Here is a 72089-nt window from a genome sequence, read left to right as displayed (position 1 = left end):
TAGGTATCCAGTAATAGGAATAATCATTTACAGTAATTAACTTGCAAGAGAGAGATGATTATGGGGTGCAGAATATAAAACGAAATGAAATATTTGAGTTTCACGTCCCACAGTTATGCCGGCTAGGCTAGAAGACAGTAATCGTGAGAAATGAAAGAAATGGCGGAATGAAGAAACTGGGAGGAAACGGGAGATGTCTGAGGAATCCCACGCACGTGGCGTTTGTCCACCACAAAGTTCACTTGGTGCGAACTGGAATCGAACCAGGGACCCCATGCACCACAGGTAAAAGCTCTATTACTGAGCCACAGCGGTCCCAAGCGAGCAGGATAGTCTAATGAAGTAACAAGAGTTGATTATTGTATAAGAAAAAGAGTAACGATGAATACAGTTTGTTCAATTATACAAAGTAACGAATGCTATGGATTAGGACTCAAAGGCTTATCGTAGCAGAAACAAACATTTCCATTAGATTTTAACCTGCAAAAAGTCAATGTACCATGTTTGTTATTAACCATTCTTCAAAGATCCGCTTTACATTGTCCGGAAGCCGAAAGCCCACCTAATAGTCTCTTTCTCCTAGACTTTTTGAATAGGACTTGGTGACTTACTACTTGTTTGCCACACAAGCAACGTGTCATGCTTATCTTATACATATTAACTCTACTATTTCTATTTGGTGACCTGTAGTTGTTGTGAAATAAAAGCTTGTATAGCGTTTTAATTCACCTGAATGTATGCCTCTTTTGCTCCAAATATTTTTATCAACATTTTATTTTCGAAACTCCGCAGTTCCCATTCTTGTGTTCGTGTTAGGGATCAAATTCCATATTCACACAAAATTGGGTAGACTGAGGTCTTATTGATTTTAATGTTTTCGATATTTGTTAAGATAATAAAATGTTTTACAGTAGGCTAAACTTTAGTATACAAATAATATGCAATACTTTTTCTATAGGACAAAAATTAAAAACAGTAGTTGATTGTTACTCGGGGTTGATAGCTAAAACGAACAGCAGTACTTTCTCAACATCCGATGCGAGCGAATTGACGTACGGACTTAGAGTTTACACGATTCTGTTTATTAAAAAAGCTTCCCTCCCTGTGAAGGTCAGCGACTTGCTTTCCTCTTCTGCAGTTTTAAGTGGTGGGAGGTAGGGGAGTTTCCTATCAGGTTACCTGAAACAGACTTTAGTTATTCTCCCTAGAAACCAGACCATGAATCAGTTTGTCTATTTCGAGCTATTAAGCGATGTATTGAAATCATCATTTGTAAAAAGTGGAGCGTCTTTTCTTATGCTAGATCAAGCTCCTTGTCATACAACCAAAAGTATGGCATCTTGGCTTAAAGATGCTTCTGTCCCATTTTTTTTGAAGATTGGCCAGGGCAAAGTCCAGACTTAAGCCCCATAGAAAACCTATGGTCTATCATGAAGAGACATTTACAGGGTGGGGACATTTCTACATTGCCTCTCCTGAAAGCTGCCATCAGGCAGATTTGGGACAATTTGCCACTCGTTACCCTTCACAATCTCGAATTGGGTGTTCCATAACGACTGAAAGTATGCAAGAAGGGGAAAGAAGGTTCAACAAAATACTGACTATTCGATAAATATTCTAACTTTTATTTTGAAGTATGTTCCGCGTCTTTTTATTTCTGGTTGTAGCTTTCACTTGTGTCGCGTCAATACTTTCCGCGTGAACTATATATATATAATCATAATCAACCATTGTCAATACACTGCTGGATGAAGGTCTTTCCAACTCTTTTCCACAACAACCTACCTTCCATTTCCACTTCCTCTTCCTCTTCTGAATGGCTTGTGGTAGGTGCATACACTGGAATCACTTGTAGTGTATATCTCTGGGAGAGTTTGACTACAAGCCTTGCTACTTGACTAGATATACTATCTACCTCAACGACCTTGTTTTTCAATTTTTCGTTCATAAGAAATCCCGCTCCGACGGTTTTGCCACACTCTGATCCTCTATAGTAGAATAAGCGTCCGTTCTTCAATTCGATTATTTCTTCTCTTTTTCTTCTTACTTCGCTCAATCCGACGATGTCCCAGTTGACTTTCTGTAGCTCTTCTTCCAGCTCTTGGAATCTTGCTTCTCAAGCCAAGGATCTTGCATTGTATGTAGCCATGGTCAGTTTTAAATGGCAACCTAGCCCGTAACTTCGGGGATTCTTAGCACCCTCTGCCTGGATGTGATTCTAAACGTTGCCTTGCCCAGACACAGTTCGGCTTCCGGAGAATGAGGGTATTGGCTTATTGTGTCCTATCATTATTGTTTAAACAAGTTGGAGGTATTTGGCAAAAATCACCGTGCCCGCCAGGCATGTTGGTGATAGCCCTCCCTGTTCGCCTTCCTATCATTAGGGAAACCTGTAAGTTTCACCGTGGACAGGAAGTTACCAATCTGCACCACTAGGAGGTACGGGTAGGACATAAGTGGCTAGCCCGGCCGGTTCTATACGTCGTCGACTAATTCTCAGCGTGCGGGTCTCCTTCTGGTTTGCTACTAGACACCATATATATACAGGGTGCGTCATTTATAATAACCAACCTTGATAACAGAAAAACTAAAAGAGGGGGAGAAACGAAACCTTGCATGAAGCAACTGTAGAAAGAGGGACACCTAGCCACGTATTGGTTAATATCACCGGATGAAAAGTGTTGCCAACTCAACACAAAGTTGTTTCTTTTAATAACACTACGTTAACTTATTACAAATTTTAAGTCTACATACAAATCGAAAACAAACAATACCACTTTTATAGCAAACTAATTATGCTATAATATAACAAAAACCCAGAAACTTCCCAATTTTGGAGGTCTCTACAACAGTAATGACGCAAATGAGGCAGTCAGCATATGATGTATTTCTATCAAACAGAAGAAAAAAGCTACAAGGAATTCAAAACTTGACTTCTTGCAAAGTGCTTTATTTTGAAAAAGATCTGAGATAAGTATCACATCTAATTATAGATTATTTTCAAAAGATGTAATGATCATAATGCCGTTTAGAGCAATTTGATATTTTATACCGTTTAGGAGATAATAATAATGAATACTGCTAAGGCCGCGCCTCCATTGCTTCCGAATGCGGTTGCGAATGCGAATGCGAATTTCCCAGCACGTGGAAATGAATTGGAGTGCCTCGACTAGTTCCGACCTGCGAATTGCGAAAACCGACGAATAGATGCGAATGCGAACGATCCCAACTTCCTGGGATTGTTCGTCCGAATTGATGCGAATGGAGCGTCGTCTGCAGAGAAATTGAGCGCTACGTGAGAGAAGACAGTTTCTTGTGCATGGAAACAGACGACGTTGCGAGATGCAGAGCTAAAAATAAAATAAAATAAAAATAAAAATAATGGAAATAGATGTTGAGGCGTTAATAAATTGTGTTTTTGATAAAGTTCCATTGTGGAACCAAGCACATCCTGATTACCACAAAAGACACATCATAAACAAATTATGGGCAGATGTAAGCAAGGAACTTGGAGTGGAAGATATGTATATTTTTCTTTGTTTTGTCTTTAAAATATGAAGATTTAATTAATACACGAACCGCAAAGTTTTTATTCAATTTATATTTCCTTTTTGTTCTTCAAATGAAGATTTTACGAATACATGTAATTATTGACAAATACGTTTGAAATAGCGAAAACGGGTTTCTTTTACTTATGGAGAAAAGTTTCTTAGAAATTAGGTTGATTCAGCGGCGGATCCCCCCCCCCCCAGAAGAGGAAACTTTCTTATTTTATATATTAATAAAAACCATCCCAGAGTTTGGAGCTCTTAAAAGTAGCTCTAAGTAGCAGTATTACAACTTGCCCCCCCCCCCCCCCGCCAGAAGTCCGTCCTGGATCCGCCCCTGGGTTGATTCTGTAATCTGTAATTTTATTTAGTTAATTTATTTTAAAGTGAAAATAATAGCGGTTAGTGTGAAGCATAATAATAACGGGAGCGACATTCACTCTATTTTGCACACAAATGAATTTTATTTTATTTTATGCAAATTGTTATTTCTTAAGAATCAAAAAGAATACTAGAATGGAAGTTAATAGATATTATTATTATTTATACCCCGAAGAACTTCTTAAAACACACTCTCATACAGTTTCATATTTAATGAAGACTAAAGTATGGTGCCAATTTTACACACTGGAGTAAGTGCCTCCTAGAGCATGTGAAACGTAAAGTTCAATGACTCGAAGTATTTTGGTATATTGTTTTCCCCCTATGTATAACCCCTATTCTTTTGCTGGAAGTCAGAGTAATTAAGATTATCACCGGGGGCAGGGACATACGCATACATTAGGGGCATACGCTCATAATGGCCAACATCGATAAATAAAAATCTGTAATCAGCGTCAGCTACGGCTTGAAGGACAATGGAATAGAAACGCTTATAATTGTAATACATGCTTCCAGAATTTGATGGACATTGCAAGCGGGTATGCTTCCCATCAATGGAACCGTAACAATTAGGAAAGTTCCATTTTTTAAAGAAATTGTTCGACACCTCTTCCAAATAAGCTATAGATGGAAAAGGTAAATGATCCTTTTCGAAGTAATTATAAATAACTTCATGTTATTTATAATTATAAATAAGCATGTTTCATGAACAATTCTTCCTACTGTGGTATTGGAAACTCGAAAAGAGAATGACAATGCACGAAATGACATTCCAGTAGCCAAGTACCTGAAATGAAAAGAAAGAGGGAATAAGGATATATAGAATACTTTTTACTACATTAAAATATGTTTACTTAAAAACGAAATTAAATATTTGTTAAGTTTTGCGTCCTACTTTATGTCCTGCAGGCTAAATGAGACAGAGATTAGTTAATTATTATGAAAGGAATTGACAATTGAGAATGTGGGAGGAATTTGGAGGACCCCGAGAAAACCAACAGACATGATCTTCACCACCAATTTACATGGTCTGGGATCGAACTAGGGACTCCTAGCCCCATTGTTGATCACTTTACCAGTAAATCAGCGTATCCCCTTATTTTCCTTTAAATATGATAACTAACGTTGTAGATCCTTCACCTAACAAAAAAAAAAAAAAAAAAAAAAAAAAAAAAACAGGACGTTTATAATGCCATCAGTTGGTATAAGTTTACATTAAATAAGGGATACACTTGCAGGCCCGACTAACTTCTCTGTCACGGCCTGTTCACTAGTTTTGGTTTATTTTTAAATATTTTTAATCGCTCATACATGGTTACATATTATTTTTCTGGTCTTAAAATACTGATACAATTTAATTTCTAAAATATGGAGGGAAATGTCTCCAAGTCCCTCCTTTTTAGCTGACGCTTTTATTATTACCGGTTGATTGATTGATTTTAGTTTAGCGTCCCTTTCAGCAGCGAGGCTATATGAGACGTGGATCTACTAATGAACGTGGAATCTGAACCACATGAGCTCCCACCGGGAATCGAACCCGGGTCTCCTACGGTGCGCTAACCGCTTAGCCACGAAGGAGCTCTATTATTACCGGTACATAGTACTCACACATATGAATATTCTATAATTTGCGAGCAGAGGAAATGGTGAAGGAAATCAAAATAATGCAAGGAAATTTCTATACGATATCATGTTTAAATCAGAGAGAGAGAGAGAGAGAGAGAGAGAGAGAGAGAAAGAGAGAGAGAGAGAGAGAGAGAGGGCATTCCATTAGCTCCGTCAGCAAATTCTACTAGCATGAATGGTATGGTGACATCATATTGACTGCGTACTTGTATTTTGTTTTGTCTATGCTCAAGTTCCTTCGTTGAATTATGACGTAAGCACGACACCCGCAGAGGTGATATACGCACAATAATCAAAGCAGTGAACTTAAATGTTCTGTTGCATTTTTCTAATCATTTTAGCACTTCTTTCAATAATGGAACAGTTTCAGAATGTAAATACCGTAATATTTTATTGTGTCCAGATTCCAGTTGTTGAATTCTTAAAGGGATGTGGTGGTTGCTATAGACATAGATTAATTACATTAATTAATCTAAGCTATAGAGCGCTAACCTCTGGGGTTCCTGGTTCGATTCCAGACCATGTGAGTTTGTGAAGATAACATTATGGGGATTTCTTAAGATTCTCCTGTTTCCTTTCACATTCTTATTCCACCAGTTCTTTCCCTTTCATTATTCATCCATCTCCTTTAGCCTAAAGGGCATAAGTGTGGGACGTAAAACTAAAAAAAACCATTCCTAAACAGTGACTTATTAAATCTAAAACTACTTTTTTTAAAAAAAGTTGGAGAACCCTTACTGTACTGAATAGTTAGTGGACAAGCCTGTAGGCATGGTCCCGAGTTCGATGTCTGGTGGACGAGCAAAATTTTCGTTGAACGTTCGGCATCTGGTTCGCCATACCCCTGCTTGCTGTATGACACTCAATTCATATCTGTACGCGTGTTGAAAGGTATGGAATCCCAAATTTAAGTACCAGTATAGATATAAATGGTTTTGTAGCCCAAGATCTATGTTTCAAATGTCCCTGCCGAGCACCATACAAAATTAATATATAATATGTGAACAGGATTGACCCATGATTTTACCTTATGTTTTTAAAAAAAATCTTACGTGGCATTTATGTCCAGCCAGACGTGCAAACAATATATTTAATAGACTGATTGTCTTTACCAGTGACGACCCTAGAGGGAAAGCAAGACTCCCCGACTGCCACCCCCCCAGACATGTTGTATTATCATGTAGCTGAAGTAATGTACAAATATTTTCGGTATAGAAAGAAACAACTGCCCCCCCTCCAAAAAAAAAGTCTCTGCCCGTTTCTTTTTCCCCAAGAAAGTAAAGCTGGTGCCGTCGCTGGTTTTTATTCCTTCTTTCCGGATACAAATTAGAGATTAAACAAAGTTTATAAATTTAACAGTGTGTTATGCTTCATTATTTGAGAGACTAAAAATACTAAATATTACATGTTTAATATTTCAGCGGGAAAGTTGAGAGCCAGATGGAGAGGATTACGGGACACATTTAGGAAGGAATTAAAGAGAGAGAAGTCAGGTCGTTCGGGAGATGCAGCTAGTTCACAATCGGCATCATCCTGGCCTCATTTTAAATCTTTAATGTTTCTCTCTGAAACAATGATACCAAGAGTTTCCTCAGGGAATATTTTTTGGAACATGTAGAAACGTTACCGCCGCCTTCGGAGGTACAGCAGGCAATTGCCAACACAGATGAGACTGTTCCAGACGAATTACTGTTACCGGGACCATCCCATGAAAATACTGATGTAGCCAGTGGGACCAAGCGCTTTAAGAATCCAGTTTCTAAAAATCGGTCATCCGACTTCAGTGAAAAACTATTGGCGTTGTGTGAAGAGCATGAGATAGGTGGGAGGTGCTTTCAATACCCATCTCATCCTCTCACCATAGGAATGTACGACATATGCAAATGATATGTAAATGTTGTAAATAATTAATAAAATTTAGATTAGCCAAAATATAAATTATAAAAAAATAAAAAATAATTTAGTGTCGGTAGAGCCAAATTACAATTAAAATTTAGAATTTACATTCCTGCAAACATGAGTTCTATTTTAACGTCCCATTGCACCGTTAGGGACAGTAATGTTGCTTGAAGCTCTGACTTAGGTCAGATATTATCTTAATATTAAGAAAATGTGAATCTATCATCAAATTGCATTAATTAACTCTGGCAGACACAACAAATCCTGGAATGCCTGAAAGGTAAAAAAAAAAAAAAAAAAATACAAGTTATTTTGTACTCACTTTGCGGCTAAGCATTCAATTAAAATTCACACACTTTATAGAAAATGCAAACCTATTTATTTGAATATCACTAATGAACACACAACACCACCACACGCAATATATAGATATATACACACTAGATATTCAATAGTTATTTAAATTTAATCAATTAGATAACTGCCTTAAATGAGTTTCTTTAAAAAAAAATAAAATAGAATAGAGATCTCTCTCAAATTCAATTGTTCACTGTCACTAAACCGCTTAAACAAGATATTTAATTTCTTGGTCACTAAAATTCACATCACAGCAAACTTGAGGTTTCCTCGCATAATCCAGGATCATTCTTCCTTTAGTCTCTCTCACGTTGGTTAATATTCTCATAAATGTTCACGATGAATTTTCTGGTATAAATAAATTAGCATTTTTATAATAGTCCTGCTACATCTTCCATGTCATAACATGATGATTCACTTTCTTGGCATAACACTAATTATAATATAGTTTCTTTACTTGGGATAACTAAATTTGTATTATACCATCGTTTTCGTTATTTTCTGGTGTCACTAAATTTCACTAATTGTAAACATGTGAAGCACTATACAAATGTAGTTTGAAACTTTTCAGTCAAATATATTTTATAGCTTCTGCTACAATTAATAAGAGTTTAGAATCCATGTTCGTGAAGATTAATAGTGATCAAGAATCACTGTAGTATGTTGTTCCGATAACAGTGAAGCTTCAACTAACTGAATGTTTTTCTCTCCTTTGCTTTTGTTACACACACTAAAGCTAGTTTCTACCAAAACTCGCCTCCTTCACGGGCTTTCAAAAGTTTTTTTTTTTTCGTTGTCAGAGGATAGCGGAACTTTCTTTCAACAATAAGGGTTGCTTGCGAGAGGCCTGACAGGTGTATCCCTCTAGCGGTTACTGTTTCTTTTTCGAATATAAACAACCTCTCTCAATGACCGATATCCTTTTCTGTTTACATTTAAAATTAATTATATTACCGATTAACGAATTACAATTGACATGTAACAAAAGTTGAAAACCAATATTTAAATATCATATTTTACATTTATAAACTCTGGTGGAGTTGTCATTGTTAAAAAAACAAAAAAAATACAAAATAACATGTTGGTAGTAGACAATTGTCTTCTGCTACCCTTCATCACACTCCAAGGCATGCTGGGAGTGCCAGAATCAACATACTGAGTTTTAAATTAAGCAAAGAATAGCAAACTGCCAAAATAGCTATTCTATAAAGAATATACGGGTAAGGATCGCGATTCTATATACTAATATAACTATATCGGATCTGTCCAAGAATTGTTATAGGTTGGAATTTATTTTCAAAGATATATTTACTATACCAGTACCTTCTGGTAACCCTGGAACAATATGAAAATTGAATTGATGAAGGTTCGCTGACTGGGCACCCAGAACCGTTGAACCACCCCCACCGGAGAGGTAGCGGTTCCATTAAAAGTGTGAATATCGCGGTCAGTGAAACAATTTCTCACGTATTGTATTTGAAAATTCGTATCTAGGTGTGTATAGTTTAACAAAAGATTGCTCAGCGAATTTCTGTCGCCAATTTTGTTTTGTCCATCCTCAGAATTTCTTTCCTTTTCTTACAATATATTTCTATAATAGTTATAACACACTAAAATAATCTTGTTTATAGTATTTCCTAGATACTATAGGTTGGCAATATTTGGTACTGTAGAGGTCACTAACCTCTATCTCTCTGAAGTTTCTGAAATCATATGGAACTTTCCAACAAATATACAAAAAGAAAGAGCAGTTTTCTGCTATGTCACTAAACTTAATGAAATTTAAAATAAAATAAAATAATATCAAAATGATTAGCTTGAAATCTAATGTATATAAAATAACTAAACTAATTAAATATGTATATATTAAATCGGAATACAAATTTAGATTGTTTATGCAAATTTTATGAATAATAAAAATAAAATAAATAAAATATCTCTGTTGAGCTTGCTCATAACAAATCCCCCTTTTGAGAAGGTTGGGATATACTTGTGAAAAGATATCACAACGTTCTCACTTATGCTAATTAAACATGAATAGAGTTACCTAGAGTGAATACTATATATGACACTTTGATTAGAATTAATAAAATACAACTATTCTAGAAAATTTATGCGTATTTGTCTACTTATCTATATATAGACTTGTATGAAAAACTATATTACTAACAATACTATATATATAGAAATATGCTTTACCCTAATGTGATCATAAGTGTGAATATAATAATATAAATACTAATAAATTAATATCTATGTATCCCATGATATGTTGTAGTTACCGTCTTGAAACTTTATGTTTCTGCATTCTCCTTTTCAGGTGTATCATTTTCTCGCATGTTATATTTTTTTAATAGAAAAGCATTTCTCTTAATTATCTCCTTGCCAGTATTCAGGTCTGCAAGTGTATATACATTGGTATGTGTCTTGTGGACTACTTTCCAGGGGCCACTATATAAAACCATTAACTTCTTGGACAGCCCTGCCAAGGCATCTGATTTTGGAAAGAGACGAACGAGTACAAGGTCTCCAATATTATACTCTACAAGCCGATGATGCTTGTCGAAGTATGCTTTTCTTGCTTCCGCCTTTTCTTCAAGTTTTTCTGCGCAATTTCCACGTAATACTTGGTTTCAGCAGATCTGTCCACTTCCGGTACCTCAAACAGACGAGCTATATCACTTGTTTGAGAGATGTTTAGATGTAGCTCATAGGGAGAAAATCCCGTGCTTAAATGTTTTGCTGTATTTAAGCACCTTTCCACTTTAGTAAGTAATCGTGGCCACTCCTTTTGGTTATGAAAGCAATATTTACGTAACATACGGACTGTAGACTTTACAGCTGTTTCCGCAATTTCTCCCTGAGGAAAGTAAGCACTACTCATAACATGCTTAATTCCTAATTCTTTCATTGCATTTTTCCACTGTGTTTACTGGAACTGGGTCCCTCTATCCGTGATTAGCATTTGGGCATAGTTTGAGAAAATCTCTCAATTTTTGTAATGCAATGGATGTAGTTGCTCTCTTACAAGCATAAAGGCCTACTAATTTTGAAAACACATCTAAAAATACTAATATGTATTGATAACCACCATATCCTTTAGTGATTGGACCGCAGAAGTCAGCACTCAGAAAGACGCCTGGCTTCTCTTCTATAACTAAATGCATAGGACCTCTATAATAACAAGTAGGAGGGTTTGCCTTCTTGCATATGGAGCATGAGCCACAATATTTCCTAATTACAGTGCGTATCTTTGGCCAAAAGAAACTCTGTCAACTGAGGCACAAGTTTGCTAGCTGAAAGATGTCCACTTTGTTCGTGATAATAATTTAATAAAGGTTTGACTAAGACTTCCGGGATACATATGCGTATGCCCATGTTATCTCTTTTACATAGCCTACCATTCAATATTTCATATCGGTGGCTTTTCTCTCAAACTTTACCATTCTTTTCTCCATTTTCTACTTGTCTTTTAATGGGACCTAGAAATGAATCTGAAGTTTGTAGTTCAGGTAACATGCTAATTAAACTTCTCATTTCACATGGAATCTCTTCTAAGATACCCATTAATGATTCTTTCAAAACTGGTTTGGCTTCAATGTCAAATTAAACATTACTATGTGGTGGATATCTTGAATGATAATCAGCCATATTATCTTGGGACCTTACATGCTGAAAAGTGAAGTCTAAATTCGCTAAAGAGAGTGCCCATCTTAAAATTCTCTGATTGGTGAGTCTACATAGTAAAATAAACCTTAAGGCCTCGTGGTCTGAACGTATTATGAATTTAATTCCTATCAAATAGTGTTTAAATTTTGCTACCCCATCAACCAATGCCAAAAGTTCCTTTTCAGTCGTCGTGTAGTGTTTCTGAGGGCCAGAAAATATTCTCGAGGACATTCCTATCACTGTTTTCTCTCCATCATTGTCTATTTGATACAACAAATTGGAACTCGCTCGATCTGAGGCATCTACTTCTAAAATAAATTCTTTGTTAGGTAGTGGCTTTTTAAGCCCTACTTTCTCTTGAAATACTTCTTTAATTTTATTTAGAGCTTCCTGATGCTGTGAACTCCATTTAAACTTAACATTTTTCTTTACCAACTCATACAGAGGATACAAGACATCCGAATATTTCGCTCTGAAACATCTGTAAAATCCTAAATAACCTAACAGCTTATGTAACTCTTTTACATTCTTAGGTGGTCTAAAATCAATTACTTTCTTAATTTTATTCTCATCCTTGCCAATTCCTTCTTGAGACAATTCAAAACCAAGTATCTTAATTTTTGGTTGCGCGAACTCACATTTTTTTAGCCGGAGTGTAACTCCTCTTTCTTTCAATAAAGTCAACACCTGGTCCAAATGAGACAGGTGCTCTTCAAAGCTAGTAGATGCTATAATCGTATCATCAACATAAGTATTACAGAATGATTTGACATCATTTCCTAGAATTTGATCAAGTGCTCTGATGCACGATGACAGACTGGTTTTTGTTCCAAATGGTAGTTTCATGAAACAGTATGATATACCTTCATACGAAACCTAAAAATTGTTGGTCTTTTTCCCTGACTTTCACTTTACAAAGAATTCAACTATATCGAGTTTACTGAAATAATTCTTATTACTAAGTGATTGCAAGATGTCAAGAGGGACAAATGGTTTGTCGGTCTGTCCTTTTATAACTTGCGAAAGCCTCCTCCCATCCACACATAGACGAATCTGTCCATTTGGTTTCTCTACAACAACAAGTGGATGACTATAGCTACTAGGTGATTTTTTATTATCTTCCATGCGAGCCATCTGTGAATTTCATTTCGAATTTGATTTTGAAATTTCATGGGAAAAATGTACATTTTTGACCTAATGGGTGCGGGATCAGTTATTTCAATACAGTGTTCATCCCCTTTGATTGTTCCAGGTCTCTCGTCAAAAATATCACGATGTTTAATTAATAAAGAAGCTAACATGGCCTTTTGATCATTATTAAGTTCTACATAAGCGTTTACATGTTCGTGGATTTCTTCTACAGTGGTTTTCGTATCCACCTGTAACCATTCTGAGGGTGACAATACTCTTTCTTGCAGTTCCTTGATTGTTGGAAATTTTCTAAGCTTCAACTGTGGCTTGGGGTCAGTCTCATTTAGTTGCTCCCTTGAATTGCCATAAACAATTTGCTGCAATTCATCATGCCTCTCTAATTAACTAAAATTCTCTACCGTAATTGCATTATCAGCATCACAGTTAATTGTCTCCTCTATATACCTCAATACTAAATCTTGGTTATCTACTTCCACGTCTCGAAAATTTATTTCTACAGTGTGTGGCTTATGTAATACTAATAATCCTCTAGAATAATCTAACACAGCATGCGCTTCTACAAAGAACTGAGATCCAAGGATTAAATCACGATTAAGGTTTTTCACTATGATCCCTACCGTGTGAAATAGTTTCCCATTAATGTACAATGCTAATAGAGTTTGCCCCAATATGACAGCTACCTTTCTACCAAACGCAGAAGTAACTTTCATATTGTTACTTTTCAAAAAAGGTGGTGCGGAGTTACTGTCCTTAACTGTATTCCAAAGATTTTCACTCAATGCTGAGATAGATGATCCACTGTCCAGCAATGCATTGATTGACTGCGCATAAATTATCACATTAATTTCAGGTAAATGTATAATATTATTTCGAGTCACAGGCTCGTCTCGAATATCAAGCAAATCATCAAATATCCCGTTTGCTTGTTCAAATACTGGTTTACTAATTAACACACTTTTACCATCTTTTAATACTAACTTAACTGAGTTATTTTCTTTGTCACTACTTTCATCAAAATATTTCTTTTCTATTATTTTTGTACAAGTGACACAATTTTCTTTTTCTCCTAATGACCTATATTCTAAAATCTTCAATGAAGTTTCTTTTTCATTGTATATCATACTACCATTATTACTGTTTTGACTGTCATCGAGCACGCACTGGGGTTGGACCACTAGTTGAATACTGGGTTTATTATTTCGGATGTCAAGTATCAACTCTTCCTCAGTGCATGCTGGAAATTCTCATTGTTCATTGAGATTGTTTTCTCTTGCACTGGTTGTATTTCCTTGTGCTATGTAAGTGTTGGAAGTTTGTCTGCTGTCATATGTTTCTAATACTTGAATTTGTTCTGTGTCATCATATGTGTTCCTGTTATTATTATTATTACTACTACAGCTGTAAAAATTCCTTGAATTTACACCCCGTGTACCTCTCTGTGGTCTCGTGTTTTGATGAGGCGCGTTCTGAGAATTGTGTCTGTTATTTCTGGTGGATTGATTTTCAGTATTTCGGCCACGCCCTCTTGAGATTTCTTCATTTGCATTGGAATTTCGTTCAGTCCTTTCTACGCGACCTCTTGCATTTCTAGTGTAAGGACCACGGTTTTGTCTGTGAACACAATTATTCCGTTGTGACTGAGTGGTCTCGTGTTGTTCACGTGTGACCTCTAGCATATTAATGCTCCTCCTCTGAGGGACATTAATCCTATCCTGGTATGAATACTGAATTTCAGTCACAAGCGTGAGTAATTCTGAAATAGTTTCTGGTTTTGCGGCTATTATAATTCTGAAAAGAGAAGGTGAAAGTTGGCGCGGAAGGACCTTTAACAGGATTTTCTCTTCAAGGGGAGGGTCTAAGACCGCATTAAGGTGCAGTAAGTGAAGCAAGTATTCCGATGCGCTTTTGTGTACTTTTGGATTGAATTGACTTGTCAATATGTTTGCTCTTAAAGCAGCTAATCTCTCTTGGTTCAAATATGTGGCTTTAAATGCTGTTATAAAGTCTGAATATGTAATAATCTTGCTTCTCATGACTTTAAACCATTGCAAGGCGCTACCTTTTAATGTGCGAGAGATGAAGGACAGACGTGTTTCAGTGTTGACACCAGTTAGTTCAAAATAATTATCTAGGTCAACAAGGAAGCTATAAGTCTGTGCTTCATCTTCTAATCCTTGAAAACATGGTAACTTTAAATCTCTGTGTAAAAAGGAATTCATAGCCGTTGCCAAGGCAACCTGACTATCCATCTGAGTTAATGACTGTGCAGGTGGTGAGCTTATTGGTTGGAACGTATTATCACCTACTGCCCTTGAACATGATGGCAATTCCTGTTCTAATTGAAAGGTTACACTGTCTGGCCTATTACCATTGCCTGTATTTTCATTATTGACATGCATTCCCCTACATTCTTCGCCTTGTGTCCTATCTTGTAATCTACTTATTGAATTACATATTTCTTGCACTTTCTTGTTGGTAACATTATCTAATGCCATAAGTTTTCCTTCTAAATTTTGCACTTTTTCTATTACATCTTGTTTGAAAGCAGTATTGGCCTCACTAATTTTTTTCTCTTTATCTTCTTGCAAAATGACCTGTCCTGCGATTACATTTTCTAACTTATCTTCAAATTCTGATCTTGTGTGAACTATTTCATTTTGAATAGTGTTATTTTTCTCCTCTAATGTGACTAGTTTTGAGCCTATTTCTGTCCTAACACTTACAATTGAATTTTCAGTGGCTTCGGCTTCAATCCTATCGTTTACCTTTCCTAATGCACCATCTACTTGATTTACTGTTTTCTCAAGGTCATTATGTAACTGTTGCTTTGTATTTTCGAAAGCTTTAGATAATCTTACTTCTAAATCCTTGTGAGCATTTTCAAAATCCCTACGCGCATTTCTAATTTCTGTATTTGTGTTCTCTAATTTTTCTTCAACCTGCAAAAGTTTACTTTCTATTTCTTTTTGGCAAGCGTTTGTTTGATCTAACTTACGATTTGTACAGTCTATTTTCCTTTCAGTATTATCAATTTTCTGTTCTATTTCCTTCTGTGAAGCAAGTATCGTTGATTTTATAAATTCCATTAGATTTCTCATTTCCTCATTATTAATTCCTAACGGTTGTACTACAGGATTACCTGGCCTAGCTTTCCCTTTATCTCCTGTCTCTTCTTGACTACGTTCTACTTTATCACCTTGTGATTGCCTAACTTCTAATGTTTCTCTCCTATCACCTGTTGATACTTCACCTATTTCTTGGACATTTATTATGCTCTGAAGGACTCAACCTTTGTGCATAATCTAAGAATACCAGATTTTCATCCATCTTTCTCTTTTGTGACCGAGTCAATACCATTAACTTGCTCTAAAAAATCTCAAAATTATCTCTAAAATTCGATTTTTAAAATCCTAAAAAAAATATCTCCCTTTTTATTGTTTACATCTAAAACATAACTTTTGTATTAATGAGCTTCATACTTAATTATGTAACAATTCTTGGACCAGATATGGGAAAATATATTCGCGAATAGTTAATTTCGCATAACAACCTTTGTGATGATAAATTCTCATTTGCAATGACAGATGCAGCATTTAGTCTAGCAACACGCTGGAGTGATTGTATGTAACACAATGACCAGCGTGATCAAGCTTACACGCATGGGTGCCAAATTCTTGTGAAGAGCATGAGATAGGTGGGAGGTGCTTTCAATACCCATCTCATCCTCTTACCATAGGAATGTACGACATATGCAAATATGTAAATGTTGTAAATAATTAATATAATTTAGATTAGCCAAAATAGAAATTATAAAAAAAATTAAAAAATAATTTAGTGTCGGTAGAGCCAAATTACAATTAAAATTTAGAATTTACATTCCTGTAAACATGAGTTCTATTTTAACGTCCCATTGCACCGTTAGGGACAGTAATGCTGCTTGAAGCTCTGACTTAGGTCAGATATTATCTTAATATTAAGAAAAGGTGAATCTATCATCAAATTGCATTAATTAACTCTGGCAGACACAACAAATCCTAGAATGTCTGAAAGGTAAAAAAAATACAAGTTATTTTGTACTCACCTTGCGGCTAAGCATTCAATTAAAATTCACACACCTTATAGAAAATGCAAACCTATTTATTTGAATATCACTAATGAACACACAACACCACCACACGCAATATATAGATATATACACACTAGATATTCAATAGTTATTTAAATTTAATCAATTTGATAACTGCCTTAAATGAGTTTCTTTAAAAAAAAATAAAATAGAATAGAGATCTCTCTCAAATTCAATTGTTCACTGTCACTAAACCGCTTAAACAAGATATTTAATTTCTTGGTCACTAAAATTCACATCACAGCAAACTTGAGGTTTCCTCGCATAATCCAGGATCATTCTTCCTTTAGTCTCTCTCACGTTGGTTAATATTCTCATAAATGTTCACGATGAATTTTCTGGTATAAATAAATTAGCATTTTTATAATAGTCCTGCTACATCTTCCATGTCATAACATGATGATTCACTTTCTTGGCATAACACTAATTATAATATAGTTTCTTTACTTGGGATAACTAAATTTGTATTATACCATCGTTTTCGTTATTTTCTGGCGTCACTAAATTTCACTAATTGTAAACATGTGAAGCACTATACAAATGTAGTTTGAAACTTTTCAGTCAAATATATTTTATAGCTTTTGCTACAATTAATAAGAGTTTAGAATCCATGTTCGCGAAGATTAATAGTGATCAAGAATCACTGTAGTATGTTGTTCCGATAACAGTGAAGCTTCAACTAACTGAATGTTTTTCTCTCCTTTGCTTTTGTTACACACACTAAAGCTAGTTTCTACCAAAACTCGCCTCCTTCACGGGCTTTCAAAAGTTTTTTTTTTTTCATTGTCAGAGGATAGCGGGACTTTCTTTCAACAATAAGGGTTGCTTGCGGGAGGCCTGACAGGTGTATCCCTCTAGCGGTTACTGTTTCTATTTCGAATGTAAACAACCTCTCTCAATGACCGATATCTTTTTCTGTTTACATTTAAAATTAATGATATTACCGATTAACGAGTTACAATTGACATGTAACAAAAGTTGAAAACCAATATTTAAATATCATATTTTACATTTATAAACTCTGGTGGAGTTGTCATTGTTAAAAAAACAAAAAAAGTACAAAATAACATGTTGGTAGTAGACAATTGTCTTCTGCTACCCTTCATCACACTCCAAGGCATGCTGGGAGTGCCAGAATCAACATACTGGGCCTTATGCAGAGTCGTTTTGTAACGTGATTAGTGCCATACTGTTTCACTAACATATGTTTCCTGTAGTAGTCAGGTTTTTAGTAGTACGCTAATCATGGGTCAAAACGACTCTGCATAAGGCGGACTGAGTTTAAAATTAAGCAAAGAATAGCAAACTGCCAAAATAGCTATTCTATAAAGAATATACGGGTAAGGATCGCGATTCTATATACTAATATAACTATATCGGATCTGTCCAAGAATTGTTATAGGTTGGAATTTATTTTCAAAGATATATTTACTATACCAGTACCTTCTGGTAACTCTGGAACAATATGAAAATTAATTGATGAAGGTTCGCTGACTGGGCACTCAGAACCATTGAACCACCCCCACCGAAGAGGTAGCGGTTCCATTAAAAGTGTGAACATCGCGGTCAATGAAACAATTTCTCACGTGTTGTATTTGAAAATTCGTATCTAGGTGTGTATAGTTTAACAAAAGATTGCTCAGCAACTTTCTGCCGCCAATTTTGTTTTGTCCATCCTTAGAACACGCAAAAAACAAGTATAGTTAGAAAAACCAGAAAATGGGTGACAGTTACAATACTGCATGGTTAAAAAAGTGACGACCATGCTTCTAGGCTACTGATACCATAAAATATTGTTGAAATGATATAGCTAGATTTACAATAAAATTGGGGTAAAGGAACTATATTATTGTTCAATGAACAACGGTTTTAGCTGGTATTTCCAACTATATAGACAAGATGTAGCTGGAAGTACAATACAGTATAGTTGCAAAAACCACATCTCAAAAGTAGCCAATACACGTAACAATACTATATAGTTGAAAATGCAATGCTGTATTGCTGTGAGGACGATAAAATATTGTAAGACGAACAGTACTGCATTGCTAGAGATACGATATTATTGGAGCGACGATTGTAGCTTCCACCATACTGTATTGTTGCTATTACAATATATTGTTGTTGTCGTGACCATAGAGTGTGGTACACCTGACAATATCTTCACTGTTTATATTGTGTCTGCAACCATACAGCATGGCAACTGTAACAATACTACATTGTTGGCAATACAATATCCGTGGTGTCCATATTGTATCGTGCACTATACTATATTGCTGCTGGAACGATGTTGGATTGTACTGCCAACTATGTTTGATGGTTGTTCGTACGATCTGTTGAGAGTCCATATTGTACCAGATACTATAATATATAGTTGGTCGAACCATGTCGTGAAAGCCAATATTGTACCCCCTACTAGACTGTATAGTTGTTCGTAAAATCTTTGTAGAGTCTATATTGTACAGTAAGGGACACCTCTGGATGGTACACTTTTGACGTAAATTTCCATATGGGTGTACCATCCTGAAGTGTCCCTTACTGTACCTGTGTCTTATTGTACCTATTACCATGCTATGTGGCTGTTCGTACGATGGCTTGAAAGTCTACATAGCATTGATAGTGCATACGACACGCTTTCGATAGCGCTTTTTCTAGCTTCCATAACGCAGTTTGGTCCTGAGAAACGGAGGCGTGTCTTACAAGATTACGTTACGTATTACCTTGCCCCTGTATAAGAACTATTTTGCTCTATTGTATCCTACCCTTGAATAGCAACTTTTTTCAATTTGTACCACACAAATTTTCAATTTCTTTCATGTATTTTGTTTTCACAATGATACACTGCTATTTGTATCTACAAGGGCAAAAGTATAAGTTTTAGCTAAAAATAAAAAAAAAAATAAAAACTGCACTACGGATGCTTGAATTAGCGCCGTAATTATTACCAATATAATATAAACCTTTATTACATCGTACGAAAACATAGTATAGTAACAGGTACAATATAGCCTCTGAAAAAAAAAACTCTGGAAACTTGAAAAATGCGTTGCTTATACCAGCAATGCAATATACACTTTCATTATATCGTATGAAGACACTATAGTAACAAATACAATACAGACTCAGGACATGCATTCCATTCAAAATAAATTTCAGGTGGGAAAGCAGTGAATGTTCTCCAATTCTATGCATGTAATACCTCGCACTAATTTCCTCTCTTGTATGTGTTCAACAGCGATCTCGGTCCCTAGACGGTATATTTCTTGATCACTTCTTTATTACAGAATCGAATAAGTGAAGTGTAAATGAATGGTTTACGACAAACGATAGGACCATGGTAAAAAAAAATGTACAGGGCGTCTCATAAACAATATTAAAAACTCAGACCAGAGATTCCTCGCATGAAACCAAAGCCTATTTAAGAAAGAACTTCAGAAGTGGGAAGCGGCATAGCTATACACCTCCGAAAGTGTGGGGAAAAATGAATTTCACATCTGCCTACCAGATGACGACAGAAGCTACCATAAACTTGAACAAAGCGTTTTTAAAGCAAAAGACCATAATTAAACTTTATTTACAAACTTATTTTCCACACAGGAAAAGTTTTATTATCGAGTGACGGATCAACCGGGAATTCTACTTGATTGCCTTTACAAACTCTGTCCTCCGTAAACCTTGATTTACAATAATGAGGGAAGACTGTAGAGCAGTAAAGAAGATTATGAGGTGGAACCCCCACGTACCCCGAATAAGCAAGGTTAGACGTAATAGAAAGACTCATTTGAGTAACATGTTTTTATGAAAAAATATATACAGAATTTGTTTAGAACTTCCTTCAAAAGAAAAGTGACAATTACGTAACTTTACAAAGACATATTTTACTTTCACTTTACTACCGAAACGTTATAAATGAAACTTATTCTCACAATTAAGTGAATTAACTGAAATATTTATTAAACCCTACTAAATACTACACTTTTGTGTTTTCGTATCAAATACTATACTATTAGCACACAACATCGAAATCAAAAGAAGAGTATTTTTTCTAGATGCTAAATATAAAAACTAAATTTACATTTACCATATAAGTATTTAAAAGGAATGTTTCTCATTGAATATTTACTATACAAACATGAACATTAGCAATCAAACTTTCTGATTACACTCTACTAGAGACTGTTTTACACACTGTACTTTTACCAGACATTTATAGACTTTACTTAGTCAAGAACACATTGTACAGAAACAAAAGCAGAGCATTTTTCCAGATGCTCACAACGAATAATACATTTACCATATAAACATTTGCATTAAAAAAATAAATTTTTACTTAGTATTTAACATACAAACATGGACGTGTTAATTACATAATGTTTATTACAACCTACTGGGGACTTCCAGTTATTAAAGAATATAACAGACCTCATACACAATTTGATAGACTTTATTAAGAACACATCTGTTGTGTAAAATGTTTCACCAGCTAGTATTATGCAACAGTACAAAAGAATTTGACAATATCTTTAATGTGCTTAAATCACTACCGTCATGGTCGTCCACTAAATTGCACACCACTTGATAATAAACTACAGGATGGCCCAAAAGTAGGTATATAGACCAATATCGATCAACTTTGACATTTTAACTTATTAAGATAATACATTTATTTCCTTCGGTCTGTTCCGAGCTTTAGGTATAAGTGAAAAGAAATTAAGAACAAATAACGAAGAAACTAAGTTAAACATGTATGGATAATAATAAGTAAATGATATAAAATGTCATGAGCCGATCAGTACGGGACTGTATACTTATTTTTGGGCCACTCTGTATACGTAATAAAACTTTCAAATACAAACTAAACATTTATTTGAGACTAGTCAATTTTATATGTAACTGTACCAGTATTATGTAGCTTTTAACTAGATTTCAAATAAGAAACAACAGACGACAAGGAAAAGGTTTAACATCGCAGCGGCATGCTTATAAAAGTATTTGCAGGCAATATCCTGAGCTACAGAAACTTCAATAGAAGCCCACCTTCTCCCCATGGTTTACTAATTACATCGCTCTGAGACAGCTTTTGTTGGCATTTTACTTACAAGAATGATCGTATACACTTTGACGCTACAAAAAAATCTTCCATAAGCCACCCAAATCTAACTCACAGCCCCAAAATTACTTGTGAGGGATGGACAGAAGATGTCTGGGCGAAACGTGCAGTGTAACACTAGTAGAAATTACTTAACTGTTTCCACAAGAATTTTATGATAGACGAGACCGTACTAGAAACTTGAATGGTATGACAGTAACGTTAAATCTTTAATTTATTACCAACTGTTCATTAAATTACTATATTGTAACTTGTATGCAATCAACCATTGTATATAAAATCGTAATTGTAAGACATTACAATCTATCTACATACGTTGCAAAATAACACTTTGCAGAACATCATTGTGCTTTAATGAGTATTAGTTAGTGTTTAAACAGCAACATGGGAACGCGTATATAGGTAGGAAGGTTGAATAAAGAACTGAGAAAGTATAGAATGCAGAAAGCCTTCATTAGTGATTACAGTAGATAATGGAAAAACACAAGGATAAATTGTTACATTCTGAGAATTGTTAGCAGGGTTCTAATTTTTTCACGATGGAGAATTCTCTGACTTTTCCAGGTTCACAATTACAAATTCCAAGATTTATATATAATGTAAAAGAAACAATACCAACCAACTAGAGTTTCTTAATCTACACATGTAGACACGGCTCCAAAAGAGCACCTCCAATCACATACGGACAATTTTAGTTTCTTTTTTATTAATAGGGATACCCATTTAATAATATTTATAAAAAGAGAACTAAAATCGTCCACGTCTAGTTTGTTGTCTAAGTTTGAAGAATGTGCCGAATAAAGGTGGTATTCTCTTTCCAAGCTGTGTGTACATGTGTATATTTTTTGTGTGATTGAAGATACGAAAGATTTGCAAACCAAATTACTTTCTTTTGTAATATATCACCTACCAAATAGCCAGGTGAGGCACAAATAAACGCAGCAGACCTGTAAAATCCTCATATATATAAAGCCTCATATTTCCAGTTTTTGTAGTTTCAAGAATTCCCTGACTTTCTAAGGATTTCCAAGTCAGTGGAAACCATAGTGTGGCTGAAAACGAACACGTTAGTGTAACCATGTTTACATCTTTGCGCCCCCTTTACTGTAATATTAACTTGTGCCTTTCTGTATTTCATACTTCACTTCTTTATGCTTCATAAGCCCTACCTAATTTATCCGTGCCAATGTTGTTTTCTAAACAATAACTAATACCCTTTAAGGCCTAATATCAGTTAGTATTGTCACAGTATTAGTTGTCAAAATCTTTCATGTTGCTGAATAACAAAATACATTACAAACAAACAGAAACGTATAAGGCTCCATTACTCATCTCTTTAAAATAAGTAGGGGGTCCTGAAAGAAAATTATTAATGTCGATACAGTTCCACTGGTCGGTGAAACTTATTTCATAAGCACAATAATGTTCACTGTATCCCACTGTTTTTAAGCATTTACACAGAAGGAAAATGTTGGAATATTCATCCGACAAAATTTGATGTATACAGTAAAAAACTGGACCGTCTTCTTCAATTTCGAAGACAACCATCTGTACGTGAAACACATACCCTTTATATCTACACCAACTTACACTAAGGCATTCTTTATGCAAAGAAGGAGGCAGAGACGTTGAATAGTCGAGAAACTGATTACTTCTCATTAGAAACACCCTTGATCCACGTCCTAATTCGTGATCTGAATGTAATCCGTGGTTTTGACGAAATCGATAACAGAGATGTAACTGATGTTTTAGGCTCAGTGTTTTCAGAATATTTTTTCGGGAGCAGGAAACTCGGGCTACCATTTTAGATTGATGATGTTTCGATTCATAGCGCATACTCCAGGTGTTAACAAGTGGACCTATTTCACGAATTATACGTGCATAATGTATCATGTGATGATGTTTGGGCTTTAGTGTCTCTCCAAATAGCGATACGTAAAGTTCATGGTGCTCCTGAATTTGAACAGCAAGCAATTCTGAACAATTTACGTTAAGGACTCTTGCAGTAGCAATGATTACGATTTCTCTTAGCAATATGTATAAATGCCAAACAGAATTATCTGAAGGAACCAAATCTCCCATCATCAAACCAAAATATCGTACAAGATATAACATTTCTGAAGCAGATACATGCAATTTTTTATTTTGAAGGTGGTCTGAAGATATAGGTGGCGGCTTGTTAACATTACTTGGTGTACTTCGGAAGGTTCCGATTCTGCTGTTCAACATTTCTAAGGTGAAAATTCGTACTTCGTTTACAAAATAGTTTAAGATAAGGCTCATATCGTAATTACATACGCCTTCTAACAGATCGTGCATGATATCTACGCTATAGTTTTCTGTAACGTGAAAATTTGATAATACATGCCACACACACTCTTCTTTTATACCAGTTTGGGAACAGTCTCCAATAACAAGTTGTTCTTTATAATTTTCCTTTGTTCGTAAAGCATCACAGTCTTCTTTTACCTGCCTGTGAATGTCAGTTTTCGTACTTAAGCAGAATCTACATGGAAAATTGGCTGAAAAGGATTCCGTGAAACCCAAAACCGAATGAAGCCCCAAATTGTCTCCCAGTATGGCACATACCTTAAATTTAATATTTATCTCATTTTCACCATAATGTATGAAGATACCCATACGCTCCAGAAAGAGTAATTCTTCAATGAGAACAGAAAATGTTTGTTTGTTGCCGTAAGTTTTTCGGTCTTTCGTGTAGAAAAGTTGAGCTAAAAATATGTTTTCCAGTTTCCCCATGAATTCTGGAGGCAAACACGCAACAGTGTAATATACAGCACCAACTTTCTTTAAACCTGCATGGCTTCCCAAAGCATTGTTTGTATCATAATCATCGTCATAAACAAACAAAGGAAAAGTTAATTGAGCGGAAAATGTCAAAATATTTCTCCAATGCCGTCCTTGAACGCATGAGAAAAGCACACTACTCTCTTCGAGAGCTGTTTCTGATAAATGAATCAATGTTGACAAGACGTTAGGCATTTCCAGAAACCGCTTTAGTACATGTCTCATTGGAACAAATTTGCCGAACACAGGTATATTTTCTAAAACTATTTTTTCCTTTTTTCTTTTGTAACACTGCCTTTGTCCTATGATGTAATTTTGAGGCATTATAAGGTCACCAGTTTTTTCCAGGCTTTTTAATCGCTTATATTCGCTATTGAAGTTATGAAATGAAGATCCCACAATGGTGAACATGTTTTCTACTTGTTTGACGATTCTTTCGTCAGTCTGAAATGTGTATAACTTGCTGAAAATGTTATCCCTGAGAAGTTGTACGATACTGCCGTTCAAGAGCTCCTCTACACATTGTAAAATATACTGGATGTGCTTTCTGGTGAGATGCGGTTCACTGTATAGTTTGGCTATAAAATAAAATACTTCTTCCTCCATAGCCTCCTGATAGATTTCAGGTAAGCTGCTTTCTGAAAGTCTCTCATTTGTTTTTTCATCTATGTTTTCATTTGCTACTATAGCAGCATCAGTATCAACACCACAAGTTGTTTTACGTTTAGACACATGTATTTTATTTCGAACAACATGAGACATAGACAGAACATCTGGGAAGCCGTGCTGCTTATGTAAATGCTTACGAAAAGAATTAAGAATATCAAATTCACGCCCACACAAATGTTCTCCGCAGCGATACACACTATTTATGTGCAAATTGTGGATACATTTGAAATGTTGCAACAACAGTTTAACTGACCTGACATTACATCTACATATATAACACTTCGGCATTTTACTTTATGTCAATATTTCACAACAAACAAAATACGCACTATTGATTTCTACAGCAGTTCCTCTAACATAAATTCATTTACAGCTGTATATTTGTCCAACTGCAAAAACATTATTCAAGGCTGCTGCAGTTTATTTGCGTTATTAAACTACTTACAGCTGTGAACTTCTTGTCCCACTGGGTAAAAATTTCGTAGATATGTTGTTGGATGAATATCCAAGCTTGTTCACTTTCCTTCGGGTACTGCAAGTGTAATACATGGAAACACTTGAAGCAGATATCCATGGCCTTCAAAATTGTTTCCATCCTGTATAACTGAGTTTCGATGCACACGAAATATGCTTCTGGATTTTTTATATCCTTCGCTATAACTACAGGCAAAGGTTGAACACCACAGCCGAATCTTTTCATCTTCTCATGATGTGCTTCTAAATTTGCCTGGAGGTCAGATGCTTCCTGCAAAACACAAATATTTGATAAGATTATGTTCAAAAGCTGGAATAAATATCATGCATTTGAAATAAAACCTACTGTAGGGACAATCTTAATGTATGTATTTATGCGGACCCTCTGCTCAATGAATGAGGAAATACTGCAGACAATGGATGTATGAGCATTAGCCCAATGAAAGTGAGTCTTCGCCTTGGAAGTTTCGTTTAGCGAGAAGTATTGGTTCGAGGTGCTAGCTAAGTGATGGTGATTTATTGGCTTTCCATTCTTCATTATAGAAGTCCTGGGGGCATTTCTTATGTTTGCATGTGAGGTTACCGCTATTTTTATGCGCATCAATATGATTCGTGATTCTTGAGTTTTGGACGTTCCAACCAATAATAAAAGAATGTACAAATTACCATGTGGACATGATAATGAAACCTTTCCAATGGGTTCGATTTCGGAATTACATTTATGTAATTATTCACTACTGCGGAGGAAAAAGTTAACTAGCTACTAGGAGTATTTGATCCTTTCGGTCTTTCTTTAGGTCTCATCTAAAATTCGCTTCCTACTACACCAAGAAAAGTCTGACAATTTGTCGCGTGAAAAAATCTTCCTCATATGCTCATATAGTTGAATTTATGTCTGGAAAAGGTAAATTGAAGTTCAACGTATCAAAATGAACTCTTATTTTTTCTTCACTTTTGGTATTGTACCGCAACACGGGAGTGCGTTTAAGGTGATATAGCACTTGACGCAGTTGTTTACTTTCTGAGACAATATAAACACGGTATTAAGATGAAAACTGTGCCTTCCTTTATCTAGGACGAACCAGGGGCGGATCCAAGGGGGGGGGGGCAATTGCCCCCCCCCCCAGAAGAGGAAACTTTCTTATTTTATATATATAAATAAAACCCATCCCAAAGTTTGGAGCCCTTAAAGTAACAGTATGGCAACCCACCGTCCCCGCCAGAAGTCGGTCCTGCATTCGCCCCTGGGATGAACTTAAAGGGAAATTGGAAAGAGTAAGAAAAAAAACGATGGTCCTTAAATTCATGCATTTTCTGTAAATTTTCAAAGCCATGAAAGATAATAAGGGTACATTTTACCTAGTAAAATTACAGTCCTTAAACATTACTTATAATTCGAAAATAAAAAGGCATATTGCGTGATTTAGTTGCATTATAGACGGGTTTTAGATTGAGTACAAATATCACAATTCAGTAAAGTAAATGGGTAAATAGTACCAATACAATGATTTTCGTTTAGAACCACATATTCGCTATAAGCAGCATTCAATGGAACTGTGCCACTAAACAAAAAGATAAAATCGCAATTCTAATTTAAGAATTAGAAAAAAAAAACTGTTCGTTGATAAAAATTACACACACACAAAACACGATTTTCTTCCCCTGCTTTTGGGGCTTTATGTGTAAATTCATATAAAATTATGTTGCGCAATGAGTGATAAGAATACGGTACGAAGTGGGGCGCCAAGCTGTATAAAACTTATGGTGGCGGAGGACGTGACCAACTGATTCAGTGTAGGGGAGTTTCATTTTTCGCAGCCCCTTATCAAGGGCGAAATTTGGAGGTTGCAAGTGATGTAATGTAACAAACGCACAAGAGCCACCTAGTATCAATGCATGTGAAGTGTATTTGTAGCCGACTTGGAAGTGAGTACGGAACGCTTTCAATTTGGCCACAACGACACATTTTATACCAAATTGATATTTGGTAGCTATAATGCGTTTGGACATAAGTAACATCATTTTCTACCTGAAGGTCTCACTATGACTAAGAGATTGCGAAAAATTAGACTCCGTACACTGAACCAGTTTGAGACGCGTTATCCAGCTGTATAAGTTTTATACAAGAAAGCACCGTCCAACTTTATATCGAACTTGTGAGTTTTGACATTACACTGATTTTTCTGCTACGTTCGCTTTAGCTGCAATATGGAAATGATCTTAAAACTTGAGAATCAATTTTCCCCTTTCTGCAGCGTCGATAACGAAACTCACGTTCGGCTGTGCAAAAGTACATGTGAATAATTAAATAGTGCCAACAAATGTAATGTGTCCCCTCAAACTTTCGATGAAACGTAACCATAAAAATTAATTTCACATACATTTAAATTTTGCTGGTTGCTGCTAGGTTACATTGTAAACTATCTGAAACAAGAAATGCGAAGAGTTGAAAAAGAAAGTGACGTCAGACTCAATACTAAAGTGTCATATATATATTTCCTCTGTTCTGACAGAGAGAATGAGTGTTAGTAATTTCTTTCTCTCTAAACCTTCGCATTTCTTCTTTCAGAAAATTTGAAATATAACTTACAGCAATATATATATATATATATATATATATATATATATATATATATATATATATATATATATATATAATTCGAATATATATAACTGAATATTTATGGGATTTCGAAAATTTATTATGAAACTTGAAGAAACAGTTACTCGATTTAGACCACCTTTTTGAATCATTTAACAATGTATCTCGGATAAACAATCTTTCGATTGATCTGACGCAAACATCCACTCTTCCTTTGCACTTTTTCATTTTATTTCTTCCTCAGGTTTTATTTGATCCATATACTTCTCTATTTCTACTATACGGTATTTAACTTAAAAAGCAACATACCTTAACATGAAAAAGGAATCCCTGCTGCGCTTCTAACTTTGTTGGCTTCCAGTATCCTCCGCTATCTTTCCTCTTTACCGACGAAGTAACAGGAGGAAAATGTCTACCTAAAAGTAGCAGCAGAATTACATTTCTGGCTCCTGTAAGTATAAAAAATGTAAATGTAATTAGTACAATTGCTTTAAACTGTAACGTCTTAAAAGAATATGCCTATATAACATGAATAATATCACATTACGAAACCTAATGGATACAATGTATTGAATACCAAATACCATATCCTAATTGCATTGGTTTCTAACTACGCATACGTTGGATTAGTTTTGATACAGATCCAATGAGTAGTTTCCATTTTTACTACGATTTTACACTATACGAATGTGACTAAAAAGTGAGGTTGACATTCGGTGTACTTTCAGTTTCTATAGGGTGAAAAGAGAAGTAGACTGACATTTAAATCCATTCAAGTATGATGTACAATTCAAGTACGATCATATTAATTGTTTAATTCACAGAAAATAGACACAATTTAATCATTAATTTTTACAAAATTTATTGCTGGTATTAAAATGTGGTCGCGTCGAAATTTATAACATATTTGCTGTCATGAGGAAACTATAGACACACGAGTTTAGATATAAATAAAATGTTTACTCCTAGAAGTACATAAAGCTAAGCTAAGCTAAGCTAAAAAAAAATCTGGGTTAAATTAAGTAAAGAACAAGTTTTAAGGTTTCGTTAAATGTCTACCGTATGTTAAAACAAAGTGCTGGTTTTCGACAAGTTGGAACGGAGGGCTGACTTCAACAATTCATAACTTGAATTACTCTCATTTGTTCGAAACCAAACTATGATAGCTTTTAAAGAAGTTTATTGTTAATACGTATATCAAGTTTTAAATTGATCTGATGTTGTTCAGAAGAGTTCTTGTATATTTTGTAAGATAACGTTTCTTCAGAACTGAGAAAGCGTATCAATAGAGAGATTTAGCTCGTTTTGAAGTTCAGTGAAATGTCAAGCTAAACCTAAAACTGTTTAGTGTAGATTATGATTTTCATATAAATGTACATTTAATCATGTACATATGTTCGGCGAGCGTATTAAAGCAGGCGTGTGATATTGCCAAGTTGACTGACGAACGATCCCAGGATGGCACATATCATTTAAAAAAAAAAAAAAAAAAATTCGCAACACTTGCTCGCTTCACATAAAGTACTGGAAAACCATTCCTGTATTACCAAATGAAACTTATTTGCACTACTCACACACTCAAATACTTAATTATATTTAACATACTACGTGAGTCTTACAATTAGTGTTGTAAAAAAACGTTTTTTTACTGTGAAGTTTTTTTTTTAATAAAAAGCCGTTCTTTTTCATTTTTTTTTCAAATGTGTTTTTTTTCTGAGAACTATTATTTATTGATTTATGTTGCAGATACGTGAAATAATCAGCAGAACTTGAGTCGAAGCCCTCGTAACTTACATATCGTTCATTTCTTTGTACCTATACGAAAAAAAATGTCTGATTATCCCTTTCGGACCCAGGTCATTTTTGGCGTTTCCCTACATTTTCAGTTAGTGAGTTATTGCTCAAAAACCATTAATCCGATTGATTTGGTTAAGGCCTAGTTTGTTAGAAAAGGGATGTTGCTATTTTTCATGTAGGTTACGTTGCACTGTTGCCAATGGGAGGGAAATATTGAGGGAAATGTAGGGTGAAAATTTACAAAAACTTCCCTAACCGATTTTCAAGATTCTTTGTATTCAGCACCACTGTTGCTACATCGGTCCAAATCACCTAAAAATATTTTTGGTCTGTTGATAAGGTACAGTGAAAACCTGAAGTCGCTGGCTTAGATGCAAGGAGAGAAAGAAAAAAAATCTGTCATCATACACATGAAATTTCGACAGTTTTTACGCCTCAGGAGCAAAAATCAAGATATATCGGAGCTACAGCTTCCCTAATAAATTATCTTATTGAAACTTTTATGGTGCATCCTCTAGGTTAAAGAAGAGGCTTTCAGATAGTGGTACGTTTCTTCCAATGTAGCCAGCAAGAGGGAAATAATAAAGACAAAAGGGAGATTTTCCAAAATTTTCCCTAAAATCGGAAAATAAAATTTTCTGTTAGCTGGCACCACTGCTACCAGACACACAAAAACTATCTTAAAATAAACTTTGGCATCCCTCTAATATATCCTACAAGTATCGTGACGGTATCTAATAAAGTAAGCATGCCATTTAAAAATATCTCATTCTACCTATAAAAGTATGAGTTATCTTCCCACTTAGAGAACAAGGTCTACTGTAAACCTCAACTATACTTCCCCCAATTATTCTATTGAAACTTCCTATACTGTTGTTGTATAGAGCAAAAACGATTCTTTGATACGCTGGTACGTTCGTCCCGATGTAGCCAACAGGAAGGAAACAATGGAGACAAAACGGATTTTGTTTTCAAAATTTTCCTCTAAAATCGGGAATTAAATTTTTCTATAGCTGGCAACACTGCTACCAGACAGACGCAAACTATCTTAAAATGAACATTGGTACACCACTAATATGGCCTACAAGTATCATGGCGATATTTAAGAAACAAAGCTTCTAATTACAAAAAAATAGATTACGGTCAACAGAAAAGTAGAGAAAATCTAAAAAAAAAAAAAAATCAAGGGTTAGAACCTAATACGAATTGTTAGTGCGCCCCCTAATTACTCCACTGGAACGGTCTGTACCCGCTTTTGTTCAGTAAGGACCAATGTTCGACTGCCGTAAGTTGACTTGCGCTCGGACATATAAGTACGGATTTATAAACAAAATTCTCGAAGTTTTTTCCAAATTTAGGGAAACTTTAATATCCATAGTTGGTAACGCTGCGCGTAGGCTATTTGAAAAAAAAAACGAAATTCAGAAAAAAACGAGAGGCAATGTTTTGTTTTGTAAAAAAAAATGTTCATTTCTGAAAAAATACGAACGTTTTTTTTTTTTTTTCTGTTAACAACACTCCCTACAATACTGATAATAATTGAGCTTTCCTGTTACAGTTCACAACAGTTAAACATGCGCTGAGTGAATGTGCTACTTACCTACATCTAACTCATTCTGTTCAAGAAGTCTTGCATAGATCGCTGCGTCTGGTGCACTTTGCTTGGTTTTCAAGAAAATGTGTTTCAACTTTTCACTCTCTGTGTTCCATTTTGCATATAAAGACACTTCCTTATCAGGAAACCTTTTGGTAAAATCACTTTCGATCTAAAACAAGAACAATAAGTAACATAAGATCACTTTTATTCGAAAATTGTAAGAAGTTATTTAGCTTTCAAAACCTATTTTGACCATATTTTAAACTTATGACTTAAACTTAAACGTATGATATATTTTGACCATCCGTGTTCTAAGACTTGTGGGAAACATCAGTGAAAGACAGAAAACCAGATATGTTTTAAATGGGAGTATTAAGCTTGATGTAATCGTAAAAGCGGTTTCTTCCGGTGCTGGCTGTTTAACCAGCTGTGAATAATCTTCATACAGATGTATCTAAGTAGTTTTATTTTGCAATTAAAAGTGGATGCATCCGGAGAGAAGTTTCTTGAGGGCTGACCCCACTTCAGCACACTCGGTATACATGATTTTGAAATACAAAAAATATGCAACTTTATACAGTTTAATCATAGATTTAATTACATATCTATCACTTACCAATGTATATCCCAACGGTTGTTTTAAAACTGGAAATTCCGAAAAATACTCTGCAACTGGTTTACTGCTGTTACGCAGATCAGCTACTCGTTTGGATGAAGTTTTCTTCCAATATTCACAGACCTTCTCCCAAGGTTCCATGGAATTTTTTAACCAAAGAATGCATTCCTCAAGGTCTTCCTCGTCATTCTCTAAAATTATCAGGATTTCGAATATTAGTAGTGTGAATTATGTACATGGATCAATAATATCCATTATACATACTATCTGCTCAGTGAAGAAAATAATATAAAATGTCATCACCAATTGGAGACCAAATTCCAACGGACAGCAGATTGCTCAACGTGTAAGTTAGAAATCAGGGGTTTTCGATTGAACAACACTGTCTTCTTCGGTCGTAACAATAAAAGGAGACTAAAAGGTAAAAACGGTAAAAGACGACTGATAGTTCAAAATCTAAATATCACATTAAGTAAAACTAAAGCACTGACGCACTGCTTGATTTACTAACGTGATTTTTTAGGATTTGAACGTCGGTCATCGTTTACCATCTATACTTTTTAAGTTTCCTTTTAACTTTAAACCGAAGAAGATTGTGTTGTACAATCGAAAGCTCTTGATTTGTAGTTTAAGCTTCGAGGAATCTGCTGTCCATTGGAATTCAACACTCAATATAGTCTAAAGACTTAATAATAATGAATAACCATATCAAGCAACTAATTGTACGTTTAAAGATTCTCTAATATTTATCGATCACTTCATACATTGCAAAAACTTGGAAAATAGAAGACTGGTTTTCGATCTACATAAGTGAATGCGCTCTTGTGAATGTTTTTTCGTTACGCAGACACCAACGAAGTCAGGTCCATAAAACACCGGTACTCTGTAATGCCCTACGTGCTTCTAACTATTCAGATATCTTGTTTCTACCACTTGCCATTGAACACGTAACTGTGCTTTAATATTGATCGAACTGAAGTGATACTCTAAATAAAGAACTTATTTAAACTAACACTTAAATTTTGATTTTCTTAGGTATCCACTTAAATGTAAATATTATAATTCGAAAATTTATCATAATACCCCGATAACTCACGAAAATGAGAACTGGCTCCTGAAACCCTATAACTGTAGATATACTAACACAGTTCAAATCTACGGATGGATGCAACCGTGACCTCGCGAGGCGATTTTCTCTTGATTCACAAGGCTCTAAAAATGACAGACGACACGATGGGAGAAATGTATAAAAGGTTGATTACTCGGTTTGTAAGCACCTGGAACGTTCTATCGCACGTTCTACAATATTTGTGGGATTCATAATTTAACATATCTACATTTATATCAAACTCTTTACCTTCGGGAGTAATTGGACTGCTTGGAGTAGTATCTTTTCTTCCTTTAATCGGAAGAACTCCACTGTGTCTAAGATGTCGCTTTCGATTATTGTATTTATCCCATAATTTTCCTCTTGCTAACACCTTCTTTCCTTGAAATGCACTATATGGTACATAGTAGGTATGCTATTTGAGAGAAAATTAAAATTAGGTGTGACTCACAAAACAAAACAAAAGATAAATAAACAAAACAAATTAATTTAACTTAAAGTTCACATAGTATATTTAACTGTGTTCACTATATCTGCGCAGTAAGCAAAATATTGTAAAATGTATTCACCAAGGGATACCAAATTCCAAATTTCTCGAAGCTAAAAACACTAGATGAGAGCTTTCGACTCTGCAAGACAATCTGCACATCACGCATAAACGTAAAAGGAAAAGGTAAATATGATTAGAGAAACGTGAGTATTAAAAATTAAGGGGACTCCTATGGTTCGTCTATGGTGTTCGACCAGTGTCCTCGTGGTCCTGCGTTCAATTTCCGGCTGGAGAATACCACTTTTAGGGCCCATCCAGCGTCAGGCGGCGAACTGGGGAGGCACCTAGATACAGACTTGATAACAACTTAGTCTAGAAAGTTCCTGATACGCCTGTTGGCGGGCAGTGACGCAAGCGGGTGACCCCCACCTAGTTACTCAGGCGGATGTAGTTTCACCAATCGTTAACAGATGTCGTTGGGACGGTCCCAACGCCATAAGGCCTCACACATGAATTTTTATTATTTGTTTTATTACAAATCTAAAGATCACATAAATTAACGTGAATCACTAACGTAAAAGAACGTGAATGATTCAGCTTTACGTATTAGATTTTTAAGTTTCTAGTACTCGGATGTCATCCTTGTGAGTACATTTTACTATGTTTACTTTTAATTTTGTCTTGAAAATGAGAATAGAAGTTAAAAAAACCAGCAGAGTCATCTTTTACAATAATAAATTACCAACAAACTGCTTTTGGTTACATTGTCCTAGGACAATATGTTTTGTTTTAGCAATTAATGTTTTTGACAATTCTTTCAACAGTGAAAATAGGCGAGTGCAATAATATGGCTGCCAAAGACAAATCGCTTAATAAAAAAACATGACCAAAGTTCGTAATTTATGAGGCGAAGAGTAGAGTAAGCTTGAGATATTTTACGAATCAACAAGCAACCAGTTCTTGGATTACTTGAAAGAAACTGACCCATATGTGAACGTACTAACCTTGTTTTCTGTAGGGAAGACTTGAACAATGGAGTCAGTAATTGTTGAAAACGTTTGACTAGTGATTCTGGAATGAAAAATACAAACACATCATAACTGTACGATATATGCCATGTGGATATTACTGTTACGAGTGTTTTCAGCAAACCAGAAGACACTGATTCATGCATGAACATCATAAATAAATAAATAAATAAATAATGCTCTCTCTCTCACACACACACACACACACACACACACACATATTATATATATATATATATATATATATATAATTGAAAATCATTATGTTTGTGACTCTAAAACTCCTGAACCGCCCGACCGATGCCGATCAAATTTATAACATGGATGAGGTTCGAGGCTGGGCTAGTTTTAGACTATTCACTTTGATGGTAGAAAGGTGGTGTAAAAATAAATAACATTTAATAACTCCTGAACCACTCGACCGATCTTGAACAAATTTTCAACATAGATGAGGTTCAGGTCTGGGGTCGTTTTTATGATTTTAATTTGATGGAGAAACGTAGGGGTGGAGAAGGAGGGGGAGATATATAAAAATCAATTTATATAAGACTGAAAGTGACTATTTTTGTAACTTAATAACTCTTGAACTATCCGACCGATCTCAATCAAATTTTCAAGATACATGAGGTTCGGATCTGAAAACATATTTGCAATTTCACTTTAATGGTAGATCCTAGCGGAGGGGGAGGGACGTATAAATAAAAACTAATAAAACCTAATAACTTTTGAACCACATAACCAATCTCGATCAAATTTTCAACATATACGAGGGTCGGGCCTTGGGTGTTTTCTATCGTTTCACTTTGACAAGCCAACTTAGCGGAGGGGAGGGGGGAGATATACGAAACACAATCGAAATAAAAATAACTGCCTCTGTGACTTCATTACTCTTGAACCACCCGACCGATCTCAATCAAAGTTTCAACATACATGAGTTTAGGGGCAGGGATTACTTTAGGCTATTCAGTTTGACGATGCAGCGTAGGGGAGGGGGAGAGACATTTCAAAATGATCAAAAATGACCGGTATTAGTGTTGAATCCATAGTTTTCAGGGTCGATGAGAGAAACAGTGACACTTCTGATGCTGTTTCAATCCAAGTTCAGCCCAGATAGTTGGGTTAAAAATGATCGAAAATGACTAATATTAGTGTCGAATCCATAGTTTTAGGAGTAGCTGAGATTAACAGTGACAATTCTGATGCCCCTGTGCCGCAGCAAGGAGGGGGAGCTATATATAATAATGATCGAAAATGACCTATATTAGTGTCTAATCCATAGTTTTCGGGATCACTCAGATGAACAGTGACATTTCCGATATATATAAATGATCGAGGTGTATTTTACAGTGTAGTATGTTTCAGCTGATATTAATTCAGCATCTTGCACCTCGCAAGATTTGGATCTATATCACGCAAACTGGCTGTGAGTGAGAATGATACACAGGAGTTACGGAACCACTTTATTTTCTTTTAATGAGAGCGCCGAATAATGTTAATATAGGGTATCACAACAAAGCCCACAGTGCTCTATCGGTAAGACTGAATCAAGGAAAATTCCTTTTAGTGCCAGGAATTGACGGTCATGAGAAAGTCTTTGGGAATTACCATTTAAAAACAAGATGGTGCAAAAGCAATGAAGCAAAAGCCTCTTGTGAAGAAGTTTGGAAAACACACGCAAAAGATATTAAGCCAAAGAGACAAAGTACATTCTTAACTATCTTCAAATTTACCGGCCATTCTTCATCCAAAAAAACAGGAAGAGAACATTTTTTGTGGTGGTTGTGGAGTTTTTTTTATTTTCGTTGGCTTTCACGTGGGATGTGTAAAGAGTGATGGCACGAGGAGTCTTCGAATTACAACACACATGGACCATATGTATGATACTTTTTAACACTCTCAGCCCCAACCCTGTTTGAGTAAATTTCATCCCGGGACCAGACTACAGTTTGCTATGAACACCGTCAGCCCATGTGTATCTATTTGATACACGTGGTCCATCAGTAAACCCTCACTGTGTATCAAAAAGATACACATGGGGCTGAAAGTGTTAATGCGTACCCTTGCTCGTTATTACTCTATATAAAATAGAAACAGCTGCAAAGATTTCATATTTACCCAAACAACAGTCGTACAGAATATCTATTATATATATATATATATATATATATATAAATGAGTATCACTTTCTTCTACTGAAATTTAAGTCGAAACTACTATTCCTCCACGGTAAATCAACTATTTTGAAAGTCAATTCTCAGCGATCACTTTGACAGTTTCTAAAATTTTTTTTCTATCTGAATTACGTTCATTGTTTGCTGAATCGAATGGACTTTTAATCATTTTGATATCTCCAAAAATAATAGTTATGAAGTTTTCCGTCGAACATAAATTTCTCCAAAAACAGCTCGTGTCATCACTTAAAAATAGTAAAAAAAAAAAAAAAAAAAAAAAAAAAAAAAACACGAAAGAAATAAAACAAGAGTTCAGAATGTTTAAAACCCTCGTCTTGAATTTTCAATATACTGCCACATTAACTGTAAAAAATTCAAGCAAATCTAAACTTTGAGCAACACGGACTGGATGATTTCACATGAACTGATCCTACTTCGAATACTTGACTCACTCACTGTACGCAAGATTTAAGATTCTTCAAGGTTAGTCATTACGTTATTACTAATTTGCCACACAGATATATTACATGTTAGCCCTTTCAGGTTTTTCTTAAAAAACAAAAAACTTTAATTACCACTTAACCTCTTTCACGTCACTACACGCTCTATATCATGATTACACTTCAATCACACTTTGAAACAAATCAAAATATAAAACAAATTTAGAGCTACAATAAGAATGCAATTAAAAATACTTTAATAAATAAATCTTACGTATAACAAAACAAAAACAGAAAATACTGCTCTTTTATTCAAGTATTTTACTGAACAAACCTTTTGTCGGCGCCAATGTGACGTATGATTACTTCAGTTAGTAAATTTCTCGTCCTGGAGCTCAAACAATTATGTATCTTGTACTCACTTAAAACTTCTCTTCCATCTAAAGAATTTTCCAAAATGGTTAACAGATCCTACAAGAAAACATTACATTATTGTTTACAGTAACTCAAGGATACAATATTGAGCACAGTAGTATAAGGGAAATTTGTAAGTAAAATACAACTTCTATGACGAAAATCAATATCTGCATTATATTGAGAAATCCTAGTGATATGCAGCAATTGATTTTATCACAATCAGTTCCACAAATATTGGTGATGGCAAACGAAAATTGACCAAAATATATTACTATTATTTGAAGATTATTTGAAGCGGTTCCCTCTGTCAATACTTAGCTTCAGAATCACCCGATTATGTTTCTGCCAGTAAGTTTCAAAACACCTTGCTCTTACAAATGGCAACCTAAAGAGTCGAAAGTTTCAGAGAAGGAAGTCTAACCCTTTAACGTCTTATAACTGTGCCTAATTCTGATTCTTTATTTCTGCTTTTTGAAATACTTTCATTTCTAAAGATCATTCTACCTTCTGATAAAATCAAATGATTATATCCAAATAAAATGTGGTTCATTCTTAAGAGCAAGAGTTGACTGCAATATCATTTCGGAGAAACATAAATAACTGTTTCTAAAATAAATCGCCTCTGCTATGCAATAAGAACTATCAGGGAAAAAACAAATCTACCAACAGAATAAACCATATATTACGATACCTTTCATGCAGTATTAAAATACATTATCATATTTTGCGGTAATAGTAGTAAGAGTGACATTACTTTTAAATTGAAAGGAAAGTGGTTAGAATTTTATGCCTAAAATGTAGACTTTCCGTCGACAGCTGTTTAAAAGATTTAAGTATTTTACCACTATAAAGTTTACATATGTATCAGGTAATAGTATATACAAATGTCTGAACTTCAATACAATTTACATGCTTATAATACGCGTTGAAGAAATTTATTTTCACGTCCTATCTAAATTTGAACATAGACCAACCTACGAGGATTTAACTATAGTAACACCGCAAAATGATGCAGTGGGTCACAGTCTGAATACTTACAAAGTTCTGTAGTACACATTGTGCCTGGAAACTGGTTTCTCCTATTACATTGACCGGTACTACAGCTTGAGCCGTCTTAATTCCTCCTCTTGCTAGAAGCATATTGCAAAGAAAATGGTTATTTTATCCATGTATCTACATATATATGTGTACAGGAACGTATACTATCTTCACTCATAATTGCAATGTGAGGTACAGTATGTCAGTATGGGGTCAAGTAAAACAGTACATGGCACAGAACATTTTATTACAGAGGTAAAAAAAACATCATTAAAAAACATCTAATTTTACACAAACGTACACTTACGTATTTTACATACACATACTACATGCAAGATTGATAAAGGAATCTTTTGATACAAAATGGCGGGTCTTGCCTAATGACAGTAAGAAGACAGGTGTTAACATGATGATAGCTGCTTGTTGATCAAGCTTTATATTACAGGAACATGTAATTGTTAAAAGTGGATCCTGTATATTGGTGAGTAGTATATGTTATCTAACCAGCGTGTGCAATATCTTCATACAAAGCAGGAATTGAATTGATGTTGATATTTGAAGACATACGTTAAGCACAGACGATCTCTAACTTCAGTAACGATTTTTTTTCTTTCCTTTGGATGCACGTTTTTGGGAGCTACGTTGGACGATGAACGCCATCTTAATTCTTCATGCATACCATTACAAAGAAAAAGTGGAGAAAACTGAAGGAGATTCTCCCGTATACTCTTATCTAACAGTATTGCCAAGATGGAGGGAACACGAAAGAATATCATTCGTAACCCAAGAAAATGTAATATCTCAGAATCTGGACGTTAAGAACGCAAAGATATGAAAAAATAGGCGTCTGAACATTCAATTAAGAAGGGACAGCGACGAAGAAAAGTACATAGAAGGGTCTTAACTAAACTGCAAGAACAATGTGAATTTCAATATCCATAAGTAACGCCTAACAATCATTTACAGATACCAACAATGATACATTAAGTCAGGGTAACCACTCTTTCGTGATTTCAAAATTCCGTGACATTTTCCCGGTTTCGAGAAAATCTTTTTCCTTAAGTGATCTGCAAAACGTACTTCCTAGTTCACCTCAGATCTGATCCTTCTTAATATTGGAAGTTGTGGGAAGCACTTTATCAATTGTGCTTTCTAAGCTCCCATGCAATAAATGGGCTGGAAAGTAGATGATTATTTGTAAACCACTTATAACTTATTTAACAATTTTCCAGCTCGTCGAACAAACTACAAAAGATTCGCAGAATTTCTGTTTCCGAAACAAATTTCCAGCTTAGCATGAACATAAACATTTAGATGTTACTTCTCGGGCCATGGAAATAATGCTGAACAAAGAACAAGTGCTGCTGGCAAGAAGAAAGTACCACAATGTGGAAGTTTTGATACTGTACGACATTTCACAAATGACAAGCTTCTTGTTGCAAAGCTACGTTCTTTAACATTACCAAAGACTGATGAACCTTTTCTTCGCGAGTTTCAGGGAAAGCTGGCTTAGAAAATTATAAATGAAATGGAATATTTAAGTTTAACGACCCACGGTTATGTCGGTTAGGCTAAAGGAGACGGTGATAATGAGTGAAATGAAGAAAGTGGGAGGAAACGGGAGAACCCCAAGAAAACCCATGAGCACGGTTTTTGTCCATTACAAAGTCCACACGGCGCGAGCTGGGATCGAAGCAGGGATCCTAAGCACCGGAGGTGAACGCTCGACCACTGAGATCCCGCACCCTCGAAAGCTGGCTTAGCTCTTTCCGATTGCAATTCCCTCCAGGCCAGTATATTGTCTGCTGCTGGTTGTTTTGTAAAAGATAGCGTTTTGAAGAGCCAGCGATTAGTTATGATTGATTTCAAGGAAAGTGAAAACGTAAAGTAAGCTAAGTTTGTAAACATGACTAACTTATACACCGAAAGATGTTTTACGAAAAGCCAAGACTATCGGAAAAAGACATTCTTGAATTTCGAAAAGATTGTCGCGTAGGATGTCAGAAATCTGTATTGAAAGTAATGGAGAGGTCACCTCTGGAAACCAAACTGACAAGAGCAATTTGGAGAGTATTCTATTTACAGGTTTCTGTAATTCTTGAAGTTTTAAATTTCCAAGTTTTCAACTCTCCCCTGGAGTCTTGGTCATGAAGGTTAAAAGCAGGAAGAAAAAGAACAGAAACATCAAGGAACAGAAAGGAACGGACTTACAAAGAGGACAAGATATGTGGAAAACACATTGTCAAGTGCGTCAGCTATCTGCAGATGGTCTTGAAACAAACTGAAATATGGCAGTCAGTTTGTGCGCCTTTTCTATTTCTGTTGGAAGTTTGCTAACTCATGTTATTTTTATTATAATGCCAATACTGTGAAAATTTTGTGATAACAGCCTCCCATTCGTCACTCAGTCATCCCTTGTCTAGATTTACTTTTGGTTTCGTTAAATGAATAAATAAAATTTCAAAAAAGTCTCTCTACTTCATTTCTGGCTCCAAATAAAATTTTTGAATCTTCTACCCTGCACTGCGTTTCTTTTAAATGTTTCGATAAACCTGACACCGGATTTTCGCTTTCGAATCTCTAATGTGTTCCTTCACTCTCTTGGCAACTGCATTTTATTTCGCAAATACCATATTTCTCATTGGCATCTGTGTAATAACTCTTAAATTGGGTGATGTGCTTTTCTAGCGTTTTAGGTGGTTTTAAACCTATACGTAAATCGTATTGTGTGTAGATACTATTTCCAGAGCTCCTACTGATCTGGAGAAATTTATTTCCCTGACTTCTCCCTGACCTTTGATAGGAAATTCCATGACTTTTTCATGACGTATGTCGGATGACGCTGACATATAAATAAAGAATAGATAACGGTGAATATTTATATATATGAGAACATTTATTCTATAGAGACAAATAGTAATCAACTGCTCATCGTGCATTCCACTTACCTCCCATAAAAATCTGAGCTACGTCTCATACTGTGACCATTAATGGTTGGCTAAACTGAAATTGGGGACAATTAATGTTAGAAAAAAATATATTTTATAAGACATCCCTGACTTTCCCTGATTTTCAGCCTTTTTCTCTGAGTTTCCTCACCTGCACCATTTTCACTGAGTTTTCCCTGACCATTAAGAACCCTGATTTAATGTAGTTGTCAGTCTAGGAAAAATAGGCAATCCTATCCATCTTTATCCTTCATGTCTGTTTCAGGTTTATCGGAACTTAAATTCCTTTTAACCCGATTATACCAATTATTTAATAAGGAATAACAGTTAGTTCACCATTGGATGAAGATGCCGGATTTATGCGCATACTCAACACGAGGGGTGATGTGAAATTGTTCCTGTGACACTAGAAACGATAAAATTAACTTATACATTCGTGAAAGGAGAGAACAATCCAATTTGTTTATGCACCACGTCATCTGTAGGTGCGAATTCAATAACACAGAAACAGTGAAAAAATGAATGACTGGACCAAAGATGTTCTCAATACATGAATACTGGATTATTCAAGCACAAGAGCTAGGCCGTAGTACAAGATTGTAGTCTGAGTGGAGATCACAGACTTCAGGAGTGAACGTGTGTGTGTGTGTGTGGCTGTTCTGAGTAGGGTAGTGGTTAATGTATCGGCACGGTATGCCAAAGGTCCCCGTTTAGTCATTCACTTTTCACGTGACGTGTAATATTGTTTATTCACTTAAACTTACCTTGTTTATTCACAGTCAATTCTGAAATCACGACTATTTTCTTACAGGCACCTCTTCAGTGGGAAAAGAAGGTGATTTGAACAGCAGTACTAACCATTTGAAACCTTTCCTCTCATAAACATCTGAGAACGTAGGTTTTAACTTCATATTAATAACACTAGCAATATCTCTGAGGTCAATCTGAAACTTTCAAATGATAACTTTTATAAGAAGTAATAAATTTGGATTCTAGAGAAAAAATGTTACTCGTAGAGAGTAGGGGCGGTGTAACAATCGAGAGAAAGCATGGGGTCTGGAAAAAAAAACCCATAGAGCTAAAACGTGGTTTGGAGAAAAGTTCCTAACGGGGAAAAATGGGGTCTCGGGCGAATTCCAGCGCGGTGTTCATACGGAAAAATGAAATGAAATCTTTAAGTTTTACGTCCCACGTTTATGACGGTTAGGCTAAAGGAGACGGTGATGATGAGTAATGAATGAAATGGTGGAATGAAGAAAGTGGGAGGAAACGGGAGAACCCCGAGAAAACCCACGAGCACGGTGTTCATACTGAGTCTCCAGCGAACGAAGCTACTGTGTTTATTACAAAATTGTTTAGCACTCGCTCTAGCTCAATTCACATGCAGTATTCAATGACCTTTTAGTATACTATAAAACCCATGAATACTGACTGACTGACAACAGTGCATGCCAAACTATGCAGTTCAAACCGGTATAGCTACAAGACGAAACTTCGCATCAATAGTAATCATTAAGTGTTGAATAGATGTCTGCGGGCAGAATCCAAGAGACAAGGGTGATTTTGTTATAGGAACAGCACAAATCAACGGCTATCTTTGGAAGATAGTATCTTATATTTGCATCTAAACAGAAATACCCTGTTTCGAAACGACATAAAATTACAAATCTTCACAAAATTAAAGATTCTAAACAGAATTTCCTGATTTTTCCGGTTTTCTTGGTTGACTGGTCACCGTGTAAATCGCGAGTTTCGATCATTCAGGGAAAGAAACTATCCGGAAAGCATGTAAATACGTTTATTAGGGTGGATCGAAGAAAGAAATGCAGTTTTAAAGCTCTCACCACTAAAACGATGAAATATATACAGTATGTTATAGCAGCTTTAAAATATAGGATCCAGACAGCTGTAAAACGTTGTTAAAGTAGCCAAAATTTCAACAACAATGGCCATATCCGCTGCTGTAACAATACTTCACATTAACGGTTGAAATACATACTTTGCGACGTCTTTCTCATAGATAATCAAATCCTTTCAATAATAGATATTTAGCTTTTCTGAGGCCTAAAGATACCTACTTTTGTCTCATTAATAAGGGTCATCGTTTGAGTACGGTAAAGTTACAAACTCTTCCATTTACCCTAAAATTTATCACAGAGATGATAATTTGCCATAACCATACCATTCATGTGCACAATGTAGGTTTGAAGTTGAACTGTAATCAAAGTTAAACTTACGTGGCTCCGGTGAGTTATTAACCGCTGAATCCAACACGTCTTCACAGTTTAAACTTTCGTACAAATACGTTTCAGCGCTTTCACCAGCAGCAGCGGTAATAACAGTAAAGTCACACACCTGAAACTGAAATTATATGCAGTACTTACTGAAAATAGATTCATTCGTTGTACAAAGGATACATGCCAGTTTCTGGTGATATTTCACTTACATGTGTAATCTTTTAAAGAGATAATAGCTGTATATTTTAGCATTAAAAAGACTCGTTAATATGTTTGTTAGTTTTTGAATTAATTTCTTGGTACCAATAAATTTAGAACGTATTTTCATCTCGTGAAGCTTTTTTTTTTCTTTCGGAAAATCTACCATTTTCGGCATGAAGCATCCTATAATGACTTGAATGTTATTACAAATTCAATCTTCAATACAAAGAAACGCATTGTATAATGTTTAAAGACATAGTTTCATTGAGGCTAAAAAACAAAACGAATCCACTACAAAACAAACAAACAAACAAACATACACACACACAAAAAAGTAGATCCTGTAGCACAGAAACTGATCTTAACATTTCGCAGAAATCAACGCCATGCGTCTATCTAAATATATATCATGTTAGCCATAGCTTCGTCGTCACAGCATTCTTTTGGACTAGAAAGTCGAGAATACAAAGAGGCCACTGAATAATCCACTCTTTCCTCACAGTAGAAATACTCGGTCAGTGTTATGTGTCACAAAGTGAATTAAGGCCCTCACCAAGACAATAACTACATAAATAAGTTTTGGAGAAGCGAAAAGAATGCATCTTGAAAGATAGCTATACGTTGGATAAATAGCATCTTGAACCATAGCTACACGTTGGATAAATATTTTCTTCAACTCCGTATCGTATTGTAGAGAATATTTTCTTCCAATTGATCGCTCTATCAAACAAGTAGAACTAGAAGCGTAATGTCGATAGGCGTATTTTACAAATGACAAAAAAAGATGATATTTTTCCAAAAAGTCTACCTGTAGCATGGTATTTTTTCTAAACGACGATGCGTGGCTGATGGACCAATATCTTCCAACAAGATAGAAATAGCCTATAGGCAATTCTGTCATACTGAGATATGGTCCTTTCAACATGTTAAGGAACACCGTCCCGAAGATGTTGCTCACAAAGAAAAAAAAAGTTTTAGGTAAGTAGATCAAAAACCAAACAACTAGTATGTTGCACTGTGGACTGATTTAAATCAGGGAGATATACAGGAAAAAAATATCACGGAAGTCATTTCACCTTGATATCTAATACTAAAATTCATGTATTTGCAATACTGTCCTTCCTATAAAGATCAGTATTTCAGATATAGTTCCGACAATAAGATAATGTGCAAAGCTTAGTGGGTTTTAATAACGTGCTTTTTTCCAGAATGGCGCAGCCTGAAAAAAGAAATTGTCGCAAAACCTGTCACGTATAATCATATGCAGTTTTAAAGTTATGAATATTTATCTGAAAGTAGATCCTATCATAATCACTTCTGAGATATGTGTCCGGAGTTCTACTTTTAACATTCACTTGAAGATGCTACTGAGATACAAGATCAAACGCTCATCCATATTGCAGTCATTCCATGTCAAATCAACACTAAGCTTGAACCTTTCAGATTCACTTAACTTTTAGTACACGGTGAGACAGAAGTCCATTTTTTTTTTTTTTTTTTTTTTTTTTTTACTTTTAAACATATTTTTGAAAATTGCCCAACCCCACAAAAAATTCCGCAGTTTTATATACATAAGTTGTCATAAGTCCGTAACCCTCAGTCATATAAAACTAATTTCCGGCCCATTTTAAAGTTGTTGCAATGCCCTTCAGTTGATATGCAACACAAGAGAGTCTGTAAATAAAAACAAAATTACAGGAACAATTATGAACTGATTGGAGCTAAACTTAGTACAAAAATGAGTACATATTGTACCTTACTTGATTGTCATCAGTGTGATCCAACAGTTATGAATATTAACAAATGAATTAGATATTTTCGCTTTTAGGAAATGCGCTGTATTAAAATTAGTGTATTGATAAAGTATCTGTTATTACTAATTGGGGAAGCTCGAACAAATACCCTAAAAAACGTACTTAGTTAATTAACTGTATTTCTGCTGAATTTCGTACCTCATTAACAGAAGAACTACTACTTTCCGTTGTTTCTGACACTGGAGTGGAACAAGATATCGGCTGGTGTAATTTCATATCCTCCTTATACTTCTCGTAGCTCTTCATAAATCTAATTCGTGGACCCACCTTTGGGATTAACTCCTTTATAAGATCCGGAGTGAGATGTTGGAACGTGTCGTCGTCAATTTCTTCATCTGTAAATACGAATTCAGTGATGATTTTTAAGGTATTAAAACTGGCCCTTGAATCAAAGTAATGATAAGAACAGACTTACGGTGGGCACAAAAAATGTTCATACATTTATCTCAAATTGTTCAACCGTTTCCTTCTGATGTGATCAGAAACAACAGGCAGCATTGCTATCAACATGAAGAAATCATAGGAAATGCCCTCTTCTTTCCCTTAAAATGAGAATTCTCAAAACCACTGGGACACGCGTCCACTTATATTTAATATGCAATTAATCTTTCAAGTTTCATCTTCGTAGCTTGAAAAGATCGTGAGATAGTCAACTTTTCGTACCAATTTTGACTTTCCAGCTCCCACTTAGAATACGCACTTTAATCAAAGTAACATCATAAATATCCTGGTCGAAATGTTAATTTCAAATGATCTAATCGTTTTCCGCCATGCAACTAAAATAAGATCCTACTATAAAACGCAGGGTTGGCAAAAACCATGGTTTTTATTAAAAAAAAACCAAAAAAACCGGTTTTTTTGGTTTAAACCAGGTTTTTTTGGTTTAAACCAGGTTTATATGGTTTAAATGATTTGCTCTATATATTCATATCATATATGGACAAAAATAAGTTTGTTTCGCCTTGATGTTATTATGCAACAACCGGGTTATGCTGGAAGGGGTCACATAAGCTTAAAGCGGAATAAAAACCGCTTCTCGAGTTACATCCGAGAGAAATTGTCCTCCATTTGAACTCGGAACCAGGACTAATTGGCCACAAATGCGATACGTCTGCCGACTCACTCACGAAGGAATCCTGATAAAAAAAAAATACGTTGTACTGATCTTTACATGCTTCTTAATATAACTGTCAAGAGTCATTTCAGAAGGACAAAAAGATAAACAGTTGCACAAGTGAAACCATTACACAGAATTAATTACATATGAACAATTTCAAAGTACGACGGAGTACAGAAGAACTAATCTAGTTCAAGTTAGTTAACAACGACTTTTATTCGTACAAATTAAAGAAATAATCAGTAAGAAAAGTGATTAAAGATACGAATTATTTGAGTCCACTTTGGCTCAGACTCATTTATACATAAATAGATACCAAAGATACTTCTCATTTCACTAAATGCCTCTCGTGGGGTCTGTATGACGCCCCCCCCACACACACACAAAGTACGGCATTTTCGATGTATTTTATCAATAGTAAACATTGAAACGAAACAATATTTAGAATTTTTCTTCGATTACAATTACATAACAATAATAATAACTACAAAAAATCACAAAATAAACATTTATAAACTTGTAAAAAAAAAAAAGTTGCTTTTGTAGTATAATCTTTTTGAGTAATGAATGGGGAATTTAGGTCTGAATATAATACGAATAATATACGGGAGTGAAACGTGGTAACCCACAAATGTGTGTTCATCAAGATTTTACAAACACTTACACTTTTACGAACATTTTTTTGTTTTTTGGTTTAAACCAGTTGGTTTTTTTTGAAAAAACCAGCTGTTTAAACCTTGGTTTAAACCATGGTTTAAACCACCTTGGTTTAAACCAGCCAACCCTGATAAAACGTACACTGATTCCCACGTTAGTTCAGCCACTAAGAAGCTATGGGTGCTAAATGAACACTAAAAGCCTTCCTGTTTCAACTGACATCCTAATCACTACTCGCTTTGCAAATGAGATAATTTATAGGGCCCCACCGGGAATCGATACCTGGACCCCTTGATTACAAGGTGAAAAACAGATCTAATCTAACCTATTGATATTTTTAGGTAACGCTGTACAAACAAAGTGGCGGAACAAGTTTACTTTATTGGGTATCTCAAAAGTGCTTCAAAAATTACTTCAAATGTAATGACGGGCAAATATGTAAAGCGGAGGCAGATTTGCGGGCTGAAAGCCAAAAGGGGAGGAGTATTTTTATCGTTGGGTCCTCAGGGTAGCCGCTTTCACTTTCTTCAGCATCGCCATGTGACTAAAACGAAACTGTAGCACAAAAAATAATAATTTTGCCATTACTACTACACACGACTGTATTAAATATACGTAAATAGGATTACTGTTTTCGCAAACTATGTTGTCGATTGGCCTACTTAGAGTAGATTTGGTTACGTCCAGGTAGGCCCCAGATACCTAAACAAACACTTTCTGTTACCAGAAATAATTGTCAGAAAACACAAAGCAACCTATGCTAGGTGGCCGATAAAAAGCATGAATTTTACTTAACTCGGGCAGAGCAGGGCGAAAGTGGTAGGCAGGCGGGTTAGCGCGGGGCTGCATCCGTAGGGAGCAATCATATCAGCGATGGTGGGTATACGCATGAACTCCTATTTATTATCTGTAAATTAACTTTTACATACTGTTGATTGTCAGGAAAAACGTACATATTCATTTTAATTTTTTCACCATCAAAATTTAATATCGTATTTTACCTGTAATGTTCCGTTTGGTAAAACAGTCTGTAGCAGTCCGTAAATAATTAATGTCCTAAATTAATCAATGTTTCAGATATTCAATGTTTAAAATAATAAAAGGAAATACTACACCAGGAACAACGAAATTTTCCAACTCCAGCAAGTTCTAGAACAAAACTCATAAAAACACAAGGCATTACTGCTGTATGCCAGACCACACGAAAATAAATAAATAAAAAAAAGATTATTACTCAATATCTCCCCCAAAATACTAGGTTGTGACCCTGGCTTACTTAGTAGTGCTTACTGTTCGAAATACAGTGTGGACGTATGACATACAAACCAACTTGTGCAAGGTGGACTCTAAAAGCACGAATGTCATCTAACCGCGTTGGGCAGAATTGCGGCAGGTGGGCGCCAGCGATAGCGATCGGGTGCGTACACACGAGCAGGCGCTTCAGCGATGGTGAGTATACGTATAAATGAGGATAGAGGAAAACACACACTATACGTCATACAATGCATGACTTGTGTGCAGAATAGGCGAGGGGGGGGGACTAAATGCGATTCAAAAAAGTACAAAATTAAATGTTAGATATTGCTCTTTCCTGTGGTTTGAATTCGTTTCCACACATAAACTGTTCGACTGTTAAGTATACTATGCCCATCACACAACTTTAAGAATTTCCACTCCTTATTTCCGTATAACCTGATAAAACTCAAACACGATATGTTACACTTCTGATTTACACACCTTTTTCACACTGCCTTTCCCATAATCATAACAAGTGTACCTCTCCGCTAAATAGTCCCTTTCGCCTCAATAGACACTGCCCCTTACAACATCAAAAACAACTAACAAGAACAAGTATTTTGTTAACTTCAACTATTCCCCTCACCTTACTTTCAATCACCCTTCCACATAAAGCAAAATAAATTCTAGAATTCATCTGGTAAAATTTCTAAGATTGGTCCGCCGATACAGCAGTTAACTCAAAACTAACTATTATATCGGAATTCTTGTAGCAAAAACAAGTTAAATAATACATTAGTTTTTATGAGCTTGAGGTAAAAAGCTCTCCTAAACTCCAACAGTATAAATTACACACACACACACACACACACATACATATATATATATATATATATATATATATATATATATATGACCATAACTACATACCCATAAAACTCACATAGATAAATACAATAAATACAATTCAGCTGCATCTCTCATACATATTACTTACTTCTCACTAAAGTACAAAATTGCAAACTGCATAACCAATCTTATCCACAAAATTGAAAACGTACTAGAAAACTGCAAGGGTTACTAATACCACAAACTTATTTTCTAACATCCCACCATCGAACCGATTTTTATTATTTATAATGTTTGTGTTGACCCTGGCTTAACTTGGATATCATACACCCCTGAGGGCGGGGGAAGGGTATAATCGAAGTAAAAATACCAAAATCGACCAATAGATAAAACATATAGTCCAAATGAACACAAATTTGTGTGGCCAGGCTCGTGCACGTTCACTAGAGAGTCTGAACTTACGCGATCATTATCCTTACCATCCCTTTAATTATTATCGGGTGCGTTCACAGGAGCAGGCGCGTCCGCGGTGGCGAGTATACGTATAAATGAGGATAGAGGAAAGCACACTTTATACGTCATATAATGCATGACGTATACGTCATATTAGTTTGGTGTTGTTAAATATAGTAGTATCAAATTGAAAATAACAAGACAGAGATGTAACGTCAACAGCTAAACGTATACGCGAGTTAGCAAGAGATCGCAATAATCGAGGAAAAGATGGCTCTGGCAGTCTTTTGAAATGGTTAATTATTTCAGAAATATAGGTTTTCTGAAGCTTAACTTTTGTTCAATTGTTTTCCGTATGAGGAAATTAAGTAGCAAGCTCTGCGATCGAGTGCTGAAATATAAAAATTCCTGTAATATTCATCTTGTAAATGAGACTGCCAGAGCCACCCGGTGCTCGATACCACAATGCGCATGAGTTGTGACTCTCTAGTGAGTGTGCACGAGCCTGGCCACACAAATTTTTGTTATTTGGAGTAATATATGTTTTATTTTCTGGTCGTTTCTGATATTTTTATTTCATGATTATACTCCCCAACCCGAGGGGTGTAAGGTATCCAATTTTAACCAGTGTCAACTCAAGTATCATAAATAATGAATCGATTCCAGGATCGGGTGTTAGAAAATAAGATTGTGGTACTAGCAACCCTTGCACTATTGTGGATGGCCTTGATCGTTTCGAATTTTGTGCTTAAAATGGGCAAGCTGCATAAGCATGTATCCCACCTAAATTAGAGACATTACTCAGAAAATAACACCAAATATAACATTAGCTATTAAAAATATTCATTTAATCTCAAACATTGCATTCAATTGCGCTCCTTTGGGGGGCGCAGTGGCTTAGTGGTAGAGTCCCGGGTTCGATCCCAGCCTCCGCCAAGTGAACTTTGTGGTGGACAAACACCGCGTGCGTGGGTTTTCTCGGGGTTCTCCCGTTTCCTCCCACTTTCTTTATTCCAGCATTTCATTCATTACTCATCATCACCGTCTCCTTTAGCCTAACCGGCATAATCGTGGGACGTAAAACTCAAAGATTTCATTTCATTTTCATTTTCTGTTCTAAACGTTGCGTAAGATTGACATGTATAGCAAGGAATGTGGAGCGGAATTGAAATGAAATCTGTAAGTTTTACGTCCCACGTTTATGCCGGTTAGGCTAAAGGAGACGGTGATGATGAGAGATGAGTAAAATCGTGAAATGAAGAAAGTGGGAGGAAACGGGAGAATCCCGAGAAAACCCACGCACGCGGTGTTTGTCCACCACAAAGTTCACTTGGCGGAGGCTGGGATCGAACCCGGGACCCCAAGCACCAGAGGTGAACGCTCTACCACTCAGCCACCGCGGCCCCAATACAACTAGAAGAGATTAGTTATATATATATATATCTATATATATATATACGAACCAAAGGAATAGATTCACTGAATCGAAAAAAATGAATGAATTGCTAAAAGAAAGTATGGGAATTGTTCAGTTTTGGGGACGGGGGCAAGTTTTCAACCGAATTTTTGCGATATTCTATTCACATTCGGTTAGGTTAGGTTAATAACATTTCATTCCGAGGTAACGTTAGCAAGTGAAGGCGGGTTAGAGCCCCGCAGTACATGTTGTTTTCTAACTTTGTTAGTGTTGGCCCCATCGCTAAACAATTACCGAAAATACATGCCCAGATGCATTTTAGGCTTACTAGTGCAAAATAATTTCAAGTGCTTTACGACGGATAAAATAAGGGAGGGCATACGAAGGATGACTCCCTTAGTTACCCTTTCCCACTGATGTATATTCACCATCGTTCACGCGCCTCATCCCTGAGAACGTAGCTTCGGCCTGCCCTGACTCGGTTACATAGGGTAAACATTTAGGCTTTTTAGTGGCCGCGTAGCACAAGCTCGTTTGTTTTTTGGAACTGTAATTTTTATGCAATACACGCGCAAGCCGTATTTATACACAAATCGTAAAAGATGTATAATTTTTCAACAGTTACTTCTGGTGGCCCAATTGAATTTTATCTGTGCGAAGTAGCTTTTCATGTCACCCAACGCAAATCTTTTAGGCTATAATAAGAAGGAAATTTGTGGGATATAGTATACGACAGTGCCTCATCATTTAGCGAGGACTCACGAAGTGCAGTCTTTTAAGGATTATTCATTGAGGATATAGGAACTTGAAAATGAGGTAACAAGGCGACTTTCATTTAATTACTGAGTAATATAAAATAAAATGTACGTCGGTTTGCGCTGTGTTATGGTATGCGAAGAATAATAATGTGCCCTTGTACGTAGTGTATGAGTATATGTGGGGGATTTGAAGCACATATCGCATGTCACGTGCACGTGGATGCTTCTTACTACTTCTAAATGTAATAAAATCATTTTTATACGTAGTGCAACAGTAGGAAGTATCCACGCGCATACATCATGAGGTACTGTTGTATACCATTACCAATTTGTGAAAGAATTATATTTTCCCAACAATTATTTCGGATGGTCTACCGAAAGTAAACGTACACGATCCTAAGTACGGGATATACAGTTTAAGGACAGTAATGCTCTTTTTTCCGTAAAAATTATACTTGCTAAGATGACCCGAGTAATTTGCTAAGTGAACAGTTGTTAAGATTGAATAACTTGACCATTTCTTTAATAACATCTACTTTAACATATATTAAAAACTCAAAACAAATAAAGCCCTACCTTTGAATATCTTGATGTATGTGCTGAGATTATTTCTTTCTAAGAATGCTTCCATACTCCTTTCGTCAAGGGTCGAAGCAACATCCCAATACAACAAAAACAACGCGCCAGGTCAGCCTGGTTGCCTGGTTGGTTCAACTCACAGTATTGCCAGAGTAGCACACTCGCATTTCATGTTGTGTTCAAAGGACAAAATATGAACAATACACATTGTGCACGCAACTATAAAATGATTAACTATATTTTATAATTCTCACAACAAAACCGCTATGATTATTAGAACACAGCACCAGGTTGTTTCACAAATTTTCTCAGTTGGAGCAGCAATTTACTTTGACTATACCGTTTAACTATAATTTTATTGTACACGTAACCCATTTTGTTTTTTGCGTGAATTTCTTTCCTTTTCTTACAATATATTTCTATAATAGTTATAACACACTAAAATAATCTTGTTTATACTATTTCCTAGATACTATAGGTTGGCAATATTTGGTACTGTAGAGGTCACTAACCTCTATCTCTCTGAAGTTTCTGAAATCATATGGAACTTTCCAACAAATATACAAAAAGAAAAAGCAGTTTTCTGCTATGTCACTAAACTTAATGAAATTTAAAATAAAATAAAATAATATCAGAATGATTAGCTTGAAATCTAATGTATATAAAATAACTAAACTAATTAAATATGTATATATTAAATCTGAATATAAATTGGATTGCTTATGCAAATTTTATGAATAATAAAAATAAAATATCTCTGTTAAGCTTGCTCATAACAGTTGGAAGAAAAAAAGATGATGTATCTCGAAAATAGTGCTATGCACAATGACAGTGATTACCAGTTTTTAATGAGTTTACACCCATTTTTAAAATCAGTCCGAAAGCTTGCCGTACGCTCTAAACTTCAATAAGTTTTTATTGATGAACAACAATTGGAGGAAACAGTTTCTTCAATACTGCCATCACATTCTACATCTGCATCGCCATGCGAGTTATCTCATACATCAGAAGGACTGATGTATCAAACTGATGAGACAGGTTCAACATATTATGTAACTTTGCGCTAGTGGTTTCAGAATCCAAAAACATCAAATATCATCACTCGGAATTATTCTTAATTGCCATGTTTCTTTTTATTTAAATATAAATTTCAGAAAAGTGAAAAAAATTACATTGTTATTCTATTGTCTACTACTTCATCTTATGTTGCTGATAAATTTGTATGCATTTTTTAAGGTGAATTAAATTCCAGGAGGAAATGGTTTCAAAAGTACAAAGCAGCCAATATAATAATTGTATAAATTGATATGGACCTCTTGCATATATTACTATATTATATTATATTATATTCAGAGAGGGAAGTCATATCGACAAAAATTCAAGTTTTATCGATTCAAACAAAAGGAAATAAGATAGTTTGCTGTATTAACTGTATACGAATAGCTGTATTAGGTAAGTTTTCTTCCATCTGGTTCGAACAATAAAACATTATTTTTTACCGATGTGACTTCCCTTACGAGCCGCCCTGATTACATCATATTTTCATGTATACTTACAAATCGAGGGAATGAATAGTGTGTAGTTGGCAATTTATGAACATCTAAAAATTGCTGCAATTTGTAACATCTACATAATTTGATTTAAATTGTGTTCCCATATATGAATTTGAATATATATCTAGAAGATCTAAATTAATTATATATTCATTTAACAAACACAACTGATGGTATAATAATAGATACAAGAAAAATATAATCGCTTCTTACTTTAATGTCAAAACCAAACGATTCTTCGCAGAAAGGCACTCTCGAAAATTGGAATGTTTTTCAAGTGCAGGTGAAACTTTGTGAAGTATGTAATAGAATGTTGCAGGTGTCATTCTAAAATATTCGAAAAACTTCTATTGTTGTTGCTCTAGCTGAGGCAATAAGTTAAATTCTCGCTCCTCATTTCTTGATAAAAAATGTGTCATTTATCCACATTCGTCTTCTTCGTGCTCTCAAAACTTTAAGGTACGAATTTTCAAGGAAAAATATTTCACATAGAAGCTTTGAAAGAGACATTGCAACTTGATTCGCATTCGGAAAACTTCGGAACTAGTAGAGGCACATGAATTCGCAGTTAGCATTCGCATTCGCATTCGCAATCGCAATCGCAATCGCATTCGGAAGCAATGGAGGTGCGGCCTAAAAGTTGTGAAATTAGGAGAATATGTGGTAACGCAACTACCAAAAACTGTTGGTCAAGGGTCAAAGGTACGAAAACAAGCAATGATCGCTTTAAAAAATTTTCGCAACTACGTCATTTTAAGAAGTATTGCCAACTCTAACATGTATATATGGTAATGTCCAAGAGGTTGGGCGCCCCCAAAATATAACCTCAGTGCAGAAAGTGGGCAATCACTTCGGCAAATAACAAGAATATTCATTTTTAACAGTTGTAAATTCATCAAAAATTAACACATAATTACAAGCAAAGTATTGTCGGTTTACTGTAGCTTGGCGCTATGTTTTGATACAAAACCTGGCCAGCGAATCTTAGCAGTCCTTCCCCTACTTTCCCCTTATAGCAGTTGTAACAGTGGAACTAACTCATCAATTTTAGCACTAGTAGGGTTTGGTATTTGCAAGTTGCGTAAATTTCGGAAGAGTTTACTTCTTCTCTAATCAGGACCGTAATTTGTGTGGGACAGGGGAGGGGCAACTTTCCCCCAGTGAGGTTCCCCGCCGTTCGAAGGGACCCATTTGGAAACAAAATTTTCTTAATCCACATACAATACGAAAATGAAATTATAAATGAAGCATCAAACAGTTTCACTACATTACATAAAGCAGCGCACAAAAGGTAAATAAAACAAAAGTAAGCCGTGTGCCGCTTCAGTAAGAAACGTCTATTATTAGGGGCCCTAGAAATAACATTTATTCGTATGGCTTTGAGATTTGTCAATGTTGTCCTCTTAAATAATTTGTCATGTATGGAACGGGCCCAAGGGCGTAAGTAACGGCCCCGCAGACCTTACCGTGAGGGAGGGCCCACAGGCTCCGGGGGGCTTAAATAGTAAGAAAAAGATAGAAAGTGGGGGGCCCAAGAATGAGAAAAACAACTTTTTCTAGGAGGTCCAAATACACGTATTAATGCTTGCCCCCCAGAAAGAAATCTAAGTTACGGCGCTGTCTCTAATGTGAATTTATTGGTACACTTCTGCTAATAGTTAACTATATCAGGTTGGTCTCTTTAAACCTTGGGCCGTGGAGAGAAACAATCTTACAGGAGGACAGTATTCATATTTTAAGAAGGTGGGGAAAGGAGAGCAAGGGTGAGAAAGATGAGAAGAAAGAAAGAAAAAAAATGAAAGAAACACTTCTACACTTACTTCATAATGAATTTAAACACATATAAACGAAAAAGTAATGTCGCAACCCACCACCATAATATTTGTGGAAGTGTTGGCAACATAATATTCTGAAGGAATATATTTCCCGCCAATTCTGGGGCCTCAGTGTTTGGTCCAATTCTGGCCTTGCAGCAGTGGCGGATCCAGGGGGCGATCGTGGCGATTGCCCCCCAGGAAAGGAAACATTCTCATTTTATATATTTAAATAAAACCCAATCCCAGAGTTTGGAGCTCTTAAAAATAGCTCTAAGTAGCAGTAGTAAAACCCACCGCTCCCAAGAAGTCCGTCCTGGATCCGCCCCTGCCTTACAGAAGCTACCATCTAGTCATTCACCTCGTGGGACTGAGAAAAACCTTAATAAGGAATACCGGCCAGAGCCGGGTTCATGCCCACGCTCGATCTAGCTATTTTAGTGCCTTTTTTGTGTTGCACAGTGTCTGGTAAAGGCACCCAAACAGGGCAAATGTGTACAGCTTTAAAATGTTTAAATGTTAAAATTCGCTTTATACTGTACTTTGAACACGTAATTCAATGTGTATTATATTCTTCTTACAGCAGCATGGTTTATATCCTAATACTTTAAGTCTATGGTTGTTAATATTTATAATTATTGCATCATACTAATCTTTCTCAAAGCTCGTTCAATTAGTATGAAATTCTACACTTAGCAGTTTGCAACATTGCAAACCTTCACCAACAGGCAATATGTAGCGAGAATATTTCCACCTATACTCGCATCGAAATTCCCAGCCCTTGTTTACAATCAGTACAATATGTTTCTGTCGCCTTATCATGAAAACAATGCTGTGCAGCGAACCTCACATTACGTTAGAACATGTACGATTTATTGAACTTTTACATCATATGTTTCTCCTATCTTCACAAAATAACCAACCTTTTAAACATATAGGGGAGACCGGTGATGGTTGGCGAACTTTTCATTCTTTATTTATTTTTTATAAGCAAACAGTACACTGTATTGCAATGTAACGGATGTGTACGGACAGACTAATGTTTCCTCTAGTAAATTCAATTTTTGTTTTTGTTTTGTTGCTTACAGTTTTCGATAAATAATTTTTTCTTTCTTTAAAACGGAGTATGCCAACCGACCCCTACTAAGGGGCTGGTTGGCTGAATTTGTGGGGCTAGTAGGCATAGTTTTTAAACATAGCAAAACACACAATAAAACGAATTTATTAGAAATAAACGTCATTTTTATAAATTCTATTATATATATTGCAATGAAGTAGGCTATTTGAAGTTTGGAATGACTTTTATTCACAACATGTAAAAGAATCAGCATTATGAAATACGAAAACTTCTTTCTTTAATTCTAGCTTGGTTGTCATGACATTGAAAGCTACAAGATTATCAAACCACATCAGTTTTAATATGATTTGGTGTATGTTAATTCTTCATATTATTTCCAAATGTAATTAAAATAACTGAACTATTAAGAAAGGTAGCTTATTTTCCGCTGTTCACAAAGTAGCTAAAGAAATTAAGATATGTTTTAGCAGAATTATCGAGAAATGCAGTCTATTTCCTACTTTCCACAAAGAAAGAAAAAGCAATAGTTAGGCCTCTATTTTTGTAACAAAAGAGCACATACAAAATATTCTTGATCCTGAGAATTAGGCCTATTCAGAAAATTCAGAGTCTGACATACAGTCTTCTCTCAATTTCTAAATTTTGACAGTAATCCAATACGTGCATGCTATTCTATAACATTGAAGTAAAATATTGGTAGAACTGTAAACTACATAACAATAAAAGAAACAATGTAACAATAAAAGTAAAATGAAATAAAATTTCAAATGAGGTGTTTGGCGTACTTGCCAACCAACCCCAAATGCTATACACCAACTAACCCCAAGCCCATGATGTGTAATAAAGTCTAATTACTCAGCAATTGTTTGGCATTTAAGTTTTATTGTTTGAATATTCATAAAAACAAAGTTCAGGTCTAACTAATGCTATGGTACTAATGGTTCAGGTCTAATGGTATTACCTCTGTACTCCAAGTAGTGACGATTCTGTGATGTTGTGATGGAGAACTGAAAAAAATACTTCAGACTGGCAAAAACACTCTTTATCTAATAGACGCCATAATCTCCAAGTTACAAATTCCATATGAAGGTGGCAGCTGCATCCATAGGTCGCTCTTTTATGACAGCAGCAACAGCTCATTATGTTAATTAATGAAGGAGTTATATGCAGTTCGTCAACCAGCCCCTGTCTCCCACACTAAGTAAACGTTAATGTTATTGTAAATGGTTACCTCGTTCAAATCCTTAAATATTTGGGTGATGCTTTGATTACTTTCTGTTAATTACTCTTATGCTTTGATTACTTTCTATTAATTACTCTTATGCTTTGATTACTTTCTATTAATACCCTTATGCTTTGATTACTTTCTATTAATTACTCTTATGCTTTTTACTAGATTATCCACTTATTTGATAATAATACAAACAGAGTTGGGTGTTTTCCGTTTGGCAGATTTGTCCATTTTCACAATTGGCACATTTAGTCATTTTCGCGTTTGGCGCATTTGGTAATTGGTGGCGGATTTGTCCCGTAAAAAGTAGTGATCGGTAGTTCTGGAACGATTCGTTCCGAAAGAACGAATCCTTCAGAGGAATGAATGGAACGAATCCCTGAAAGGAATCGGATTTATTTGGGCGGATTCACTCAGGACGTTTACGCATTGAATCAGTGGATTCGGTTGGTGGAACCAGGTGGCGGAACTAGTGATGGACAAAAGCGATTCATTTCGGAGAATCGATTCATTTACTTTGATTCACTAAAATGATTCGCTCATTTAATTCGTTCATATGAATTGGTCGTCCGCGCATTCCTTTTGCGCAAGTGAATTGGGAATGATTCGCTCATTGAATCAGTTAGGTTTCCGCGCATCTCTTTTGCGCAATGAGTTATTCGATCATATGAATTGAGTGGGAATTATTCGTTCATATGAATCGCTTGGGCTACTGCACTTCTTTTCTGCGCAACTTAATAAATTCCTTGTGAGGAAATGCAATCTCGTGAATAATCTTTGCCACATGACACGGACAGCGTTGCATTGGCTCGGGATCTTTTAAGCTTCAGTGCAATTATGAAGTTTCAATAATATGCTGTTGCTCTATTCCCATTGTAGCTATTTTTGCATCCTGCTTTCATATTAGAGCTTGAGACAAACACCAAAAGTGTTGCAATCTCCACGTTTTTTCTCCCAACTTCAGTTTTTTCGAGGAAATATTTTGTTGAAATATACTCCATAAGATTTTCAGGGGATATGAGCAGTTATAACAATTTATTTTCAATTTCTTATTGTCGTACATACTAATATGGGGAAAAATAAAGAGCTCTGTATAGGCGACATTCATGCTTTTGGTTTTAAATACAGAAAGCATTATACAATGAGTCTGTAGTGTTATATTCATTTCTAGTGGGTATTATTTGCCCAGGTCATATAAACTTTGTAAAGTACACATCATGTTAATGGATTTCTTTTGTTGTTGTAAGTCAGAGTTATACCCTGTAGGGTAAAGAAGATGCGGATGATTAATTAAAGTAAATTCTTATCTCACAGTCCATTCTATTCTATCCTAGGGGTCACCGTGGCTCACTGATAAAACTCTTTCCTCCTTTGCGCGGGGTCCCTGGTTTGATCCACTGCTAAGTAAGTTTGTGGTGTACATCATCATGTCAGTGGGTTTTATCGGGTAAACCCACTCCCCTTTCCTTCTACACTCTCATTCCAACTATTCTTCCATCTTCATTTACTTGCCTTAATCTTTCGTTTTCCTTAGGCTAATGGACATAAACATGGAACGTTAAACTGCAAGATTTCTATTGTATTCTGTTATATTCTGAAATATGTTTTATTTTATTCTTGACTGGAAAAGATACTGATCTTCGAGATAGAGAAAAAGAATGAGTTTACAGATGAACATATAGGCCTATTTAATACAATTGTGATAATTTTAAAAGATTTAGCTCGGGAGGACTATGAATAAACGCAAAATGAAATGAAATTTTCAAGTTTTACGTTCCATGATTATCATCGTGTAGACTAAAGAAACGATAATGATGAGAATGAATGAAATGGTGAAATGAAGGAAGTGAGCGAAAACAAGAAAACCCCGAGAAAATCCACACATATGGTGTTTGTCCACCATAAATCCCACTTGGCGCACGCTTTACCACTGAGCCACTACTACTTCAATAAGCAAGAGATGAACATATATTTGCGAAAATACTGGTAACCTCAATTGAACCCAATCTGAGAAATGCCCCGGGAGAAACTTCTTGGCCTGGCGGACTTTCTCCCCGGCCACCCCTGTTATTATCAGTGTTTATCTACATTTCTAAGAGAAAACCGTTAGTTAGTTAAATTTCAGTTGAGTTGATTTTCAGTTTAACGTCCGGTTCAGCAGCGAGGATATAAGAGGCGTGGACCTACTCATTAATATGAAATCCGAACCACGTGAGCTTCCTCCGGGAATCGATCCCGGGTCTCCCACATCTTGTTTACATGGAAGCTCAGAAAACTAGTTGTGTCTTCATGTATGTTTCAATAGAAGTAAAGCGAAAAGTAGGTGCCACTAAGCTTCGTTCCATGTGGACAAGTGTTTTTACTGAAAAATGCAATACACTGTCTTCCTAGAAAGAATCTTTATTCGCCTTTCTACATATACATTTTTAAAATCAATTATGTACAGTACAAATAATTTACAGTGCACTTTTTCTGTGTAAGTACCGTATTTACATTGAATATAATATAGTACTTTGAGTTGATTATAAAACATTAAAATTGACCTTTTTGGCTACTGCAGTTGGAGGTGATGAAAATAATTTTATCCAATGCACGTACAGTATCTTAATAAAATGGATAAATGCTCATCAAGAGTATGTTGAAATTAACTACGAAATCGTATTACATCTAATTGAGCAACACTGCCAGTACTTCACGACAAGAAGCAAGCAACAAGAAAGTTAGCGGCTTCCTTTCTTCCTAGGAAAGAACCCTACCACGCAGAAAGAAAAAAAATCGCACGCACCTAATAAAGCAGGAAGAAAAGACGCGCGTATAGTTTTCTTTCTTTTTCATTCCCCGTGAACTGCAAGCGCATTTGCAGAAGCAACCTCACCAATTGTCTCACACAAGCTGGCAGTTTGTGATTCTCAATTCATTTCGATCATAGCAAACAATTCAGTGAGAAGTACAAATGATTCATTAGAAGAATCGATTCATTTGTGAAAAGAATCATAATTCATTTGATTCACGCCATGGTTCGTTCATAATGATCGAATCGTTCATGATCGACACAACACTAGGCGGAACCAAACAACAGACGAATGCATTGATATGAATGGAGTCGGATTGATATGGATGGGACAAAAACAGTAGTAAAGAATAGACCGACATTGCACAACAGAGAAGCAAATAATACATGTACTGCGCATGTCTGGAAATAAGCAATCTTTCTTATGTGCTCTCGTGTCACTTTTCCGCAATATTCTGACCACCGCAACTGCTCTCCCAACTGGATGTGAGGGGGAGATCGGCTGCTATTAACTTATCCAGACTTAGTGGACTGTTAGCGTGTTTGCACACGTTACCGATAAAATCGGAGGAAGCCCCGATAATGTCGGTGTCGGTGTCGGCGTACTTTGCACACGTCGCCGACAATATCGGTGGAAGCCCCGATAATATCGTTGCCGGTGATGAGCGAAGTAAACGACACACAAAAAATCTTCTCCATATATGAAAACAAATAAAAAAATAATAATTGGGAAAATTATTTTTTAAAACAAGGACTACAAAAACTGTTCTGAAGAGGTGTGGAGGACGGTACAAAACTTAGAAAAAATATAGTCCTATGCCTAAACTGTTTAGATTTAACAGTGCCGTTTTAAATAGATGCTGCAAACATTATTTTCGTTTCGATGAGAATTGATGCTGCTGTACATTGCAAACTAAATTAGTTTTAATTTTTGTTGGAACACTGTTACATATTGGGTGATATCAATAAAAATAAGTAACTACTCCTGAGAAGTCCTGCTCGAGAATCGGAGTAACTACACCTGGAGTAATCTCCTCCCTCAATTTTGTATCAATAAAACAAGCCACTACTCAGGTCTAGTCTGCTCCAGATTTATGAACGTTTTCTCGCGCTTCCTCTGCACGTAGCACTGAGTCGTATCAATAAAAGAAGTAGTTATTCATTTCTCCCTTCCGTCGCGTGGTCATTTCGTTGTTTTTAACTTATGGCGTAATATCCTAAACGCCATGGGAGGGACAAGTAGCAACGACAGTTTCAATTAAAATGCATTTGTGGATATTATAAAAGTTCCAGTGGTACTTTCAAAGTCACAGTTACCAGAAAGTAAACGAAGGAAAGCCGAAGCTTTGAAGGCAATTACAGTGAAATGCAACGAAATATCAAATACATCTACAAATGAGACACAAATCCAAAAGAGAATCTTTAATATCCGAGCGAGCATTAAGAAGAAAAAAAACTAATTTGAAAAAGAAAACGGGAAATAAGAAAGTAATACTGAAACCACGGGAATGAACTTCTTGGAACTGATGGATGTTGATTGGAATCCAGCAATATCAAGATTAGCACGACAAGTGCATATCACGTGTTGCCCAAGGTCTTTGTAGATTGTTTGGCTTTAAGAACGAAATTAGACACTTGGTCCTTTTGTTTCCTTTTTTAAATAGTCCAGCCAGTCACGTCATAAAGCACATCCATCTGATTGCGTTTTCCACACCATACATGTCCCCTTTCACCTTGGCATAAAAAAAATATATATTCTCATGTATACACCCTTCCTATCAGCGTTGAGTTGAGTTGGTTTTGAGTTTAATGTCCTTTTCAGTAGCGAGGCTATATAAGACGAGACCCACTGAGTAACTTGGAATCCGAACCATATGAACTCCAGCCGGGAATCGAACGCGGGTCTCTCATACCAAAGGCATGTACGCTATCCGCTTAGCCACGAAGGAGCTCTTCCTATTAGCGTATTCGTCTCCAAAATACTAGGTTTCTTTATTGCCACGTGTTTCTAGTCAAGTGCTCCGATAGCACCCGGAAATGTATATTGTTCTTGCCACTCTGCCTTTGCTGTTTGAATATTACACACACCTCCGGAAACAATCAATTTTCAGATTTCGCAATAATCGCATCCATTACACTTGTAGTAGTCATAGACGCAGTACTTTGAGCCACAACAGAATCCCCTGACATTCAATTCAGACCTGGAATCCCGGATCACTCACGTAAAGCAAGAAAACCCGCATCTTTTCGTCATTACGTAGTGCACCACCCCAAATTTCCGTTGATTCTCCTAAAAAATGTTGTGCTAACTACTTTACATTTTCTTTCATGAACCTATGTTTTTTGTAATCTCCATTTGCAACATTTCTATGCAATTTATAAGTTTTACTACATAGCAAAACAATCATATACTCTGCCATATTTTGCACGGAGTCACCTATTTAGCTTGCTCCACAAATTTGGAGAAGTTACTAGCATCACAGAAGAGTCTTGATTTTTATTGATATCAAACGCGGAGTAGTTATTCGGCTCGAGAATAGAGGTGTGGTTACTTCAAAAGGGCGGGGCTTCTCCGAGGTCAGCCGAGACGACTAGTGCTCAGTTCTCTTTTTATTGATACCAATGCGAGTAACTACTTCAAAATTGGGCGTAATGAGTAACTTCTCCGTTTTATTGATATCACCCATTGTATGTATATTATTTTGTTTTCCATGCAATTAACATTAATGTCATAGTAGATTAAATGATAAGATTCCAATTAGTAATTCTGTTTTACATTGCTCCATACATACACTGGCGCAAATCCCGGGGAGATGAAGGGAATATGTCCCCTCCAATCTTGGTACTGGGGAGATTGTGCCCTCCCTAATAATCCGATTTGAAATGTGTTTTTTGGGAGAGAAATTTCATTGTGTCCGATCGTCAGAAAGGAAAGTGAGATGAAATTAATGTCCACTCAGAATAAGCCTCAAATCTGCCCGCCTCCCAATGTTGAAGACAACTCTGCTCCCCTGATCCTCCACAGCATTGTTTCTCGACTACAGAAATAGTTTGAACATCGCTATATATATAATATGGGAAGGATCTTATCCCCCCCCCCAATGTTGAAGAAAGATTAGCGCTGTTGCATACATACCTGACGTTTCTCGTTTATTTTTGTCCATAAACTCAAAATCCTGTTCAAGGCTTGTATAAACTTTTCGCCATGCTTTTTGCTTTTCAATTCTGTCCTTGATAGAGTCTGTTATCTTATCCCATATGCAAGGTCTACATTCCACAAGTTCAATAACGATTAAAATATTGAATGGAAAAATTCCTGCCATCTCTAAAAATCTATGCAAAACTAGAAAGATACGAGTGCAATAATACACAACCTTTTCATTCAGTCACTGTAGCTAAACTGCAGAACTCTATCAGAGGGTCGATCCCGGTACAAACGGGAGAGGGAAAACTTGGATACATAGCTTTGGTCTTTGTTTTCAATTGCCATTCCACAAATTATTTTTAAAAAGGGGAGATTTGGGATAGTTTTGGAAATGAGAGAAAAAATCTGCAACAAGTGAAGCATGAAGTCACATCCCTATTATTGAGATCAAGAAAATGCCAAATGAGTAACTTGTCCTTGGAGCTTTGGAAAAGTGTTTGATTGTGCTGGTTTCGTTTCAAAATAATAATAATTCTACTTTGACTTGTCAACAAATATTCTATTCATTCATTGCTTATTGAATGGAACCGGGAAAAGTGATCTGCACACAATTCTGATGAAAATAAAAGGAAGTAATAATAATCAGGATTTTTTCCATATGCTTTTGTCCACAGTGTATGAAACTTTGAAAATTATTCTTCAATTTATTTCCAGAATGTATTAAAATATAAATGCATTAATAGATTAAAAAATATACCATCAAAGAGTGTGTGTGTGTGTGAGAGAGAGAGAAAGAACAAAAATTTTAAAAAAGGAGTGGCAAATAATCAAGAAATGGGTTATCTAAATTGCCTATATTCTATTTGGTAATAGCTATTTAGAGGGAAACCAGTACTCGTCAGACTTCCCACATTTTATATTTATTTAATAAAGGGAATTAGCTACTCCAAAACAGAGACTGTGAAAAAATAATAAGCTGTTCCGAAGTTGTTTATAGGACAAGATAATAATAATATTATTATACAATTGTAATAGAAAAAATGAAAACAACAAAATTCCAAAGACAAGAAACGAAACAAAAATACACAGCGCCTTGTCACTCACTCTCATCTAACCCGCTGGCCGGCCGACATTATCGGTGGCGTGTGCATCCAATCATAAGAAAACATTGCCCCCGACAAAATCTGTGTCGGCGATACCGTCGACAGTATCGGGGGCTTGGCCGACAGCATCTGCGTGTCGGAGGATCGGCCGATAATATCAGTGGCGTGTGCAAGCTACGATTTGAATACATTGAAGTCGATTTCACCGCCGACATTATCGGTGGTTCCACCGATATTATCGTTGCCGTGTGCAAACGCACTTAGTCTTATGGGAACAGCGATGCCAAGTTGAGCATTAAAAACAAATGCAGAACAGATCGCGCTTCTATTATACTGCCGACTGATGTTGCCAACTCACGTAGTAAGACATCCATCTCCACGACGATTAATAAATAATAATAATAATAATAATAATAATAATAATAATAATAATAATAATAATAATAATAATAATAATAATAATAATAATAATAATAAACAACTTATCACATTGAATCAATTGCACTCCAAAGGATCAATACCTTCCATATGTTTTGTCTTTCCACTCTTTATCCACGGCTATCCCAATATTTACCCACGATTCGCCCATGTATACCATGTTTCTATTTTGGTTTCGAAATTTTCTTATTTGCCGTAGATATTTGTGGCGCAACGACACAATATCCTCTCTATATATAAGCATGGCCTTACTTTGTTTTTTTCTCATAACCAAATTCAAGCTCTTTTAAACGTACGTGGAACGTGGATCTTTTAAAGTTCGGCCAATCGGAATCTGAATTCACCTGTTTGAGAACGGAATTGAGTGTTGGTGGCAAATTTCTAAAGAATAACTAATGGACCTTTTGTCTGATCGCACTGTTAACAAATTCATTATAACTTACAAATCGACTGTTCTTTGCAATTTTCTTTCTTAATCGCTTCTTGTTCGGTGTTACTAAAGATCCACGTTATAACTCGCTTGGAATTTTGAAAACAGTTGTCCTGGAAGCTTTCGTGAATTCAGCTGTTTCATTCGCGAACCAACTTATACTTTTACCCAGGTTTTTCTGCTTTAAGTAATTAAACACGTTCATAACAATAGCCCTTTCTTTGCGCTTCAACATTTGACCACTGTTACGCTTAAAAGAGGTGCTGGCTGTAACTTCTTCCATTTTGATATATTAACACACACTCACACACCTATACACACAGAGACACACCCGATTTTGTTCCCAGAAAAGCACAGTACGTAAATAAACAATCAACAAAATGCCGAATACTCAGAGATCACATTCCGAGATCTCCACAATAGCAGACACAACAGAGAAGAATTTTGTCTGGAGTCTGAGATGAGTCATCTAGCGCGACAATAGATGATACAGTAGGTAAGCAATTAGTCCTACCCACCGCAACAAACCGTCTCCCTATTTCCTGATGTAGTTTCTGAAACCAATACTATTATAAAACCCAACAAAAATCAGTCAGTTTCGAACTCCCAAAGAAATTTCAATACAAGAAAGATGAAAGAAGAAATATGAAATGTGTCCTACAGTAATTCTCGCTAAAATTTCCTTTCCGACGAGGAATATATCTTAATAATCGAACCCAGATGTACCGAAAAAAAAATTCATGGATCAGTGCTAGGCCTAAGAAGTTTTACACTTAGCGTTTATTTTTAATACAAAGCAAGTTAATAGTTTTGGAAAAATATGGATTATGGCTGTAGCTTTGTTAAATAATAATAATAATAATAATAATAATAATAATAATAATAATAATAATAATAATAATAATAATAATAATAACCTAATAAAACTGAACTACCTGAGACGGTAATTTCGTACTTGAAAAATCATCATGCAGATCATCCCCTTACATTATTACTGCCTTTTTATTCACAGTGTCCCCCGTGGATGAGTGGTTACGCTCGTTGCCTTGTAAGCAAAGGGTCACGGGTTCGATTACAGGTGCGGACACAAGTTGTTCGAATCTCACGTTAAGCTGCAACTCCTTTTCTGCTCTCTTTCCTTTTTGATTAAAATATTTCTGTTTGGTTGAAGTAGAAAAAGAAAGAAAGGAAAGGAGATAGAAAGAAATTTTACTTTTCTTTCAATTCAATTCAATTCTTTCTGGCCGTACTTTTATTTCTTTTTAGCTACGTGAAATCAGTGGAAGTGACAATAATAATGAGCTCACGAATGTAGGTTGACACTACGGTGACATTTTTCGGCAGTTGGAAATGCTATCTTTGAGCAGACAGTTTTAGTCACGTACAAATGGAGCGGCAACGTTCTAGCAGCTATTACGCTTATCGTGTCTTTTCCCTTCAAGTTTAAAAAACAAAAACTAGCTATTAAATGCTAATTAAATACTTTATAAGGAAAAGAGAAGTTATGAAAATCAATTTTGTATCGTCGGTAAATATTTAACATTTTTAAAGATAAACTACAGTAGTGAAATCTGTTCTCTTTAATGGGGCGTTTACACTTAGTCGATTTGCGTTCGATTCAGTTGAATTGACGTCACTTTCAACTTAATCGACCGTGTAAACGGGAATTCAACTTAATCGCTTGTTGATCGAAAGCGACTAATCGACTGGCAACTGAATTAAAAGACGTTCTATTTTCTGTGGTTGAAATAATTGAACACATCCATCGATCTGATTCGGCCTAGTTGCTTCGATTTAGTGGCAAATGCAGCGAGTCGATTTAGTCGTGCGACTAAATCGACCAAGTGTAAACGTCCCATAAGGGGGTAAGTACGCAGAAGTAAAAGCCCATAAGCAGCGACAGTACAGACCAAACGCTTTCCACAGGTGTTCAGCGTTACCAGGTCTATAGATTTTTGTTGAAAGACGGATAATAAAACTATTTGCTCTAACACACAAACTCTATTTCAATATATTCTGATGTAATGTCCATATAACCCTATACTAATATAAAATTCGTAATTGGTTGTTTGATTAGATTTTAATGCTTATTTCAACACCAAGATAATATGAAATAGGACTTAAATAGACAAGGTGGGACTTCTATCCAAGGCAAATATCGTCATCGGGATCAAACCCGGGACCACTTACACAAAGAGTAGGCATTAACAACTCTCAACCACGAAGAGGAAAACTACAAGCAAGTCGAAATTTGACGCGGTTACCGTACGCCCGACGGGAACTCATGTGCTTCGAATTCCACGTTAATCAGTAGGTCCCGTCTCATATAACCTAGCTGCTGAAAGGGACGATAAACTAAAAAATAAACTCAACTCCCTTTCCCTCTCCCTGAGAAATATGCGTGAAAGAAACTCTCCTTATATGAGTTCCCATAATTCACCACACTTCTTCCACACTTTTGCGGAAAGGGAGTTTAGCTTCTCTTTCAGCACCGAAGCTATTATATATGTGTTGTTGGTCTACAACCTAATGAGAAATCTAAACCACACGAAAAAAATTAAAGCTTTAAGTTTTACGTAACACGAATATGTCGGTCAGGCTAAAGGAGACGGTGATTTATGAGAAATGAAGGAAATGGTGGAATGAAGAAAGTGGTAGGAAACAGGAGAACCCCGAGAAAACCCATGAGCACGGTGTTTGTTCACCACATAGTCCACACGGTGCGAGCTGGGATCAAACCAGGGACCCCAAGCACCGGAGATGAACGCTCTACCACTGAGCCACCGCACCCCCCGAACCACACGAGTTGCCACTGGAAGTACAACTCGAGTCTCCTGCGAGGAGAACCAAAATTCAGCGTAACGTTTATTATTATTATTATTATTATTATTATTATTATTATTATTCTACAATTTATTTTAAAAATATGTAATTCTCAAAATCAGGATAGACAATTGCCCCGTGCCCTCTCCAAATGACACTCCTACACAAGGAAGGCGGAAACTTCGTTTGTTGTGGCTGGTATTACGTATTTAAATAAATAGTAAAAACGAAAATTACAGAACATTTACTCTTTTTTGCGTTTAATAGGCATATAATAAATGAAAAGAAGAAGAAAAAGAAGACCACCAGTTACTCTAACAGTTTCAACACAGGTTTCAACGTGCATTCCTAGCAACATGCTTTAACAAAGCAGAAAACTTCAAAGAAACAAACAATATCTGTATATGCTCTTGTCCTATGTGCAATATTATCTCTGTCTAATCAGGAAAAAATGGAACTTTGTGAACATGTTTCAAAACACCGCAATCCCTCCTTTTGCTTCTACTCATTCCAGTTTCTCACTCCACCACGCTGCAGCAACTTCTCAAGCGTTAAGTGGTTTGACTACTTTGTGTGAAAGGAGAAATCGAATTGGAAAGCCATATGAGAACTCAGAATTACTGCGACTCATCGGAACCAAAGGATTCCATCTAGAGAGGAATGAATCCTTGTTTGAAAGAAAGAAAGAAAAAAAAAAAAACACGGAATCATATAACTGCGAAACCTAAGGATTCGGTCCGGAGGAACGAATTCTTCTTCGGAACGGATTCAAAGGAATTGATTCTGGGAAAGGAACCAAACTGCCCATCACTAAAATTACCCCAGAAGCAGTGATGCCAATTGAAGGGAAATTTCCCTTGGCGCAGGGAAATTTCGAGTAAATTTTAAAGAAAAGGGAAAAAGGGAAATTGCTTGTAATCTCTCAATATTGCAGGGAAATTTGAACCTCTCTTCAATCATTTATAGATTGAACATATTTACGTATCTGATTAATCTCATTAAAATTCAGTATAAATTCAAGTGTGTTTGAGTAACTTTACAAATTTTCTGGTGACTGTGCGCACAGAATTATTAATTCTTAAGAATTCCGCATCTCTACACTTTGTATTGTGCTTACGAACATTCCTCGTGTACAGCCAAAGACAGTATCAGCTAGAGTTTTCTTTGTAACTGTTCGTATTCGTTTCAGTAAATATGGGAGTGCTGTTCTTAAGTACATACCAAATATATACTTAATATTTTCTTTGTACCTTAGGTTACATTAATATTAAAATCTATCATGATGTCTAGGATAAAAATTAAATTTACATAATATTTATTTTACATTTTTTAATGATTTCTTTAGGTTGTCCGTCCTGACAGAGGTGTTTATAGGGTTTTTCCTCAGTCATACCAGGCAAATGCACAGATTGCACCTTTAACATAGGTCCTGGCCTACACCTTTCCATATCCTCTCCCCTCCTCTATCGCAACGCCTTAGATACCTAAACAACAAATCAAGTTCAAATTCTGCGTAAGCTCAAAGGAAGGTTGTCAGGTATCTGCTTGTATGTGGTTATAAGATTGGAGTGAGGGGGTGGAAGCGAAAACGATTAAAAATACGTTTACTAAGTACTTGAATGGTTTGGATGAAGGGAAATTTTGCCCGGAAAAGGGAAATTCTGAAGCTTGTGAAGGGAAAACGGGTCTGAAGGAATTGGCATCACTGCCCAGAAGAAGAAGAAGGAATTTCAATTAAGGTTTAGTCTGTAGTTTCGTATGCTGTAAACTACGAATACGTAACTGTATCTTAAAGAAAATATTGCAGGTAAGTCTGTTCGTACAGGTTAAGGATAATCCTACTTTTTCTGTTTTTAAAATTGCTCACTTCTCTTGCTTTAAATGATTCCGTAAGGTGCTGTAGAGTTTTATTGCCTTTGGGCATGCCCAAATAGGTAGAGATCAACAATGTGCGTACAAACGGACTAACCCAGGAAACGGTTTTGGGTAATAGTATACATGAGAACCCCCTGATCTGCGTTTCTTCTGTGTTCTATTACCACTTCTACATAAAATACCATAAATTTTCTACGTAATGCAATAATAATAAGTATCCATGTGCACAAGACATGCGATATGCGTTAAATTCCTCCCCCCCACACACATAGTCATAGATAAAGTACAAGGGCACTACACATGCAGATATAAAGTACAGGTACGTTCTTTTTATTTTCGTATCAGTCGATAAGTAAATAAAAGTTGCTTTATTACTCCCTTTGTAAGTTCGTACGTACTCAATGAATAATTCCTAAAAGTATGAG

At 35.8% G+C, this 72089-nt stretch overlaps 1 protein-coding gene and 1 long non-coding RNA gene across 7 annotated transcripts in view; one reads left to right on the top strand and one right to left on the bottom strand.

The window, feature by feature from the left end:
* Positions 1-25739: 25739 nt before the first annotated feature.
* Positions 25740-53523, bottom strand: LOC145661096 (uncharacterized). Of its 6 annotated transcripts, none has more exons than XM_081726540.1 (11): positions 53381-53523; positions 46456-46652; positions 44303-44426; positions 39118-39209; positions 37997-38133; positions 35028-35094; positions 33783-33948; positions 32426-32616; positions 31813-31978; positions 28725-28864; positions 25740-26084 (listed from the first exon to the last, which is right to left on the bottom strand). In XM_081726540.1, exons 1-11 carry the CDS (start codon positions 53433-53435, stop codon positions 25740-25742), a joined length of 1680 nt encoding a protein of 559 aa, XP_081582666.1. In that variant the 5' UTR covers positions 53436-53523. The 6 variants fall into 6 exon arrangements, with proteins under 6 accessions (XP_081582666.1, XP_081582670.1, XP_081582678.1 ...); XM_081726544.1 differs by having other exon boundaries at positions 44303-44420; XM_081726552.1 differs by lacking the exon at positions 53381-53523 and adding an exon at positions 50325-50511.
* Positions 53524-71418: 17895 nt separating this feature from the next.
* The window catches only part of LOC145667615 (uncharacterized), a 33982-nt gene continuing 33311 nt past the window's right edge, over positions 71419-72089 (top strand). Inside the window, exon 1 of the long non-coding RNA XR_014127903.1 lies at positions 71419-71596. This is a non-coding gene — a long non-coding RNA (uncharacterized LOC145667615). The remainder of the gene's footprint in view (positions 71597-72089) is intronic.

Source organism: Thermobia domestica, chromosome 1, assembly GCF_964235325.1.
Source record: "Thermobia domestica chromosome 1, izTheDome1.hap1.1, whole genome shotgun sequence".
In the NCBI taxonomy this organism is placed as follows: Eukaryota; Metazoa; Arthropoda; class Insecta; order Zygentoma; family Lepismatidae; genus Thermobia; species Thermobia domestica.
The sequence above is the reverse complement of the archived record's forward strand: the minus strand, read 5'-3'. Positions and strand labels throughout refer to the sequence as shown.

Excerpts from the sequence above, each read along its gene's own strand:
- LOC145661096 (XM_081726540.1), bottom strand. The coding sequence starts at position 53,435 with ATGGAAGCATTCTTAGAAAGAAATAATCTCAGCACATACATCAAGATA. Across the intron at positions 31,979-32,425 it reads AACCGTTGGGATATACATTG|ATCGAAAGTGATTTTACCAA; the intron begins GTAAGTGATAGA and ends TTCTTGTTTTAG. Across the intron at positions 28,865-31,812 it reads ACAGAATGAGTTAGATGTAG|GAGCCAGAAATGTAATTCTG; the intron begins GTAAGTAGCACA and ends TTATACTTACAG.